The 72089-nt window shown below is 33.9% G+C and overlaps 3 protein-coding genes and 2 pseudogenes across 5 annotated transcripts; 3 read left to right on the top strand and 2 right to left on the bottom strand.

Annotated features, from left to right (window-relative positions):
• Window positions 1–14887: 14887 nt before the first annotated feature.
• On the top strand, window positions 14888–15618 carry LOC109019555 (annotated as a pseudogene).
• On the top strand, window positions 15391–19472 carry LOC109019556 (annotated as a pseudogene).
• Window positions 19473–26094: 6622 nt separating this feature from the next.
• On the top strand, window positions 26095–28180 carry LOC109019049 (protein SODIUM POTASSIUM ROOT DEFECTIVE 1-like). The gene is made up of 3 exons (XM_019001275.2): window positions 26095–26881; window positions 27337–27412; window positions 27796–28180. The coding sequence occupies exons 1-3, from the start codon at window positions 26264–26266 to the stop codon at window positions 27975–27977; spliced, it is 876 nt and encodes a 291-aa protein (XP_018856820.1). The 5' UTR covers window positions 26095–26263; the 3' UTR covers window positions 27978–28180.
• Window positions 28181–42105: 13925 nt separating this feature from the next.
• LOC109019051 lies at window positions 42106–50193 on the bottom strand. 3 transcript variants are annotated; one of them, XM_019001276.2, is made up of 6 exons: window positions 50000–50177; window positions 49839–49911; window positions 48596–48758; window positions 46348–48318; window positions 44602–44788; window positions 42106–43336 (listed from the first exon to the last, which is right to left on the bottom strand). In XM_019001276.2, exons 4-6 carry the CDS (start codon window positions 48265–48267, stop codon window positions 42729–42731), a joined length of 2715 nt encoding a protein of 904 aa, XP_018856821.1. In that variant the 5' UTR covers window positions 48268–48318; window positions 48596–48758; window positions 49839–49911; window positions 50000–50177; the 3' UTR covers window positions 42106–42728. The 3 variants fall into 3 exon arrangements, with proteins under 3 accessions (XP_018856821.1, XP_035545263.1, XP_035545264.1); XM_035689370.1 differs by having other exon boundaries at window positions 49839–50193; XM_035689371.1 differs by lacking the exons at window positions 49839–49911; window positions 50000–50177 and adding an exon at window positions 48897–48914.
• An 18831-nt stretch (window positions 50194–69024) lies between these two features.
• Window positions 69025–69963, bottom strand: LOC109019048 (uncharacterized mitochondrial protein AtMg00810-like). The gene has a single exon (XM_019001274.1). The coding sequence runs from the start codon at window positions 69961–69963 to the stop codon at window positions 69025–69027; it is 939 nt and encodes a 312-aa protein (XP_018856819.1).
• Window positions 69964–72089: the final 2126 nt, after the last annotated feature.

Below are 72089 nucleotides of genomic sequence, written 5' to 3'. Positions count from 1 at the left end.
AGGATTATTCTCAAAGATGATTGACGGGCAGTGATCATGGCAACAAGCTAGAAGGAGCATAAGGTTAATGATCCAATCGAAATTGAACTACTGCTAATACTCATAGGCCTATAGCTAAGTGTTCATTCAAGAATAAAGGATATCATATTAGAGAGTGATGCTTTGATATTGGTGCAAGAGCTTCAACGCCCAGCAGATTCAATGTCCCGCTTGGTAACATCATGAAAGATGCTTGAGAGTTGATGAAGAGATTTAGAAGTTGTAAAATTTAGCATGTTGGAAGAATGGGAAATGAAGTTTCTCATAAGCTTGCAAAATTTGCTTGGAATGTAACTGTCACTAGTATTTAGTGGGGATCTTTCCTTGATGTCATTGCTTAGTTCCTTTGGACTGATAATCATTTGTAAGGTTGTTTTTCAATAAAACTTAAGTTTGCTATAACAAAAAATAAATAAAGAACAATAGTATGGATAAGGGTGATAACTATCTATAACACCTCACTCCCCAGGTTTAATAATAAAACCACTTTTAGAAATTCTCGGGGACGCCACCTCCTATGGATTTTCTTAAGCTAAAAACTAATGGGGCTATGTTTGCTGATCTAAAGAGAGCAAGTGTTGGGTTTCTTCTTAGAGATGATAAAGGAGAGTTGACCATGACAGCTAGTAAGGTAGAGTATGATGTTGAAAATCCTGAAGCTATTGAGTTATTAGTTGTGTTCTACGGCATTCAATTCTGTGCTAGTAGGGGTATCTCCAACTTGATAGTTGAATCTGATTGTCTATTAGTTGTTAAGTCTTCACAGAAAGATAATATGTTTGATTCATCTCTAGGGGTGTTATTTGCAGAAGTTAAAAAACTTGAGTTGTTTTAATTTTTTCTCTTTTATTCATGTATATAGGGAGGGTAATATGGCAGCTCACAAACTTGCTAGGAATGCATGGAATGTTGAGAATTGTGAGATTTGGGAGGATTGTATTCCAGACTTTCTTTCTCAACTATATAGTTTGATAAATTGTAATCTTTATTATCAATCAAGTTTGATCTATTATAAAAAAAAAAAATCTCGGGAAAGCCAGAGTGCTACTACTAAACTTGACCTTAAAATATTTTCTTATAATTGCAACAAATACAAAGATTCTATAAAATCGTTCTTTATAAATAAAATACTGAGATCATAAAAGGGAGTGCGCGAAAGGATTTATTAAAAATTCTCAAAATCTGTACCATAAAAATCATAATTTAAAATCTTTGTAGATGATCTAGGCCACTGTCACACCTCCCTAGAGTAAGTCCCGTCTTCCAGCTCTACCTTCATAAATATTTTGACCTGGGGTGGTTTAAAAACATAAAAATAAATTAAAATGAGTTAATGAATTAGTAAAAAATCCATCATAACGTAAACATATTTAACATAAGATTTTCATAAAATATTTCATGCTGAGCTTAAAATCATGACCGATCATACTGATACTTATGCTATGCATGACTGGTTTATCTGAATTGACTAACTTGTCTGGATAATTTGAATTATCTGATTGTTCTGACTGGCCAACACACTTAACCCTGTGTGAGAAGTTGTGCATCGACTCCATTACCCACGACCGCACGAGGAGCTACTGATGGTATTCTAGCATACTATTGTGGACTATGCTTGAGTCCGTGGCTTGCACATCCACCCTAATGGTCCATGTCACACTACGTACGATTTTTCTATCAAGTCTCTCATTAGAGAAGAAAATCTTAGTAAAGGTCAAACAGTATCATAGTTGGAAGTTTTGACGAATGGTAAAGTTTCTAGTTCTAAAAAATGAGGAAAATATGATCTTAAAAAATTTAATACATCGATTGCCAAGTACTTGATATTGAGTGAATTTCAATATAGGCAAGTGGAGCATGAGGCATTTTTTAAATTACACCCTAATTTAGATCTTAGGTACACCTTGTCATTAAAAAAGAACTATAAAAAGGTTGTATAAGTTTGTATAATGATAGAAACAAAGTTTGAAAACTTTGTTAAGCAGTCAAAGAGTTTATTTTACCATCAATATATGAATATCAGTGCCTAATATGACCTATGTGTATTACTTGCCATTGATAGAATGTTAGAGAGTTTGGCATCATTGAGTAGGAGATTGATTACTTTTTTTCTATTATTGTTCATAATGCCCCTTTAATGATGTGGTTGTCGATCAGGTGAGAAGGAGGATAAAAGATAAAGAGCATACAATTTTGGGAGGTGAGTTTTAGCGTATGCAATGTGATGCAGAAGTTTTAAATTTCATTATATATGATTGCTTGAAAGATTTACCTGATGCGGTAACGAATATTAAAAAAATGATATAAGATTTGTGATGAGGTTTTCTATGCTTAAAGATTATGCAAAGAGAGAATATTGAGAGTAGAACAATGGTGTGTCTAGATGCTCCTATTAGATAGAACTCATTACACTTATGCCGAGTGTTGCTGAAAATACTAAAGAGCTCTTTACTTGATAGGAAAGGAAGAAATTTTGGCATCTACATATCATGATTTAGAAAGTATTTGAACATTTATAAAGTTTCTGAAAATATTTATGATGTAACATTGAAAGTTCTTGGTTCATTGTATGTGGCTGCAAATATATTGTTTCATCAACTTTTGGATATAATTGAGCACACTTCGAATAAAATGTGTAAAAGAGATGATGCTAACATCATGGTTATTACATGTAGCATAAATGTTAAGTTTGAAAAAAAATACTAGAAGAGCACTTAAAGGATTAGCATGCTAATTTGTGTGAATTTTGATATTGATCTATGGTACACGATGAAGGCCATGATGTTTTGGTCAAGTCTCGCTTGATCGAGCAATATCACAAGTCTCATTGAAAAAGTAGTGGAAAATCAAATGTGGTCTAAGAAAGTTTCAATTCTACTTCCTCAAATATTATTTGTAACTAATTGACTTAAAATTTGAAGGAATTTGATTCAATTCTAGATATGTATCTTGAGGAGGAAAATAATATCTTGTTTAGTTCAGAGGTGAATAGTTATTTGTCGAATATATATATGAAAAAAAAATTCATAAGTTTGAGCATATGCATTTGTGAAAGAAGAATTTGGCTATATATCTTATTCTTGCGGAGATTGCGCATGATGCATCAGTTATATATTTTTTCCACTATTGTCTTTGAGTTTGCATTTATCATCACTAGATGTGTATTGGATCTATTTAGAAGCTTATAGGCTCTAGAGATTCTAGAAGCCTTAATCTGCACACAAAATTGGATAGGAAATAAACCAATTGACACTCAGGAGTTTGAGCAGTATACAAAGGCATTAACATTGAAGATAAATTCGTTAATAAATTAACTTTGTTTTTTATTACCAATTTATCAATTTAACTTAGAGCATGCTTGGACAATGAGATGAGATTATAATTCTGTAAATAGCAGTGAAATGATTTGTAAATAATAGTGAAATTTTTTTATTAAAATTGTATGAATAAAAATTTTAATATTTTTTTTGAAATATGAAATCTTGTATTATTTTTTATATTTTGTTTAAAATTTAGAAAACTTATAATGATTAGATGAATATGTTGAAAAAATTAAATTAAAAAGTATTTTATGCTTGAGTAATATTTGGGAAGGAAATTATGAGAAATTATGAGATGAGTTGAAGTGTTCTCAACTCATGTCACTTCCCAAATATGACCTTAGTCTATTTATTTTTTTTCATTTTTTCGAGAATCCTATTCCTGCAACTTCAATAACTTAAGCATTTATTTTTTTGTGATTAGGAATAGGCCATTATTTTCTTCAATGTAACCTCGTTTAGTGTCTAGCACACCTCTATTTGTAATCACACTAACTTTACCATTTGACCTTTTAGGTAAAGGTGATGGCTCCTCAAGTCTTGTTAGGCCACAATCCCCGTTGGGCCTCTCCCTCACTTATTCTAGCAAAATAGTGGCATGTGATTTGATGTAGATTGAAGCGTCGAGACATTGAACACAATATTACATACTCATGTTCATGATAGATAAAATGCAATGCACCTAGCATGCTTTTAACATTATACAATAATCGCAACGAATATTCTTCTCCTTTCTTGAAATATGTATCAGAATAACTAAATCCAACTTTCATAACATTAATACTTAAACCAATTTATCACCCATCAAAACATGTCTTTACACAAAAGAGACATTGTATTAGAGTAAGAACTCTTTAATACATATTGGTCCAATAGGCATAGAAGACATCAGATTAACTCATTGATCCTTTCTATGGTTGTCAGGACCATTTCCAAAAACATCACAATCAACTCCATCTTCCAGTCTAGGTTAGGCACGTTTTCAATCAATCTCATCCAAGGGGTTGAGTTCATCACCATCTTGCCTGACTAAGGCCTCGTTTGGAACTTGGACTTGAGATCAACTCAGTTCAATCTAATTTTAAACTGAGTCTAACATCAAAACACCCCAACTCTCAAATCACTAAACTCATCTCATTACAACCTTTTTCAACTTAACACCTATCTCCATGCGGGACCCACAACCATTCTCAATTTCTCATAAATACATCTAAACTCATCTTAATATCCAAACACATCTAAACTCATCTTAGGTGGACTCCACAAAACTCACTCTACCATCTCAACTCACTACTATTCATAAAAAACTCAATTCATCTCAACTCAGCTCAACATCCAAACGTGGCCTAAATTCGATCTTGTTAAAACTTTTACTATTCTAGAGGGAATGGTAGTTGGGACTACTATAATAAGATTTTTCTATCTTAGCAAGTTATACGTCTAAGCTACCATCAGTTTATAAAGCATGTGTGATAATAAACATAGCATGCATGCATGACTTGTTTTTACAAAAACATAACTTTATGGACATCAGAGTTTTCATATTTCTTAACATGCTTGCTTTTATAAACAAATTTCATTCATTCTTATTCATATCTTACAGAGTTACTCATACTTCATGACATGGTTGCTTTCATGAAACATTATTATTCATTCTTTTTCTTATTCATACAGAGGTTGGACGCCTCACAGTTCCTCATAAATCGTGTGCTCTTGCTAGTTACAGCATCACATCACAGGTCTTTAGACTAGCAGTAAATACATCATCATATGAGGAATACTCAGGTAGATCGTAGTGCCTTCACCATGAGTATCCTTTAGTTTTTGGCAGATCAAATCGCCTTCACCAAAAACCCTTAACTATTTTGGTAGTCATAGTACCTAACGCATCTACCAGTGTTAGGTACTATGACTTCACTCTGGAAACCTTTTCGTCACAATAGAAGCCTGTTGAGGCTTCTTTGTCAACCAAGAGGATTTCATTCTAGAGTGGACAGATGTGATGCCACGTCCCTCATTAAAGACCAGATGAGGTTCTATGGTGTCAAAGATGTTGGTCGGTCGATCAACACCCAGAGAAATTGTTAGGCGTGTACTAATCCCGAGGGAAGTACACGTGTATGAAATCTTGTTTGTAACAACATAGTGGAAATATAAACGGAACACATAGTTACAATGTAAAATTGTATGTATTAGAAGCTAACTTCACAAAAAGGGGGGCTTCTCGCCATTCATAACCTCAAAGCATTACATCATCCAGGACATAGAGTTTGTTGTCATAGATGACTAGCTAAATTACAAATGAGTACTCCGCTAAGTAATGTACATCCTACAAAAGGCACAGGGTAGCTATAGCTAGTACTAGTGCTATGACGGATCTCCTTAGTTAGAACTTGGGCGGGATTGACTCCTCTTCCTCAGGTATCATGCTAGGATTTGAATTTGCATCAAAGTCTATGGTCTCGAGAAGGAAACCATAGGTAGGTTAAGTAGTTATGACAAGAGTGTTAATGAAAGATAATGCTATCGAAAATGCTACAAAAACATTTAATGTAAATATTAGAAGAACACGTATACGAGTGAGGAGGTTCCACCCTCACTCTTACAGTTATGTGCATCCTTAAGACCTGGCGAGAAATCACCCTCTCGGGACGTAGCCCTCTATTTATGCAAAGTAAATAAAAACTCAATAGTACTATTATGGCAAAGAGTTGCCAATCTCCATATCATAGAAAACATGTAAAAACCAATATTCTGTCAAGTATCATTCTTTTTCTTTGCTTATAAGCATACATTAGCCACATAAGCCCTCAATTGCTCATAGGCACACACACATGCTTGCTTATAGGCACACACCGAAACTTGTTGCCACAGGGATGCTACTCTGGCCGAGACCCATAAATTCACATTTTCACTTGATGTGATTTTTGGTCCTCCTTGCCTACCATCTATACTATAATCTGAATTTAACACATAACTAACTCTTAATTTCTCGCTTAGTATCATTTTAAGACTCCAAATACACAATCATCATGGTCATATACTTGTCATATGGAGCAAACAACACAAAACATCAACAACCATGCAATCCAAAACCTTAATATGGCATTTCTAGCATTTCTCTTGTAAATGACTTCAAGAACCTTAATAAATCACCAACCCTAGCTTTTATTATGCTAAGTACTCAATCTTAGTTGATGAAACATATCACTAAGCAAATAAATTCAAGATGTCAAAGAGATAGAACCCGATTAGGTCATAAGCCCTAAACCAAAATATGCATGCTTTTGTTCTAAAATAATATGACTAAATCTTCATGAAATGTAAGCTTTTCTTGAAAGAATTCATCCATACACATCATAGTTATGCCCTAACTAGGTTTTAGCATCATTTCAAAGGATATCATAAGCAACTTCAAGATTAAAGCAAGTAGCATGTCAAGAACATCACAACTTGCATAAAAATCATGTGTTCATGCATATTCATCAAGGATTCAACTTAAACCCTAGTTTCAAGGCTCAAAATAGAAATCAGTACATAAATCTAACACCTATTGGCAAGGGTTTCCAAAATCCATTCATCCAATTCAAGACACTAGAGCTCAAAGAATAAACTTTATCAAAGAACTTTATGCTTAAAGTTTTGGTTTTCCTTAACCCCAATGGACCATGCAATTTCTCTAATAAATCTCTTATGCTATGAACCCAAACCAAAGATTAGCATACCATACATGATACTATCATCATTAGAACCGAAAATACCTAAGATTATACAACATTACAACACAAAATCTCAAGGCAACCAATACATCCTAGCTAAAACCTTCAACTTCAATATCCTTAATATTCAATCATTAAATCTTAAGGAAAAGTTAATCCCACACTCAACCAACAAGATCTTAACTTAGAGTAACATAAAATAGAAGAAGAGAGGTTGAGGCAAAACGTACAAAACTTGATCACCAAGAGAAAAGTGCCTAGCCTCCTTTGTTTTTCTAACCCTCTTGGTTTTGGCTCTCAAAAGCTAAGTGAGAAGAGTGAAATTTGTGTGCAAGTGAGGAGGAAATGGTGAGGGCGTGAGGGACTAAAAGAGGTTAAGGAGGGACTATTTGTGGGTGGTTGGGGCCAGTCATGGGTGATGGGAAACTTTCTTGATGACTTGGACAAAGGTCTTTGTTGATTAGACTAGGTGTGAATCGATTGAGTGAGGATGGGAGTGGGGTCACCATTTGGGATGACATGGGAGTACATGGTAGGTCATGGAGGTGGTCAATAAAGGGTGACATTGCTTGTGGAAGAAGCCAAGGGGTTGGGGCCATTCGATTGGTGCATTTCTTCTAACACCTGATTTCACTAATTTGGAGTTTGGGTGGGGTTTCGAGCTTCAAACCAATAGGATTTGGTCATGAATGGTACTATGGTTTAAGAGAGGGCATGTGTGTGTATGAGAAGTACATAGGGGTGTGATGATTGCTTGTCAAATTTGCTCAAGTCAAGAGGGAAAAATAAAAACAAAACCAAGTGGGGATTAGGAGCCATTCGGGGTTACCTTTTGAGGGCTGGTCAAGAAGGTACATGTGTTGTTGGAATAGTATGGTTGGTGGAAGAGATGCATGAGCATGTAAGAGACTATGGGGTTTGCTTAATTCTCACTCAACCTCCTTACACGTATACTAAATTTGAAATGTATAAAGTGAGGTCCAAATGGAGGGTGGTGATTGTGTACTGTGTCCAAGAGGTTCCCTAGTATTCTTAGGTTGATTTGGACATCCTACATGGCGATGTGATGGATGGTGACGTGGCACGTTAGATGCCACGTGGCGCTCTCTGATTGGTCATTTGGCTTCCAAAAAGTACGATATTTTTTATTGCACCATAAAATCCTAAACATTCATATGAGCAATTCGTTTCGTCTAATTATGATCTTAAGTGCCTAAAAACCCAAAATTTATTCCGTTCCTTTAGCATATCATAATTCTATTATGCCGATGAATCGAAACCTAACTAGGATTTTATCCATGAAATTTCTCCTACATTTTCATAGCATATTAAATATCTAACTAAAATAAATTATTTCCATCGAATTTCTTTCTAGGCGTTACATGGCCTCTCAATAGATATTAGATTTAAACAAGTCTTCTTTGTTTCGTTGTTCTATATGAAAATAGAGATGTATGAAAATAAGGCTAACATTGTTAGTAAGATAACTCGATATGAACAAAATAATAAGATTACAATCAATCATCCATATTATTTTAGAACGAAGGCAAGTTGACTTGATTTATAATAGTGTTAATTTGGGGTCAACTATTTGACTTGAAGATTGACCTAAATTTCTTGTTAATTTGGTTAATTATTACTATTAAATAAAGTTAATTCAGATTACCTCAAGCAAAGCGGGATTCTCACAAGCCCAAATCTTTACTCGTCTTACAGCCCACATCAATTTTTTGTGATTGCACATCTACATCGCTTAGGACACTACTAGAGTAACTTAAAATAATTCTACACTTCAAGATCTAGAGCTCAAGATGGTTGCTCTAGGAAATTGTAGAGAGAGGAGAGCCTTTGTTTTGTACATTCACTTTTTTCATACTCTTATAATTAATGTACGTTAAATTCTTATTTAATGAGTTTGTTAATGTGGTGGTTAATTAAGTTCTCTGAAGTTAAGTACTAGTGGTGGGAAGTTAATTAACAATTTTTAACTTCTCCACTCATGTGGACACTACATGGGTCATAGGTTGCCCATTACTAACATCTCTCACTTGTCCACAATGGGTGCCATGCCTATTAATAGTCTCATCTTGATCACTCAATCAATTATCTCTCATACAAAAAATGAAGCCTGTGACCTGACGAGAAAGCAAAAGGTAGGAGCACTATATCAAGTCACCATCTTACTAACATAGTACATTACTCAGAACATCTCGTCTATGCCTCAAACTATTTGATCTCACTAGGTGAAGGGTCCTTAATCCTTCACGGGTCTATAACTCAAAGCTATTATTGAACTCCCATTATATAAAATGTTCATGATTATATAAAGTTAAAACGACATAATCACTTGGGTTATGAGTCATAAAATAAAAAGTAAAGAATCTAAATAATATTCTCTTGACACTCACATCAATTCAATTAGACCTGACCACTTTCTTAGACATGCTCCGCGAGATCGTATCATTCATGGCCCTAAGATAATATGCTAAAGTACAGACATCAAGTTTTCATCTCATGACATAGTTTCAAGTTCAAGGCCATATAAATAAATCATTTATTGATCCATTAGGGCTCATATAGTGATGGACCTTGGACCCATCTAATTACTCCCTCATATGATTGTCTATAGCACATATAATATGAATGTATGTTATGGCGGAACTCCCACTCACTTGGACTTGTCACATTTAAACACAGCAGAAATCTTAGTCTAGTCGCCACAAAGGCAACCTAACTTGAATTTCTTAGCACAATCACTCATCTAGTGTCTGTCTAAGATCTCACATTCCACTTCAATCAAGCTTCATAAAGTTGTGCAAATACTTCATATACGACACTTTTAAGTCTCATTTTACCCATGTTAAGACGACATTCTTTAAATTTATCTTGAATGTTGTCAAAGTATCAAGATGTTTCCTTGTTCCTTTCCAAACACCAAAGTAATCAATTCGTCTAATTTTACTCGCTATTCAAGTTTCAAGGTGATCACCCATGTGAGTGAACGAATCTTTGTTTGGTGACATATTTATAATGTGTGCTTTGTTAGTATCACTTAGCTCATAATATGAGATAAAAAGAAATAATAATCTCATTGATATAATAGATACTAACAATGTCAAATATACAATAAAGTCTAAGGTATCATTAATACAACACATATCAAATCCAATGAAATCCCAAACTCCTAACATGAGTTTGGGAAACATTTCTATTAGTAACCTTAATAAGAAAATCAACTACTACCTTACTAGTAGAGATATGCTGTTGAATCACCTCACTTCGCACAACATCTCGAATATAGTGAAATCGAATGTCTATTTGGTTGGTTCTGCTATGGTATTTGGGATCCTTGGCATATGCTAAAGCCACCATACTATCATTGTATATCTTAACGGCTTCATCTGTAAAAGTCGTAACCTTTAAATACTAAAAAAATATCATCAACCAAACAGCCTCTTGTATAGCTGCTGAACAAGCAACATGCTATGACTCCATCGTGGACAAAGCAATGCATGATTGATTCTTGCTACACCAAGTAATAGCTCTTCATTAAGCATAAATGTGTAACCCATCATGGATTTGCGTTCATATTTATCATTAGCTCAATCAATATCGCTATAATCCTCTAGTCTCATATCACCATCCTGATAGCAAAGAACAAGGTTTGGTGTCCCATGAAAATATTGGAAAATCTCTTAATTGCTTGCCAATGAACAGGTCTTGGATCCTAATAACAACTAACCAATCCAACTACAAAGCAAATGTCAGGTTGTGTACACAACATAGCGTATATTAGACTTCCAATTGCACTTGCATAAGGAATTATGGTCATCTCTTTATTTGTCTCATCATTTTTAGGGTAATATTCTAGGCTAATTATTTTCAATTGGAGTGTCTACAGGTTTGAAATTGTGCATACGGAATCATTCTAAAATCTTCTTAATGTAAGTCTCTCGAGATAAACTAAGAAATTTCCTTGACTGATCCCTTAAGATTTTAACTCCAAGCACATAGTTTTCTTCGATCATGTCTTTCATCTCAAAAGTAGAGGACAACCACTCTTTTGTGGCAACAATTATCTCCTTATCATTTTCAGCTAATAAGATATCATCCACGTACAGAGAAAAAAGCAGAAACCTTTTCCCTATACGTTTGACATATACACAATGGTCTTCTTCTAGCATCTCAAAGCTAATTGAAGTTTTGGGCTAATGAAATCTGAAGTACCATTTTCTAAACAATTGTTTAAAGCCATAAATGGAATGTTTCAGCTAGCATACTTTGCACTCTTGTCCCTCAACCTCAAAACCAATAGGTTGGTTCATATAGCTCTCATCATCTAGTTCTCTATTGAGAAATGTAATTTTCACATCCATTTGGAAGAATTCCAAATTTAGATGTGCAACTATAACCAAAATAAAGTGAATGGAATTAAATCTCATCACAAGGGAGAATGTTTGTTCATAATATGTACCCTCTCTTTGGGTATAGCCCTTCACCATGAGCCAAGCTTTATACTTGTCGATTGATCCATCTAGCTGGTGCTTATTTTTTAAAACTCATTTATTTCCAATAGATTTGTGCACAGGTGGAAGATAAACTAACTCCCAAACTTGGTTCTTTGTCTTAGAACTCATCTCATGTCTTATAGCAACCAACCATTTATCTGAAGTAGCTGAACTTAGTGCTAAATAAGAAGCAAGCTCATCAAGAACACACAAAGCACACGTGAATGTTTCTCCATCAATCTCAAAATGACGACGAGGAATGGTTCCACATTCCCTTCTACATAATTGAGACTTTTGTTAGTCACTTTCTAGTAGTATACTCCCAATAGAAGGCAAGTCACTCTCACTATCGTTTGCAATTTTAGGATGTGATCATTCACACTAATGCACAGGATGTGATAATTCTCCACATTCACTAAAAGATGGGTAACTCCCTCAACTTCTTGGAACTCAAAAAGTTCAAAATCATTCTTTAGTTCACAAATATGGAAATATCATTCTCAATATATATGACATCACGCGAGTCTATTTTCGTCATTTCTTTATTAGGATGATCACCATACATTACATAATCTTTTGAGCTCTCTGAATATCTTATGAAGATATGCTTATTTGCTCTAGGGCCAAGTTTTTCATATTTATGGGAAGTGTTGTGAACATGACCCACAGAACCCTAAGGCCGCAAATGTTCCAAATTTGGTTTTGCGCCATTACATAATTCATATGGGTTGAAGGAACAGACTTTTAAGGCACACAGTTTAAAATGGCAACAACTAACCTTTGCAACACTTTGCTACCTTTATGTCCCTAGGTCCAAGATTATTGCCGCTCTGGCAAATCAACCATGTTGCTTGCGCTTCCCAGTTTGGGCAATAAGAAGAGTGCTATACGCTCCGCCTTTAGCTCCAAATAGAAAGATATTTCAATAAAAGTCTTAATATTCTCACTGTGTATCAAAACAAGTTTCATTTGCCCCCATATTGACTCAGGCAAACATCATATCACAACGGTAACTTGTTGTTCATCAATGAAATTATTGTCAGTAGCCTTTAGATCACAAGTCTACGCAAACATCGACCTGAAATAATCAGTCATTATATGTTAAAGGTCCATAACATACTGCTCAAGTCTCAAAGTGAGAGCACGGGGCCTAGTAGTAGATGTCCCCCATAGGCAATTTTCAGCTGATTTCACATATCTTAGGCAGTTCTCAAACTCACCAATAAGATCATTGTGTATGCCGCTAAGCATGGTAAAATGCATGCACCGATATTTGTTTGTCCAAGCCTGATAGTCGTCCATATTAGGACGATGTTGGGAACTATTCCCTTCCTTAGGTTATATCATAAGGTGAGACAAATTTTTTAGATCCTCTTATTTATTAAGCATATATTGAATTTTCCTATGACAAATGCTATAATTGGTCTCATCCAGCTTCTCTCATTTAGTAAGGTCATCAACTATGTTCTTAGTGTCCATTATCATTACATTAATTGGGCGAGATTGACATTAGCACATATTTAATTTTATTCCAAAATCTAACTAGACTATGGAATTCTTTCCTACACAGTGAGATAAAAGTTTTTGCTAAAAGATAGTAATCATCTCTCACTATATAAGTCAAATACCACATCTGATTAATTTTGAATAAACTTACAGACGAGTCTTAAAAAAACTCATAACTCATGCTCATATAATTCATTAATCAAATATGTAAAGCTCCTGATCCATAATTATTCTGCTAAACACATTGCTCATAGGTTACCCGAAGCCTTATTGGTAAATTGGTACATCATTTTAAGGTGACTTTAAAATATATCAATAGACGTGAAACACATCCCTTTGCATGGCATCAATAATAAAATTATATTTCCAAACTATTAAACTCATTCCAAAACATTAAACAAGATGTAATCATGATCATATGGGCAAAAACAAGAAGCATGTGCTTTGATACCAAGCGAAGCAGAATTCCCACAAGCCCGGATATTTGCTCATCTTACAACCCATGTCAAATTGTTATGACTGCACATCTACATCGCTGAGGAGTCTATTAGAATCTTCTAAACTAATTTCACACATTAAGATAAGGAGATCAAGATGGTTGCTCTAATAAATCGTTAAGAGAGATGAGAGTCTTTGTTTTGTACGCCCACTTTTTCACACTCATAAAATTAACGTATGTAAAAGTCTCATTTAAGATTTCTAAAGGGGTGATTAATCAACTTCCATAAAATTAAATGTTAGTGGTGGGGAGTTAATTAACTGCTTCTAACTTTCCACCCATGTGAAAACTATATTGGTCATGGGGTGCCCATTACTAAGTATTACCATAACATATCATTCAATTTGGTCCATTCTCACCATATTTATGGTACAAACCTTCTAAAATGTCTATAACCTATAAATAAAGTTTAAGTAATGCTATATACAGTCGTTGAGTGCACAAGTACCGTACAGTTGTTTTGAAAAAAAGTGGAGTTCACTATTAAAAAATTTATTTATTTTTCATGTGGGTCCTGTATTTATTCTTTTTTTTTTTAAATGATTGTGTGACGATTGTATATTCATGACTGCAACTATCATTTCTCATAAAGTTGTAAATGACTATTTTATCGCAGAGTTTTAATGAAGTAACAAAATATTATTACATCTATTTTAATAATTGAGTTAGTTCCAAAATATTTAAGTTTTGAGAAATTAAGCCCTTAATTGTGAAGATCGCTTTGTGGTTAGTAAAGCAAGAGTCCTGATCGCTAAGATGTTAGGTCGAATTGGAAACACAATTGTTCTCAAGTATTATTAGATATTTTCTTTCCAAACATTACTTAAATATGTTTTCTTTTTAATTTCAAATTTTTAGATTTTAAAATTTTCATCTAATCAATTTTTTCTAAACTCACAAATAAAATCCAAACTTTCAAACACAACTTTCTCAAGATGTGTATACTCCGAATATCATTTCTGAATCTTAAAAAAGTCCACACAAGAGCACTGACCTGGCAACACCAAATACTAGCTCCTCGGTAGGTAAAACGTTCGAACACTCTCCCCATTCGCTTTCCAATTACTCTATTCCGTGGATCTAACTCCTACGCTATCTCCCTCCATGGTTCCTTTGCTTTCACTCTCTCAGACGTAGAAGGCAACCATAGATTGATGCACACAGCTTGCTTCAGCTACTACCTCAGTGGCTGAAACCCTTCTAATCCAATCCACCAACACCAAATCAAAGCTTTGTTTCTACAAAAGGCTTGAGGGGTGTTGGGAAGCTCCACAGGTCTTCATTGTCAGAACCAGGCAAAGCTCAGTGTCAACTTTTGAAGCATGAAACAGTTGCACAAGCAATCCATCGGGAACCACAGACGAGACGAAGAGATCCCCATGGGCCCAACCTCACAATACTTTCCCAAAACCATAAAACACCCCAGATCCATCAACTACCTCCTCGGAGAATAGAGCCTTATGTTCATCCTTGTTGAGATTTTTATTGGTTCCATGTTTTTCATTCTCCAGCCAACGATGTCCAGCTTCGGCCCCTCCGAGCCCAACTCCTCATCCTCCTCCATTTCGCGCCACTTTTCTGACGAACTTGCCCATCGCGAGCAGGTCTCTTACTCCGTTCCATATCCCACGCATCACGGCAAGGTCGGGCGAGTCCCAGCCGGGCTCCCACAGAAGAGATCTAGGATTGTGGTCACTGGTGGTGTCGGATTCGTCAGTAACCACCTTGTCGAAAAGCTTCTAGACAGAGGTGACGATGTGATTGTAATCGATAATTTCTTCACCGGGAGGAAGGAGAATTTAGTTCACCGGTTTGGGAACCCGAGGTTCGAGCTAATCCGCCACGACTTCATGGAGTCGATACTCCTTGAGGTGGATCAGATCTACCACTTGGCTTGCCCGGCCTCCCCCGTTCATTATAAGTACAATCCCGTCAAGACCATCATATCCTTCTCAAGTTTCTTCACTTTTTGCTTTGATTTTTCGATAGATTCAGTTGGGAATTTGATAGAACAATGAAAAAATGCAATTGGGATTGTTTATTTATTGAATTTCAAGTGTTTTGAGGCCCTTGACTGTTATTACAAGACTAATGTGATGGGTACCCTGAATATGTTGGGTCTAGCAAAGAGAATTGGAGCAAGGTGTTTGCTTACGAGCACGAGTGAGGTTTATGGCGACCCACTTGAGCATCCCCAGAAAGAAACGTATTGGGGAAACGTGAATCCGATAGGTGAGATGGTAGTTAAATAATTTTGTGAAGTCTTTATGATAGATCATTGTTGTTGATGTTTAGTTCATGACGCATTGGTGTTGTTTGCGTGTCTAATGTACATTGACAATAATTAGGTCAGAGGAGCTGCTATGATGAAGGAAAGCGGACAGCGAAAACCTTAGCAATGGATTATCATTGAGGTGCAGATGTTGAGGTAACTAATTCTGAGATTTACGAATACACTAGCTACACAACTAGGTATTAAGTAAGAAGACGCTACTATTTTATGATTTTAATTGTATTACTCAGTATACCAACCTAGATCTTTTCCGTTATCTTTTATATGAAGTTAAAAGAATACATGCACTTGTAATCATATGCAACACGGCCCAATTGGAATAATAAGAAACTCTCCAGGGCTCAAGAGATCAAACTTTGAATGACCGTGCCCATACTTATAAGTGAATGTATTAATATCAACTTAAATATCCTTTTGTTTGCCTTTAGCTGATTCTCCATAGACATTTGTTTATGCAATATAGTTTTGAAGCTTACCATCCTTGGTCTGTATCATTATCAAAAAAGTTTCCTTGAAACTCTTATTTTGGAAGATTTATCAGGAATTTTAGGAACCAATTGGCCAGTGCCTGGTTTTAATTTTTAGGACTTTTTTCTAGATGCATGTGTTTCTAAAGTTTTGGTGTCAGTTACAAAATCGAAAACAAAAAGCACACTCACACGATGCATGCACACACACTCTGGGGCAAATATGTTTTTCCCCTGCTATTTGTCCCACAAGAAGAGGTATCTTGACATATCTATTTTGCAGCATATTGTTATCCTATTCTAGTGTTTGTATCAACATCTATGATTTATAAGCTTTGCAATGACTCAAAGAATAGCACAAACCACCTCTGATCTTGTACTCCAAAAGGACAAGTCGATGTTGCAAATGGAGCTCATGAAATAGTAATAAAGCCCAGTTCCACCTTGTAAAGAACCATTGTTGCTTCATATGCAGTACACCTTTATCATATTCATTGACGTCTATCATAGATCTCCCACCCTATGTGGGAATTTGTGAGGAATTACAATCTCTCCCACTCAAATTTTTGATGTCATCTTCAAGAGTCCACATGGAACTGAGTGACCAATACCACATGGTGTTACTAGATTGGTTGTGATACCATTTGTAATGATCCAAGGAAAAGCCCAAGTCATATATAGATTTATACTCCAAAAGAACTAGTCAATATTGAATCCAAACTCTTTTATAATAATTATATAGCACAGTTGAACCAAGAAGGAACCAATGTGAGACTTGATATGCAATGCACCTTTATCATATGAGAAAACCTTAGCACCGGTCCATCCAATATTACTCAATTAACAGCCCACCAATAATTAAGTGACACATAGGCATCCCACCACAATTATCATGGAGATGTTGTGCATCTCAGCCCCCACTAGTTTCTCCCTTTGCACTCTCTCTCCCTTTACAAAAAAGCTCATCTCCCACCACTCCGGCAGTGACTCCTCCAGTTTCTGCTCCTTCTCCTCAAGCAGCTGCTCCATCTCCGACTGTAGTTAAATCTCCTACGTCGTTGTATCCAAGGTGCTCGATGATGCGCATGTGGCCCACCAATTCCAGTCCGGCATCGGGAACATGAATAGGAGGCCAATCTAGCGTCAAGAACCCTAGGATTGAAGGGTGCATTGGAGGAGGTGAAATCTCAAAATGAAGGAGTCAGATACAAGAATATGGAGAACAGAGTGTGTTTTTCCCAAACGGTTCGAGGCTTCTTCATGTTCACATACAAATAAAACAAATACAATATCAAGGGTTTTTGCTGCTTGGAATTGCACGAGAGCAAAATCTAGAAAATTCGCGCTAGAAAATGGGAGACCCGGAAAATTTCTCTGTTCTCTATTTTGATGGATTGAAGTATTAGGGTTTATGTTGGAGGTATGAAGGTTGGTTGTTTGTATCAAGGAAAATGATGATGGAAACGCAGAAGAGCTGCGCGATGGAGAACATGGTGTGCATACAAGGTGTTTGCTAAAATGTAGAAGAGAAAATCACAAGTGTATTGTGTAAATATCAAGATTTTCATATGCTATTTATGGTTATGGAGTCAAAGCCTTGGTTCCTATATATGGAAAGATATTTAGTTTCCAAACCCTAGAGGTTTCCCATTGCTGACCTTCGTAACAATTGGGGTGTTTTCATCTTGAACAAACTCAAGAAGCAAATAGCATTCTTGTTCCTCTTGGTTTTTTGGTCTCACATTTTAGGAGTATGGGGATGGTAATACCTCGTGTGGTCGATTTTTTTTTTCTTTCCTTTTAGTTGATCTTCGTAATAATTTGGGTTGTTTTCATGTTGAACAAATTCAAGAAGCAAATAGCATTATTCTTCCTCTTTTTTTTCTTGGTCTCGAATTTTAGGCGTATGGGGACGGGTAATACCTCTCGTGGTAGATATTTTTTTTTCTTTCCTTCATCAATTTTTTTGTAATGCATACCCGTAAGCGAATATGTATGGCTTTGAAAATGATACAAGCTTTGCCAACGAAGAGATCTGTGCTGAGAGGGGGAGATCTGTTACTTTTTGGTCGAAGAAGAGATTTGAGATGAGGAGAAAGGAGTGTGAGAGTTGAAGGTAGGCAACGGACGGTCGGTCGGCATCAGACGGACATGGTGGCGGTGGAACTGACTTCGCTCTTAGGCGGCGGCGTGGTGGCGGTGGAGCAAATGAATTTCTGACAGAAGAGATGAAAGGGAGGGGCTCGTGGGTGAAACGTCTCTCTTCTATTGTGTGTGGTTGAGACTATTGATGCTTTTATGTGATTTCTGAAGTGGCAGCAGTGCAAAGGAAGGCTGCTATACTTCAAAAAACAGCCCGACCACTTAGAAGCAGGACTGTGGGACATCAGAGATTGACCTCAACTACTGTGGGTTGAGATGAAAAGGAATTTGGATTGGCCTCTCTAAGCCTTGTGAAGTTCACTGTTTTTCTGATTTTGGCTGCATCATATATTTTATGGTTGAGTTGCAACTATGTGTCAAGACACGAACTTAGATCTGCTCTAGTATCTGCACGCTTTGCAGGTCCTTCATACTGACCCAAGTTATAAAATAATGCAATTAAAAGTGAGATATGATTTCCTTCTAATATTCTATTTCACTTATAAAAAAAATAAAAAATTCTAGTTCAGCTCTAAATATGTTGTCATTCCTGCCATTTCACTACACTTGTAAATAGATGATTGACCTGCTGGTACTGATGGTAGGCTTAACCTTTACAGGTTCGTATTGCTCGCATTTTTAACACATACGGCCCTCGTATGTGTTTAGATGATGGACGTATTGTTAGCAACTTCGTTGCTCAGGTTGTAAACTCAACTCATATCTTTTGGTTTTCTTACATGTTCATTAAAAAAATACTAGAAATGGAAAAGTCCCGAAGAAGATTATTGTTGAATAGTTTTCTAACTATAAGGGTTATCTTCAGTAGGCAATACGCAAACAGCCATTAACAGTATATGGGGACGGAAAGCAAACCCGAAGCTTCCAATATGTCTCTGATCTGGTAGGGAGCTTTATGTCTCGTGTTATTTTAAAAATGGTTTCAAAGTTTTCTTGAGAAATAATTTTAATCTTCATATTTGCACCTAATTGAAGTCTCAGAAAGAGTTCAAGCTACGCTGCCCTGTGAAAAGCTTCTCTTTAATGCCAATTTCTAGAATCTTTCAAGTCTAGAGCAGAACTCTAGTCACTATTCATGGATCTTATCAGTTTGGCATCCTAACTAAGCTATATACGGTGTGTGGAAAGTGGTTAAGAAAAAAGCTTGGTCAGAAAAAAGCTGACAAGACCCATACTATTCAAGTCGGGTTGGGTTGGGTTCGAAATTTTTTGTTTTTCAGTTTTTAAAGATCAGCTGGTTTATCATTTCCTTGAATTATGACACAGCATTCATCACCATTTAGGGTAGGTTTGGATAGTGAGAATTGTTGAAAAGTGTTGAGAATATTTATGAATAGTTATGAGTAGAAATTAAAGTGAGTTTGTGGGTCCCATTGAGAGTATTTAAAGTTGTTTGGACGTGTGAAGTATGTTGAGTTGTTGACTTTTGAATAGGTAGTTGAAAAATATATGGGTCCCATAAATATTATAGTGATTTTATTTTTAGTAATAAATATTATAATGATTTTATTATAGTGATTTTTTAATATTATTAAATATTGTAGTGATTTTATTTTACTTTTATATATAATAATGATAAATATTATAATGATTTTATTTTTAATTTATATATAATAGTGATAAATATTATAATGATTTTATTTATATATATATAATAGTGATAAATATTATAGTAATGTTATTTTTTATTTATATATTATAGTGATTTTATTTTTAATTTATATATAATAGTGATAAATATTATAGTATTTTATTTTTTATTTATATATAATAGTGATTTTATTTTTAATTTATATATTTTAGTGATTTTATTTTTTATTTATATATTATAATAATTTTATTTTTTAATTATAGATTATTTATATATTATAATGATTTTATTTTTTATTTATAGATTATAGCGATTTTATTTTTTATTTATATATTATAATGATTTTATTTTTTATTTATATTTAATAGTGATAAATATTATAGTGATTTTATTTTTAAATTATATATTATAAGAATTTTATTTTTTATTTATATATTATAGTGATTTTATTTTTTATTTATATATTATATCGATTTTATTTTTTATTTATATATTATAGCGACTTTATTTTTTATTTATATATTATAGCGACTTTATTTTTTATTTATATTTAATAGTGATAAATATTATAGTGATTTTATTTTTTATTTATATATTATAGTAATAAGTATTATAGAATATTTGTGAATAATTATGAGTAGAGATTGAAGTGGATTTGTGGGTCGTATTAAGAATATTTTAAATTGTTTGAGATGTGAAGTATTTTCAAAATTACGAAAATATTTAAAAAGTATCGAGAGTAATTTGGCTACCAAACATACCCTTAGACTTTTGGGTTGACGATTTTAGAGAAACTGTATGGTAGGACAGAATTGGACAGCTGAGGTACAGTTTCCAAGCTCTGTTCATGCCTTCCTGAGCTTCCCTTTGATCCTCAGACAAACTGAACCAAAGAAAAACATAATATTTCAGCTTCAACTTCAAGAGCATTTCTAGGTTTCAGATCTTGCTTTAAAAAATACTAGAGATAACTCCATCCAAATTAACATTGCAAATAAAGCATATACCGAGAGGTCATCCTCTCATTTCTTCTTCTTCCTGTCTTTATTTTATTTTTATTTCCTCGCATGACTAAGAGGAAATTTCATCAATCCAAGAATTCAAAAATACGTAAGGAAGAAAACAGATGAACAAAGGACTACTCACCCAGACTTTAAAGGCAAAGAAGTGATGGGTAAGGGATGCAAATCCCAATCTTTCTCTATGCTCGGAAACCGACCCCATCTTGTCCTCGCTCACACCTCCATTGAAGAAGCTAGAAATCTCCTTCTCTGCTCTGATTACACACAACCCAGCTAGTTCAGATGGCAAAGCACTCCCTTTACCGTTGTTTATACACTCGGTGAAGCTCCGAAGCACGTCGATAGCGCAAAATCCGACAAGCACGTGTTTTTCCCACTCTTTTTGAGTAATACCTGGCCGATCCTTTTGGAATTCTCGTCCCCAAAAACCTCCAAGCTGAAACTACGCCTCCTCGGGTCCGAATCCGTCAAAAGTAACGCTGTTTGCTACTGACCATGAACGATTTGGTGATGCAAGTGAAATTTATCGGGGTGGCGGAGAACGCCACTGGCTAGGGTTTCTGCAGGCAGTGGGTGAGAAGAGAATCGGTTTCGTCGGTTTCGACTAAACACAACCCGCCTATTATATGTTGACCCGATGAACCCGTTTTTGTTCGGGTTGGGCGGATTGGTTAGTCGAACGGATCGGACCCAAAGCCATTTATGCACAGCCTTACCTTTGAGTAGTGAATAAAATAGCGGAGAGAGAGAGAGAGAGAGAGGTTTATGGCTATGCCATACAAAATGGCAGTCACTAACAGAATTACAGTGGTACCCAGCTGAGCATAACCTTTTTGCTGGGATGCTCTTGGGTTTAGACATTAAAGAATAATGCTTTTTCTCATCCGAACTCTTTTTATCTCTTTTTTTTATATCAAATTAAATGATTGAGCGTTGCTATTCATAAGCTCATACACCACACATCAAAATTTTTTTATATTTTTAAAATTTTTTTAAAGTTTTTTTTGGTTTTATTATTCTTAAAATAATTGAATTATTCTACTCATAATCCATATACCACACATTTGGTAAGAGAATAAAATTAAAAAAATCATAAAAAGGATGGTGTGTGGTGTATGAGGCTTAGAAATAGAATTTTTCTAAATGATTAGATGATGAAAAGATAATAGTTAAAATAATGAGGAATATCATTTTTCTTTTGTAGAAATGATGGAAAAGCTATAGAGAGAAAAAGAAAGGTAAAGAAAGAATGTCGATTGTTAGGAGCAAGGATTATTTTAGAGTAATGATATACACATAACACATTGAATAATCTATTTAATAATAATATTATAAAATGAAAATATTTTTATAAAATTATGTTATTTTTATAAGATGTTTTATAAAAATATTTCTAATTTAAAATATAATTATATAAAATATTATGTATAAATCATTTTCTTTCCTTTTATGCCGAAGTGAAAGGTGGTAGATGGGCTTTAGATGGAGCCCTCATCCCTTTCGGTCTTGCTACCAACTTTCAAACAAACAATGGTAGGGTAGTTTTTCTCTGCACTCGTTTCCTCTCCTACCTTCCATTCATCCACTCGTCTACCATCCAGAGTGATAATGTAAAGTCTGCATTCCAAGATACGTAAGCACTAAGACAATACAAAAGTATTATCTTTAGGAGTGGTTTGTATTCAGAAATGAGTTGAGATGGTTTGTAAATAGTAGAATAAAAATTGAATTATTTATTATATTTTGTGTAAAAATCTAAAAAAATTATAATGATAAGATGAGATGAATTGAGGTAGATTTTGAATACAACCGAATTAACCTTAGGGTTGCTATATCATCACTCTGATCAGCTTGCACCTTGCTTGGAATACGGAACCTTGATATTTCTCCAAAGCTTTTCCTTACCCAAATCAAAGAAATATTATTGTTTGTTTCTTTATTTGCTTTTCAGCTTTTTTTTATTAGTGCACATGGAGCAAGATACTTTCTCTTGGGAGACCTTCCTCTTACATTATTATAATCTCCTAATATTTTTATCCGGATTATAAGGCCGACAGAGAGATATATAGGACGTCACATCTCTACAAATTGTATTGACTATTTAATGTTGTTCGAAAGTCTTATATACACACAATAATAAATATCAAAAATCAAATCTTGGGACACTTAATTATTTGAAAGAGTAAAAATCTAGCTAGGTCCATCTATCTTGGCAATTTTTTTTCTATAACTCATATATCTAAGATTTCCACTCGCTGAAGGTCACGTGTTCATCTGTAGCAATTGATCTATAAGAGCTAAGAGTAATGTTACATGCAAGTAGTCTGCACAAGCATTGTACAATTACTTTAAAAAAAGTGAAGTCTACTATTAAAAATTTATTATTTTTTCATGTGAGTCTCATATTTATTTATTTATTTTAAAATAATTGTATGGCGCTTGCACACTCACGACTGCAACTATCATTTCTCAAGAGGTAAATGCATTGAACCCTAAAATGACAAGCTGCATGCTTACCAAATTAAAGATCAATTAAAGAGATATTTTGGGAGATTGATTAGAAACCAATAAACACAGTTGGGACAATGACAAACAAAAGAAGCAAAGATCCTATCAGTAGAAGAAGAATATGAAAATGGGAAAAGGAAGCAAATTTGTGGACGAACATGTACACCTCAGGGACCCCAATATTCTTCCACTATCAAAAGCTCCACTCTTTTCAATCTATATATTGACAAGTAAGATGGGTTGTGAGAGTGATTGTGATAAATGAATGAATAGGGAAAAATATGGAATCGTTCGAGGTTGGCATTCTTTAATTTGTGGGAGAGGGGGCTAGCTATGTGATAAATGCAAAGGAAGAAAGTGAAAAGAAGAGCAGCAAGAAAGCAATAGAAGCATCTGATTCTATAAAGTTGAATGGATGGGTAGAGAAAGAAAGTGGCTTTGCGTCTCATCTATCATCATCATGAAGATATATTCCAGTTGATTTATCAATTGGCGGTGGCAGCATTTGTTCCATTAGAATCTAAATTATGCTGCAGCATGATTGCTCTTAAAAGAGCGGATGATATCGTTAGTGCTCACTTATGATGAACGAATACCGTGATAAGAATTTCAAGCATTTCGAGAGTTACAATTTTTCTTACAAAATCCCAAACCAAATTGCAAACATCCTTGATCTAGTATTGTAGAACCTAACTTATAAGAGCACTAATATTAGTTTCTCTATATGCATATGCAAAATCACATCTTTTAGAGATTACTTTTGAAAAAAAAAAATCTCACATTGGAATATTCATTTTTGAGCCAAATTATTTTATTATTATTTATTTTTTTCTTTTAGATTTCTTTCTGCTAGTGTCGAGAGAGAGAGAGAGAGAGAGCAAGGAGAAATAAATGTTTCAAGAGAGGGTTTGTTTTTATTGGTGACGAGATAGAGAGTGGGAGTAGGAGAGAGAAAAAAATAGTAAATTAAGATTTTGTGAGTGAACAGTATATTTTCAAATTTGTATAAACATTATTCATAGTTATGCAAATTTTTGAATATTCATAATTCAATGCAGTCTAATTTAAGATACTATTATACAAATATATAGATGCATATGAAAATGCATAATCCAATAAGGTCATAAGCCGATCCAAAATGCAAATAACTTCAAAAGAAAAACTCGAAATCACTTAACTACCTTTGATAAGCCATATTAATGATCGCATGTGTAGGAAAAATAAAAGGAAGGAAAGTTTACATACATACATACATACATACATATATATATATGTATATGCTTTTTGGTCTCTCATGATTTTGATTTATTCTGTCATCCAATAAAAGGTAGAACTTAAGTTGTTTATGCAAAAAAACACAACATTATTGCTCAAGCATGCCCCAGTAACAAAAGAAGAAGGCGTTTGCTGGTTGAATAGCCGTTGCTGTGTCTCATCTGACTCTCCTGTCTTTGTTCAAACATTAAATATTTTTGTACAGTTTCTAATGAGTTTTTAAGAATTAAATATTAATTTATAGGGAATGCCCAACTGGTCAACAGAGCATACGTACGGAAACTGACAGTATTCAGTTGTATATAAATATTTTTCATGTTTTAAAACCAGAAAACTTCAACTAGAAAGTCTTCCTGGGGAAGGATGATTGTTATTTATATCTAGTTTGAATCCGATTGTCGAGGGAGATCGTGTGGTATGAGGTCATGCTTGGGTCAAACCTACTACCACCCTCCTACCGTGACAGTGTGTCAGGTCGCAGCTCAAACTGTCAAGGGAGATCGTGGTGTGTCAAGTCGTGCTCGAATAAGACCTGCTGCCACCCTCTTACCGTGGCAAAGTGTTAGGTCATGGCTTAGCCGTCCTACGGTACCTCTAGCAGCATGTAATTGCATGTTGAGTTCCATGACACGCATTGAATGCAACGTGTCTCGAGCCTGGCGTGCCCATGATCAGACACACCCAACCGCCTATGTCCAGCAGTGATAGTCTACAATGTATCTTATGGCAGGGCTTGGCAGTTCACCGAGTCCCCAGGCAATCACTACCTTATGGTGGGCTTCTTGGCGTGGCCGAGCTCAGTGCCAAAGCCTTTCCAGATGGAACTGTGGTCGTGGGCTCAATATGTGATTTCTCGATCTGGGCTTCTAGCCTGCTTTAGGTTTTCGTCTGAGGGGTCTGGAGTCTCTGTGGCTTGATCTCTTTAGGTCTGGATCCTCTCTCAAAAGGTCCCCCCCTCACAAGAACCCGCCTCACAAGAACATTCAATTAAAGTGTTGGATTTATAAAGTGAATTACAAAGAGAAAGCTAGAAACCAATATAATTTGACATGGTATGTCAAATTTAAAAAGTAATCATTTACTTAAATCTTATCATGTCAACTATATGAACTTACTAATATAAAAATTTTCGGAAATTATAAAATGTTCATATATATTGTAAACTTTTTTAGAGCTGTCTGTCTGTCCCTCTCCCCTCTCTAGAGTTCAAGCTTAAAAGCAGAACCAACTTGTGTTTGGATGAATAGAGCCATCTACTTTGGATAGAGTTTCTCTTTCTCAAATCATATATGCAGATTCCGTAAACCACTAGTTCTGCTACCTCTACACGATTATCGTTATCCAAAGATAAAGATGAAAGGCATAGATATCTTCTGCGCATCCCAAGCCTCAACAGACATATGTCTGAGCATGGAACAAGCCTCCTGCAGCTCCTCTTCCTCCACCATTCAACTCGGCGGCCGAGCCATCGACCGCCACAACCCCATCATTAGAGATTCAAGAAGATCAAGCCCCAAACCTCTCTCCACTGCTCCTTGCTCTTCTCACCCTCCCATCAATCCCAAACATTACCGGAAGTCCAAGAAAAGCTCTTCTTCTTCTTCAAAGCCTAACAGCCACCACAAGAAAAGCTCTACCACTAAGACAATTTGTACTGATCAAAAGAAGAAGAGTGTGGCTACGCCAGCTGAGGATCAAATCATCAACAAGAATTCTTCTCAGGCAACTGAAATTATAAGGAAGATTTGGGCTAAACAGGATGACTTAATCACTACTCCTGCTTCGTCTAGATATTTATTGAGCGACACTGCTTACTTCGATGGGTTGTCGGATTACGACCCGGTTTTGGCTTTGGCTCCGGTTGATGATGAAAAAAACAAGAAGAAGATCACTCAATCTACAAAAGAAGATGAATCTGCTGCTTCAAAACCTTCTTCGTCGTCCTCCCCAAAATCTCCTTCCTCTGACCAGGTTCGTTTGCAGTCTCTCTTTCATTTGGAAAGGCTAGCCTTTTAGCATGATCAGCAATATTCTTGAAACTTTTTTTTTTTTTCCTTAGATGTATTTCACAAGAAACCAGATTAATAAGGAAGAAAGATAAAGAGAAAAGAAGAAAAACTATAAACTTTTGCTTGTGGGGTTGTTTCTTTAATGCATTCCAAGTTAAACCAGAATCAACACAACCAACGATGTAGGTTTTTATTTTATACATGTTTTTAGTTCTTAAAGTACTTCAGATGATGAAAATGCTTAAGTACTGGACTATTTGTCAAATTCTTGAAACCAAGTTGACATGGTACTGGAAAATACAAGCCAGTTTTATGTGGAACCTGTTATGTTTTATGTATAGGTGGTGATGATTATCATGATTAGGATGATAATATAGCTTGTAGTGTTGTTGGTGACATTAATGAAATTGCTCGCAGGTTGTGGTCCTGAGGGTGTCACTGCACTGCAAAGGCTGTGAAGGAAAATTGAAGAAACATCTATCTAGAATGGAAGGTATGCTGCCTATAATTTTGTGCCGGTTACTTTTATTTAAAAGTGAAAATTTCTTAAAAAAAATTATATAAATTTTTTTTATAAATTAATGTAATTTTATGTGATCTATTATATTTATTTTTATTTTATATTAAAAATAATTTTATAATATGATATATTATATTAAATTATGTTAATTTATAAATTTATTTTTATTTAATTTTTATTTTAAGAAAATAAAGATATTAATTTGACAATTATTACTATACTGTTGTCCTTTCTCTGTCACATCTCCAGCTCTCGAGTGGTGGAGAATTCGCTGCAATTTACTATAATTTAGAGCAGGATAAATACAATATAGGAACTTTACAGAACTCTTTTAACATTTTTATATATGTGAGCAGGAGTGACGTCCTTCAACATAGACTTCAAAGCAAAAAAGGTGACAATCATGGGAGATGTGACCCCGTCGGCCGTCCTGGCAAGCGTCTCAAAGGTGAAACATGCACAGTTTTGGCCAGCTACAGTTTCATCACCTTCATCAGCTCCTGCAAATGGATCTAGTCATGTAGAAATCGAAAAGTAAATTTATAGAAATCGTACGTTAAAAATGATAAGATTCGGAAATTATGGCAAGGGTTGTGGGAGCATCAAATGTTTGATGTTAGTGTAAATGACAGGATTAGCATGGGTAGCAGAAATAGAATTGTGCCACTTGGTGGAAAGTAAAAGAAATTAAAGCAAATTAAGAAGTGGCTTCTGAGTCCTCATCTTTTCCAGTTATGCTCAGTGCCCGTAAGATTTTTAACTTTCTGTTTGTATAAAAAGAGGAGGATCTTTTGAGAATGATAACTGTTATAGATATAAAAAGATTACATAAAAATAAATTTATAAATTGATGTGGATTTACGTGATCTATAAAAATTACTTTATATTAAAAATAAGTTTATAATCTGATATACTGCATCAAATCATGTCAATTTATAGATTTACTTTTATGTAATCTCTTTATAGTTAAAATATTTTTCTTTAAGAATTGACATTAGTCTAGCTAAAGCCATATCCAAAATTTAGCTAAAAGAGCATGTTTTGCATAAAACTAAAATTATTCAAGATGTAACGCTCCATATTAGTCAAAATAATAATATAATATTATTTTTTTAATAATAATATTTTTAACTTTTTTTTATGTTTTACAACTACACTTACCATATGTTAATTAATAATCTAATTTTTAATTATTATTTCTCATCTATTATTTTTCATCTTCAAAAAACATAGAATTTGCAATGTACAATATAGAAGCAAAGGAACCTGAAAAATAAGGACAGAAATGTAGAGTTAAAAAAAAACAAACCCAAGGTTGTCATGGCAGACCAGATATGGAAAACTCTTTGTCACCACCACTTCAGCCCATTAATCCTAAGTTACCCATGCTTAGAACCTGCCCAAAGCAACCACACGTTAATGAAAGGGAGAAAACAAGGATCCAAACATGTGCAAGATCCTTAAATGACACAAACTAACTAACATTGAGTTGATGAGAATAGGAGCAATGCACAAAAACACTGGGCATTCGACATCCAGCAAAACAAAACCAGGAGCCATGCACAAAAACATAACTTATTATAGCCAACTACACAAATTAGAACTTAATATAGCCATGACGAAAAATCAGACACAAGTATAGTCATGCACAAAACCAGTACAAAATCATAACTTAATCTGGAAAAATCTAAACTTAGTATTTCCTGGTACATGCAAGTTGACCATACACAAAATCAAACGCAAGTTCTAGTTTGGAAAATAAATCCAAACCATACACCGACAACCCCACAATCCAAATACAAAACATCTTGGAAATTAAATCCAACCTACCAGTCCACAAAAGAATTTCCAAACTTAACAAACAGCTTGCAATGATTCTACTAGCAATGTTACCCACAATTCCAATAGTTTACAACCAGCCCACAAAAAAATATCTATCCATTTCTAGCATGCTATTGTTGAAATCAGATCACAATTTCAAAAGAATATCAGCCATTTCAAAAATAAAAAAAGATAAGATCTACTAGTAACTTCAAATCTGCCCAACAATTACACACCTCCATGAGATGTGGTTGGAGATTTCTCAAATGTACCTTCGAAACTATTCGTAGATGCCTCAAAAATTTCTCTCTGAATATTAAGGAAGTAGTCTTGAATCTTGAGATGCATGGCATTCATGCCAGCAAGATCCAATCTCATAATCTCCGCCTCGTAGCTTTTCTTCTCAAGTTCTAGTTATGCACATCTATCGCAATATGCCTTCATCACCGCTACTCTCCTCTCTACCATGCACAACCATCTATCCTCCCTCATTTGAACTAACGCCTTGTTGAACTCAGCATCATTAGATTCCCCGGACTTCCACTTCCTCAAGTTCTCTTTCTCAATTTTTTTGCCTAGAGGCCTCTCTCCAAGAACCTCCACGTTCTCCTCCGCAGCGTCATTGGCAGCTTGACTTGAATGCCCATTGGCTGGATGTTTATCGTGTGGCCTTTTCCTCGTATTCAGTGTCATCATGTGTTGCTGTCATTTGGATTGGTGTCTCAAAAGACACCAACAGTGCTCCATTGTGAAGTCTGCGTTCTCCATCTCTTAGTAAATAAGTTTTGTCTTTTCAATCTGAAAAGGTAAAAGAATATTGTTAGTTCATAAATCTAAGCTACATAATTGAATAATTAAAGGAAAACGTACATACATTGTCTTGCTCCATCGCACCACTCAGGTGCAATGATTCTACCTGTGCTACAAATACACAAAACTTATTTGTGTATTTCTAAATCATGGACTAACAATTGATCAATGACCCTACAAAATGGTTCACATGGTTTGGTTTTTAATACTGGTGAGAAAAATCTGAAATTTTGTTCCACATTTAAGTTTTTATCAGTACCCTGTATGACATCAATTCTAATGTTGAGCCAAGCAGAGACTACAAGAAGGTTATCCTCCTCTACAGTGAAAGATACACGTCTTTGAACTTTTTTTCACTGTGACCTATTTTCACCTTTAAGGGGGTTGCTTAGACCACAACATGAAAATGTTCCGTGTGCGTTGGGGTGTTATTACAACCTTCTCCTCCACTTTGTAAGAAAGTGGTGAAGAATGGGTCATCATCGAATGATGTGTCCATCCTTTAAGAAATTGTTACTTTTAAGGAGTCAAACAACTTGAATATCAGCTGGACAGTTATTTATAAAATTGTCCAACCTCCAGTCATGAGCATGTAGTAATCATAATAAAATTGTCCAGCTAGAGAGTGAGCAATGATGAGTAGATTATACAAACACACAGATTATAGCAATTGGAGCAGCTATTTCCTATATAAGCACTATTATATAATATGTAAATAGGTACAGGAATGAGGAAAGAGGACAATTTTCAATATAAGCACTAATGTATAAGCACTAACATAAAGTCATTCAAGGCAATACTAACACTTCTTACTAACACGCAATGCTGTTGGAGAGTGTTGCATGATCACATAAATTTAATGACGATGAATGAAAGTTTATGAGAGAGCTATAAAGTATCCATGCTTTGTTATATCAAAAGTTTGGGGACTAAGAAATGATATGGCCATTATGTGGATAATTATGGGATTATATTTAATGAATATTGACCTATAAAGAAGTAAATAACAGCATGAGTTGAGGTAAAGACAGGAGAAACAATTTAGGAGCTACAGGTACAATGTGAAGGCTAATGAAGCTAAATGAGTTTATCCCAAAAGATGTTTGATTTATGAGTAAAATGTAAATTTGGCTCATGTAGTTGTCTTATAAAAATCTTCTTCTTTGTCTCTCTCTCTCTGAGTTATTGATAAGTAAGGATAAATTGCAAGATGTAGCTGAATTCATGGGGCCTTGCTTTGCTCAATTTTGCCTAATAAGTGCCTTTAATGTTGTATACACGAGAATATGCTTTATAAATACATTGGCAACTTGCATATGCTTCTAGGGTCTTTACTTGTTTCCTTAATATATGATTAGGATTGTAAATGCTCCCTTTATTTGTTTTCTGCTATGCATCTCCATAGTACTACCTATAGCAGACCACAGAGCATACAAATAACATAAATATTATGCCTCTTTTTTCACATGCATCATTGGTTTTTCATTCAAAATAAATCAGAGTTTGTCTCAATATCACTTAACACAGAACTAGAGCATACAGACCAAAATCAACCAATCATTAGAAATAGAAATCAACCAAAAATCAACCACCACAGATCATACCAATTCCAAAAATCAACCAAACATCAGAAATAGAAATCAAAAAAAAAAAACTCGTGGTCATTAATTTTACCCTTGTGAAGCACAATAGGTTTCAAATAGAGAGATGTAGTCTAGGGCTTTTCTTCTCAAGCCAAAACCACAATTTTCCTAGTGGTATCACGCCACGAATTTCTCTTGTAAACCTTTTGTTTTTGCTGCCAAGTGTTCCCCCGACTCCAACTGGAGCTGGAGTTCGACTCTAATCGGAGTTTGGAGCGTGGAGTCGGAGCTTAGAGCTTCAATCGGAGTTGGAGTAGGCTTTGCCCAACTTAGATTGGGCTTGGGCCCATAGCCCAATATTGAAGACCCAATCTAAAATTAATCCTTGTTTAAAAATCTTAAAAAAAAAGACAAAATAATGTAAAAAATAATTAAAAATTCTAAAATACTATGTGCAATGACTAAATCACGTACAATACAAAAATAGGTGATTTAATGTATGCAAAGTGCAAATGATAAATTTAAATTTTCAACTACAAATTTGCAATAAAGTTAAATTTACAGCACCAAAATATAAATAATAATCTAGATTTGATTTAAATAGCCCAGTTTCACATCAATCCTAACAATCCATACATTTGAGTTGATGACTCGATAGAAATCGTTGATTTCTTGCATTAAGTTTTACTGATCAAATGCACTATCGTCTCTTTAGTCATTTAACTATAGACTTCTAACCCATCAGCCAAATGATACTTGACATAAATAGAACACATTTACATTATGAGCTCACCTCCACCTCTAACTCTAACAAGTTTTGCATGATGGTATTAAATTTCTCACCAATAAAGGGGTTTGGGGTTCTCCATTCAACGGTGCTTCTGTCTCAGTCATCCACAATTAGTCTGGGATACACAGTTAGGTCTACAAAATCATATAAATTATAAATTAAATAATCATTTAAAATCATAAAATTACCTGATTCAACTTTATAGCTTCCGACATCAACGGTATCTACTCTAATGGGCATTAAACTTAACCAGTTCTGTGTGCAAATGAGAGCCTCGACAATGGTCAGAGACAATAAACTCCGATAAGCATTCAAGACACGACCTATGGTGTTAAACGCCAACTTAGATGCAACCTTAATGTTAGAAATGGCTAGTACATCCCTGACTATTCGGGAAATAACTGGAAAATTATCAGAATTCACCTTCCACCAAGTTAATATCTGAAATGTTTCACTATGTAAGGCCCAAGCGTTGTGAGGCCTGGACCAGTGCGTGAAGTGGCCCAGCCATTCTATTGTCTTGATGGCCTTCCGAACAACACCATTTAGGGAGGTTAGTGCCTTCTTCCTCAGCTCCCGTTTCTTTCTCCCTCTCTTTTCGCATTTCAGTTCCATTTTTTGTTTCTCCCGCAACTCTCTCTCTCCCACGTCTCTCATTTTCTTTCCGGTTTCATTTTATTTCTTGTTGTTGGCTTTACTTTGTGATTTCCGAATCTCATGCCCAAATCTCCTCATTTTCGGTTTTTCCCTTAAAATCAATTTTCACTTTGCCGCACCCCTCTAATACAACAGATCACTGGGTTCTCTCTCTCGCATCCCTCTAGTTTTATGGTTGGTGCTCTCTCTCTTCAAGCTCGACTCTTCTCTCCCTCTTGCACAGTGTTTCGTCTTCAGGTAAATCTCTCTCTTTGCTCTCTAGTCGACGCCTTCCCCTTAGTTTATTTCTCTGGTTTCATGCATTTCCGACTTCGAATTGTTCCAGGCAGTGCCGTTGTGTTCTTCCCCACTCTAAAATCCCTCATTGACGCTCATTTTCTTACAGTTCACTTTGTTTCACTTCCGTCCACATAGTGTTTAATCTCTTTACTGTGGTTTGACGTTGAACTCTGTTGAACGGGTAAGGAAAACCGTGAACCATTCTCTTTCATGGTGTAAATTGTGACTTTTAATTGTTTGAGCGTGGGAAGGATTGCTTTTGTTTATAGTCAGAGTTGATGGCTTTGTAATATGATGGTTGTGCTGTTGAAGAAGGATTTATAAATTTTGGGTTTTTGACGAGGTGGTGCGGTAAAGCAAATGGATACTCGGGTTGAGTAGGTACTGTTTTTGTGTTGTTGGGTTGGTATTTCGACCATTGAAGTAAGATTGATATTTTATTTTTATGTTTGACGTTGACCTTGGAGAGTGTTTTAGGATAACATCAAAGACCAGTACATGATTCCTGAGTTGGAATGCGGGCTGTCCAATGTTATTAAGTGGTTGACTTAGTGTGTTAATTGTGGGTTTTTCTTTAATTATTAGATGAGGTCATGCCAATTGTCATTTAATACTCGGTGTATATTTCTTTTATTTTATGAATAGGTGACGAAACTAATAGAGGTCATTTTCAAGGCTTAGATAATACGCTGCAAGAGTCAGGTAAGCGGGATTCCTATGCTAGGCTTTATACAAGTTAATAAGACTGAGGTTGATTTTATGAAAACTTACATATTTTGTGATGTGATGGGAACTTGTGAAAACAAATATCAACATCGGTCGCTTATCTGCATTATTCATGAAATCTGTGTGTGAAAGGAAAAATATATTCTGACATGCATGGTGTAGACATGAGCTAAATTCTATCATGTGGTTTTTGAAATCTGAAAAAGTGAGTGATATTGAGAATATGAAAAATTGTGCATTTATTTAGAAAGATGTTCTGGCTTATGTTGTCAGTGTGTGTAAACTGTCTGATTCTATTTTAGTACTCTGTATTATTTTGATATAACATCTGAAAACCTTTGGCATGGTGTACTGGTATTTGTATCTGACTCTATCTCTACTTTGCTCTGCTATGCTCTGTTATGCTCTGCTCTGTTTGGGTTGGTACCAACTTCTCTGTCTCTGAGTGCACCCACTTTGGAAACAAAGTGGTTTTATTGTGGTCTTTCCTGTGTGCACACTTGGGGCTCCGAGAAGAATAAAGGAAAAATTTCACCTATGTCTCTGTCTAGTTTGGCCACCGGGGTTAGCACAACCCTACCACGGGGGTGAAACATGGTCTCTGCTATGTGTGATGCTCTGTTTTGATCTGATGATGATACTCAATTTTTGTTATGCCAAAGTATTACGGGTTTTACTTGTCTTAAAACCATCGCTCTGTTACTTTTGAAAATATATTTTCATTTTGCATGACAACTCTGTAAAATATTTTGTTCTGCATTTTGCACTTTGCCAATGCTCATGTTTGCACGCTAGCATAAGTCTTCTGCTTACTGAGTTGTTGATAACTCACCTCCTATCATTATAATATTTTTCAAACGATGTGGAGAGTCCAACTGAGGACCTGGATTAGATTGGTGAACGGGTTTAAGCTGAGGAGATGATGTTAGAAGAAGGAATTTTGATGTTCTTTAGTTTTAACGTCTTTGAGATTTAATTATATCTTAGGTTTAGTAAGATTTATGAAGTTATTAGTTTGGTTTGTTATGACTACCGGGAGATTGTGGACTTCTTAGTTTATTTTGCTGCATTAATGACTTTGTGGAGTTTTCATTGTGGTTATATAAGATACATGAGATTGAGTTTTGCTAATAAAGTTTTGGAGTTTTATTTTAGTTGTGTTGGGAAACATGTTCTTAAGAAACAGGTAGTGAATCTCTAGACCAACCGGGTTTGGGGCGTTACACACTAGGTACCTCAACATATTTCATTAAATAACGCTCATGCTCAGACTTATACTGCATAATATTCCTCGATGCACAGTTTTGATGATACCGTCATAGCCGCAATAAATTTAAACTTTGTGCATGTGTTTCATCCTAGGAAAATGTCGAGCCGGTCGGGCATGAGGAGCTATCACCTTCGGTTGAAGACTTATCAATGTTGTTGTAATGGCTATATAAATAATCAATATCACATTTAAGCGATCTAATAAAGTAATCAGCGTCCTCATCATCTAGGATGTCCTTAATCCAATCTTCTACAATCGCCAACTTATATCGGGGGTCAAAAATTGCAGTCATAAATAACAATCTATTTATGTTCTTCACATTTCCCCAATGTTTATTATATTTGTATTTCATCCTCATAGCCATTGCAGTCAACGAACTCACACTACCAGTACAACTCTATTGCAAGTGGTCATAAAGCCCCCAGAACTCCTCGAAATACATGTTCGTAATAGGATATTTTATCCAAGATATCCGCAAAGTTATATCATAAAATAACTTCAAAAATTGAATAAAATACATGACATTGGCCCAATCAACTGTGTCTGGCGCACCAAGCCCCCTTCTCCCCCCCAACTGACTCAAGCAAATCATACCTCATGCCCTCATCCTAGACCTCCATCCACTCAAACGCTGTTGGTACTTCTGCGCTACATCTAACATCATGTTTGTAGAGTTTCATTGAGTTGGAACGTCCAGTTGCAACAAAGTACAAGATGAGATCTCAAGTTATTCGATTATTGCCTTAAACTGGTAGAGCTATTGGGGGGAAGCCCTCACATATCTCACAAGATTTTAGACTTTAATAATTGAATCATCAACATCCTTGAACCTCTCAAAAACTATGAGATTGATGATATGATGATATGGGCACAACACTGAACATAGATAAACTGGTTCTCACAAATGATATTCTCATTTACCGTTATATTCTGCCTGTACCAATCAATAGCAACATCATTCGCATTGGCATTGTCAACCTACAAACTTTTCAAGTCAAGATTCATTTTGTCATGCACTAGTACTGTAAGTCTTTTTTAAGCAGCTATTTGTGACGTTTAAGTATCCAAGTGATATTCCATGGCCAGTGGTACTTGTCATCATATTCAAATTATCTTTGGATTTTGCATAAATTACGGTTTAATTGCCAAATTTACATTCTTTTGGGATCCCATAGTTTTCTTTTGCTCATTGTAGTTTTTCTTTTAGCCTGATGACATCACTGTCTACGTCAAGTATGGGATGGTGGGGGACATCTCTAGTTTAAGAGTCATGCAACTATGCTGCATAAGTGACCGCTGGACCATACCGCTAGTTCATGAGTAGTGCAACATCTAACTATGAAGTGCAAGTATTGTGGAGTTACTTTATAAAAGAGTTGGATCTATTTTTAAAAATTTTTTTTTTTTTCATTTTGGTCACATATTTATTCATTTTTTTTTAAATAATTGTACGGCACTTGCACACTCACAACTGCAACTACCATTTCTTTAAAAGAAAATCGAAAATATCATTTGATAATAAATGAGAGCATTAAGGAAATTTTTTTGGGAATTAGGCTAAATTTGGTGATTGAGGATCTCCTATTTATTCCTTGGTAATAATTTTTCTTAATGGAGGGATTGCCGATTGTTATAATATATATATATATTTATATACACACTAGGTGAAAGCAACGTGCAATGCACGTTTGCTTAGTTTATATTTATGTATTTTTTTGTTAAGAACTAATTTTTTATTAATAAGGAATTAATATTTTTGGTTTAATTAAATAATGATGTAATATTTTTGTAATTTATAAATATTTATACGCTGTAATATATTATAAAAAAAAAGTATTAATAGAAGCTATAACATGGTCTTATAAATAAACATCGCCCATAATTTTATGAAAGTTGTTTGAGATAATTTTAATTATAGGATGACACAGCATTTTTCTTATCTTCCATTGTCTCAATAGAGAGGACATTAAAAGACTTATATTTTTTCTCCTTCAGTTTCTCTAGATCTACATAAATTTGAATCTTTTAAATTTTTTTATAATTTCTTCACAACGCTTTTAATATATGGTCGATGTTCCTACAAAATAAATTTTGAATAGCTTTACATAATTAATAAAAATCTAAATTATTTTTTAATTAACTCATTATAACCAAACTCAATTTTTGAATTATAAAAATTTTAAAAGATACCTCTCCAGCATGTTCCATCAACTCAACTATTGAACAATCAAATACATCTTCTGCTACTTCACTAAACATAGTAGTAGCTATCTTTTTAGTATTATCATCCAGTTCAACATATGTCACAGCACTTTTAGTGCATTGAATATATTATTTTCAATTTGAACGTTGTTAAATTCTAAATTAAATTAGATATCAATTATAAATTAAAATCGTAAGATACTTATTGTTGTTTGCAAACCCCTTGGCTTTTGCAATATATACAAATGAAGCTTTTATTGTATTTATATCCAGTCCCTTATTACAACCAACACATGACATGTAATAAAATACTTGGGCCAAGTCAATTACATTTATCTTTACCTCTATCTAGAATTGTACTTTTTACGTCAAATTATAATCAATTTTTAAAAGAAATGTTAGTGTAAATATTTTAATTTATTATTAATAAAATAATATCGCCATTTATTACAAATCGTTCATCAATTCATATCTGGTTAAAAGTAATTGTTTATAAAATGAATATCGAAGGGAAAGATTTCCAACAATGGGTGCTGGGTCACTAAATAAAGTAGATTTTTTAACCCTTTTAAATATTTTTAAAAAATAAAATAAATTTAACACATCATTAAAAAATATTTTCTTAATCATAAAGAGATTCTCAAATATCTAAAAATTTTAAGCAGAAAAATGATGCTTAAATTTAAAATTAGTGAAAGCTTAAATTAATAATGCAAATTTCAATACTAAAATTCCATAACAAAGTAAAAAAGGGTGAAAGTTTTTTAAAATAGAATTTTAACATGCTATATCCACTTAGAAAAAAGAATTATAAGAAGAGGAAAGAGACAACTGCATCAGAGCCTCATAGACGGAGAGAGCTAGCGACATTGAGATTTGTGCAAAAGAAAAAAGAAAAGGAAAGATCTTGAGTGGATCACTGTGATTTAAAATAAAGGCGGAGAATTTATGAACTCTATAGATCATTAATACAGATCTCAAACGGCGTTATCTTTAACGGAAAAAAAAACCATTAAAACAAGATTTTTTGTTAGATAGCCTCTTTATATATATATATATATATATATATATATATATATATATATATAAGACAAGGCAAATAGAATTAAGGCAGACAAAGAAGATTGAACAATCAAGAAGATGGTTGTAGGAGGACAACAGTTGCTCTGGATGGCCTTTGTGCTTGTACTAGCACTTCCTTCCGAGGCGAGAAAGCTAGCAATATTTGAAGAAAAAAGTTCCTTCAACTTGGAGGATGATTCAAATGTAAAACGGGTTGTGTCCGGAAAGCTGCTGAATTTTGGTATGCTGCCCAAGTATTATAAGCCAATTCCCCCATCTTGGCCTAGTAGAAGGACCTCCGACTCTACTCCACCTCCTACAGACAGGCTGTATTTTGGGATGCTACCCAAATATACACCCCTTCCTCCATCTGGGCCTAGCACAAGGACCTCTGACTCTACTCCACCTCCTCCTCCTGTCATAAGAGACTGAGAAATCCAAAAATGGAGTAAGTTCTAAGATGCCTCCAGCCCACTTCATCCACCTAAGTAGTGCCATTCCAAGCACTAATCATGCATGCACTTTGAAGCAAATCTTTCTGTTGTTTTATTGCAAGATCAATAAACGTAAGAAATGTTCAAGAATGTATTAACAATCTCTCTGTTGTTAAGAAATGTTAATAATAATATTGTTCGATGTCTTTGCAACAATGATTGCTCTTCTGATAATGCCTTATTATTGTGCTTTCAGCCTGGTTGTATGCATGGGGCAAGATTATGTAATGTGATTTTTTTTGGACCAAGCAAATAAAATTTCAAACTATATCGACAGATAAGTTTTAAGATTAAAAAGGCTTTTAATCCCCTGAAGTTTTTATAATTCTATGACTTAGAGCTTGAAAGACACGTATAAAGTGAGTTTCGAGAATATCTTTTGGAGTAATGTTAAATACAGTCTTAGGGTGTAGAAGTGTTCGGGGCTTGCATATCCAAGATTGTAAATATCATTTCTTTATTTTTTGTAATTTATATAATCTCTTTATTAGTATTTATCATAAAATTAAATCGTTTCCTAATGAAAAAACAATGTAAAATCAGGCTGGAATGCTCGTTTCTTCCGATAGAGTTTTCAGATCAACTAATCGGTTAATCGGCCAAACAAAATTTCACTCACTCGGGTCAGTTCATAAGAGTGACTTTCGGGTCGGATCGGGTCGGGTTGGATGAACAATCTTATATATAATGATGTCAATTTGCTTGCCAATATTCTTTCATACCATCAATCGATTCAAGAAAGGAACAAAGTTGAAGGAAAAAAAAAATGAAAATTAAACTCTCAAGTATCAATGCTTTAGAGACGCTTGAGTCAAAATTAAACTAACGCTAATTGAGAAGGATTGCAATTACAAAATTATTTCAGAAAAATAAATTTATAAATTAAGATGATTTTATCTAATACATTATATCTATTTTACAATAAAAATAATATTAGAATATGACATTACTATATCAAATCATGTTTATATATAAATTCACTTTCACTTACTAAAACATTTTTCAAACCAAAATATTTCCATCATTATCATGTGCTTTAGAGACAGATTGAAAAGCCTATATGTTGCCGGCTGGCTTTCATTATTCATAGTCCCCCATATTTACATTGCACTCATGTTGAAGGTTTGTCTAAACTTCTAAAGCCGCATGGACAATATTCCAACATAAAAAATTATAAGTAACACTATTCCCACCGAGAAAGTGTCCGGAAAGTGCGTCCTGAAAGTACATTTTATTTTTTTCTTTTTTTCATGTTTTTTTTTTAAAAAAAAAATTCACAATATCATTAAAAAATACTTCCTTAATTACTAAGTAAAAAAAAAAATTTCGCAACACTTTTCCAGTGGATTTAGCATTTCTGAAAAAATATACATCAAAATTATAGGTCTAGAAAGGGCAATATGGAATATTGAAAACGCTTTTTGTAATCCATATATGAAAGCATGGGAATCATTTATTCGCATTTCTGGTTAACTTTGGCGATTGTGCATCTGATCTCTCTCTCTCTCTCTCTCTCTCTCTCTCAATAAGGGTCTATTTATTTATTTGGAATTTGAATGTTGTGGCATTTTTTTAAGTACTTCTAAAATCCAGATATTACGTACTAACAAAGAAACTTTATTTGTCAGAAAATCAAATCATTTCCTTAAAAAGAATTAAGTCTAATGTAAATTAAATGGGTGATTTTCTTATAAAATGGTAAATAATGAAGTGTGAAGATCTAATTCATCTAATTTACAAATTAATAATTGCATTGATTTCAAGATAATTAGAATATGATGAAAAATCTATAGGAATATAACTTGGATACCCAAAATATTCAAGGCAATTAATACCAAATGAGAAAATGAACCACCTCACCTCCTCCAAATTACGTACATTTTATGATGATTAATGTGAATGCCACGTGAAATATGTATATACTAATACAATGCATATCAAAATGAATCTAGACATAAATTTATAAAAATATCCCTAATACAATACAATATATATATATAAGAATGCTATGCATCAGTTACTATTCATTTTCACACCCTACCTATATTTTTTTTTTTATATGGTATGGGAGTGTTTTTCATAAGATTAGTAGATATTTTTCATAGAATGTGAAGTGTGAGATTGTAAATAGTGACTGATGTATATAATGTCAATTTGCTTGGCCTTCCTTGATACCATCGATCGATACAAAAATAATAAGAACAAGTTTAAAACTATTTTTTTATAAGAAATTTACAATCCAACAAATATCTTCTCTAAACACACCAATAACAAAAATACCAATCTATTCTTTTTCTTCCAACCAGTATTGAAATCTTGAATGCCCACCAACTCCAAGCCGCAGAGCTCAAACATGAAACATAAATCCTTGCCTCAGAAGAAAGACAGAATTAAACTAAGGCCAAAATCTATTTTACCTTTCTTTTCTGTTTATTTCTATTTTTTCATATTTATGCTAAAGTCAAAAGTGTCATAATAACAATATATTTTTTAAATATTACTTGTGTGTACATATGACGTGTCCTCTTATGGTTGGTTATGATGTGCCAGTTATTTGTTAAAAAGTCAACTTTTTTTCTCGACAACTTTTAGACTCAACTTAAAATCAATTTAGTCTAATTTTAAGTTGGAAATTCAGTCTAATTTTAAGTTAAATCTGACATTCAAACATCTTACTCTCAAATCACTAAACTCATATCAACTAAAAATCTCTTTATACGTGGGACTCACAACCTTTTTCAACTCAACACCTCTTTACACGCAAAACTTACAACATTTTTTCAACTTCTCATAAATACATTTAAAATCATCTTTATATCTAAACACATATAAACTCATTTTAGGTGGATTCCATAAAACTCACTCCACCATCTCAACTCTCTATCATTTATAAAGAACTCAATTGATATCAACTCAATTCAACGTCCAATCAAGGCGTAAACTAACTTGAGATTTTTTAAACTGCATCTACAAGTATGTAAAAAGTTCAAATCCCAAAGCTGTAAACAAGTATTTCCCCTAAAATGTATATAAATAGTGCAACAGAACCAAAATCTACTCAACAATATGAAATTTAAACCTCCCTAGGACCATGGAATTCTAATTTAATTAAGTCATAGTCCAACACAAACAACCCAGTCCATTGACATCAACCCAAAATATAAAATTAAGAATAGTGCAAGAAAACCATAACCCTCTCAAAGTGTAATTTAACACCATTCCCCTACATAATAACAAGACAATTTATCCCAATTATATATCACCTCCTTCATTACTTGAACTTTTTTATATGATATCAGCTCAGATACATTACAAACCTATACATAAATCCAATGGCCCTACAACTATTGAGCACTAATTTTGATTAAACCCTCAACCCTTATAATCGTAAGGGTGCCACCTTAGATAATGATGTCTTTATACCTTCTCATTTTGGTATGCCACTTTCATGCCTACAGCCTGATTCTTCTTTTTGGTGAAAGGATTTTGATTTTGATCCTCTTATTCATTCTCTCGAGAAATGAGCATTTTATAGCTTCATTTACACACGCTTAATGCCCTGAACAAAATAGAGCCGTGGTTCCAAATCACTACACTACAGAGCCAAGAACTCTGCTACTAGCTCATCTGTCAACAATCTTTCGATTTCTCTACCTACTACATCAATGCCGTCACCCAAACCCAACCACCATGACTCCCTTGTCAGGACATTCCCCAGAATGTCTTCATTCGATTTCTTCTCTTGCTCTGCTAGCAACACAGAGAAACGATCTTGGAACCCATCTTTAATCCACTTACAGCCAGCCATCGTTGCAGGCTTCACCCATGGATGTGAACCCATGAATTGCTGGTGAATCTCCAGGAGTGCTGAATTTATACGGTCAAAGAGTAACCTCCTTTCCGACCTTGCACAAGAAGTCCGGCCATTGTACTTCTTCTCAAGTTCTTCGAATACAATGGGATCCACGGGGCATTCTGAAGAGTGCCAGATAGCCGTGAACATATGAGGATCACAATCGTTAAAACCGGAGTCATTTAAGACATCAATTATGTAGGTAGGCTGCCAACTCTCTTCAGTTCCACAAACTCCCTTCTCATTCAAAACGGATCCTTCACCAACATCTTCATCACAAGATATGAGCAAGGGCCCCTCTGCAAATGCTTCTGACTCCAATTTGAGTAGCTGAAGTTGCATCCGAAGACCTAGAATCAGAAAAGGCAACAAATATGAGTGGCTGAAAATCTAGGGGGAAAAAAAGGATTCAAACAATAGGAGGATTCAAACAATATTGATTTCTGAATTTTTTAACTATAAAGCAATCGAACCAAATAGGTAAAGCGGCCTAAATTTTAGACAAAATGATGAAGGGGTAAGATAAGGATATAATGATTGGAACTTGGATGCAAGAGGTGGAAAAAATGTTTAAGTTGCATCCAAATCCCACCAGAGACTTGCAATTGTGGTAAAAGCATGTTCTATTCAGATTCTTAGGATTATTAGAAACTGAGTTTGACTCCAGACATTCTAATAATATTGTCTCTGCGACAGCATCACATGAAATTTAGAAAAAAATTGGTTGAGGTGATCTGCTTGTAAATCGAGTGCTGAAGTTTGTAATGAGTGAGAAAATTTTATTTGAAGGTGCCACATGAATCAGTTTAATGTCAAAATATTCAGTATAAAGTCACAAAAGGAAGTATATTGGATGATGATTTAAAGGGAAATAGGGCCATAAAGCAAAATGCTGAAAAAGGACTGGCATATCTGGTCTGTATCAGATGAGGTACAGCAATTCAGTTAAGATCTAACAGCATTTACACTAAAACTTGAGTAACTTTGAGTTTAACAAAGGCCCACAATTTAGATCGGACGGTTATTACTTACACAACGGGTAATTGACTTCAACCGTTATACTACCACTGTAATTCTAAATTACAATATTTTCCTAATCTATCCATCTACATACTATAGAATCTTCAATGAATAGAGCGTTAATATTATGAAGCCACGTAATAAACTATTCCATTATATTACTATTAAATGAAAATGTTACAATATTATAAAAAAAAGTATATTATTTTAAATGAAAATCAATACTATAAAGCCACGCCATCATTTTTGTTATTACTAAACTAACCAAGGTCACTTCAACACACTATATAAGGATCAAGTTAACTTAAAATCTTGGAGATCAAACTGCTAATATTGACACTTTTAAAGGTTGCATTTATTTCATTATGCCTCAAGGTAGGCTACCCTAGTAACATAAAATATTTTTCATTTAATAAATCTAGCTATTCTTGCACAGCACACAGGTCTATGAATAGTTTATATGTTTAAAAATTGCTTTCAAGACATTTTGACTGGAAAACAAGCATCTAGATATTCTATGGAACACGAAATGCACTTTAATTCCTAGAGGGACCCGCACACTTGAGAATTCAGAAGCAAATAACTTCAAATTTACCATGGAGGTCAGCACTGAGACTCTCAAAGCATTCGGAACATGATGACAGATCATCCGTAAACGGAGCTTCCATAACTGAAACTGGACTGGGTTGATCAGCCTCCTTGGAGCTAATTGGCGATTCTAGTCCAGGCAGAGGATGAAGCAAGGAAACCGAACCTTCCTCAAATGACCCCATCAATGGTTCCTGGAATATCACGAAATGGTGAGAACCCAAACTATCCTGATGCAAAATTGAAGATGCCATACCTTCAACTGAGCTGAAAATATAAGGAGTTGTATATTGAGAAGAAAAAACGCAAAGATTTTTCTTAATATCTAAGCTGCAGATGGACCGAACCCTGCATGTCTTGAACTCACTCTCATCCACCCCACGCCCTTCTCCCAATTATTATGAAAAGAGGGCATACCATTTGAGCTAATAATACTCACTGGCAGAAATAATTCATGGATAGAGTGGGTTATAAATATCTAACAAACATCTAAATAATTGCATGCAGATTGTAATTCTAAGGAAAATTAGGCATTCCAAGCAAGTTGTAAATCATGCACTGACTAATTATAACTAATTATAACAGAAACAACATCCCTGCAGATATGTTCAGCATCTGTGCACAATGGCCCACATCTAAGCAATATGATTCTAATATCGGTTAGATAGAAAGTACTAGATCTGCAGTCAGTTTGAACATATCGTTAACACAAAAACTAAATTCAGGTTACAAGCCTTGATTTGTTGTAGCACGACTAGTGGTGTTCCTTGAATACGTCCTCAACTAGGAAACCAGATGTCATAGAATAAGAATTAAATCAAAAGCCATTTGAAGTAGTTCAAGAGTTGCAACTTTCTCAAGAAAAAAAATTGAGTCATTTTCTCTCATAACTGACCAATGCATGTAGCCTGCACAGGTAGACACAGTAATTAGAAAAGAGAAATACTTTAGCCACAAAGGAATTACACAAAAGTAAACTCACAAACTGAGGTGGCTTGATATGGTACGTCAGTTTGTAAGTTTACTTTTGTGTAATCTTTTTGTAGCTGTAGCACTTATCTTTAGAAAATCCTTTCATGTAGGTCAAAAGCCTACTGCAATGCCCAAAAGAGCATCCCCGACCTTAAAAATAAGGCATGGATTCTTTCCCTCTCTATTCTTTGTTTTCTTTTCTATGCAAAAGAAATGATAAAGTATTGATGTAGGAGTAGGGGTAATAAGTGTTTTGGAATTCTTCAATAATAAATCAATCTAACTTGAAAACAAGATTTGTCTAAAGTGGCAGCTATTTGAAAAACTGGAGTTCCTAGTAGAACAAACGGTGCATAACAGCTCCTCAAAAAAAAAGGCAAAGAGAGAGAAAATCCATCATTCAAGATTGCAAAAGAACTTTAAAGCAAAAGTACAATGGCCAGGTTTTCCGTAAGATACAATTCGACATTTATGAAAATGATATTAATGTTCAATCGAATAAAAAGGAACAAAATGCAAATAAAGGCCTCTCACATGTTTGTAAAGACCCGTATGTAACTGACTAATTTCTGAACAGCAAGATCCAATTACAAAGGGAAAAAAGGAAAAGAGATTTAGTGGGTCGATTCACATATCAGGAGTTAATGTAATATTGGAAGTAATAGATTTCCACAGTTTCTCTATCATGAATGCATCAGAAATATGCTAAGAAGATTTAAACACCACCCAAAAAAAAACATATATATATATATATATATATATAAAAGGTTAAAGACTATACCTGTGTAATTAAGATATCTTGTCCACCAGCAGAGATATCGTCCTTGCCACCTGATACTTCTGGTAGCAACTCATCAGGAGTTTCAGAAGGCATGGCCATAGTCTCTTCTCTCACTTCCCCCACATTTTTGGGAACTGGACTAGCATGATTGTCAATGCTAACTAATGACTCAAAGATCATAACATCTTTTTCAGATGGATCAATCCTTTCAAACCTAGCCTCCACTTGATTCTGGCTTGTATGAACCTCTACCAAACAATCTTTACTTTCCCCGACTGTGCAGCTAGAAGAATGAGAATTCTTACTACTAGATCTTGATTTTCTAGGGACTAGCCCATGCCTCCCATCAGAATTACCCTTTATTCTCTTGCTTTTTTCCTTCCTCAAGGCATCTTTTGGCATGAGATACGTTTTACCATAAAACATTTCGCTGTGTATGCTTGTCTTGGGACTTCCAAAAGCACTAGAAGAAGCAGGAAGAGATCTAGATCTTGATAAGTTTCTGACAGATCCATCCATCCAGCCATCCCTACTGCTAATTCCCAGAGGTTCAACCCACCCATTTGGTCTATCATTACTTGAAAATTTGTCACTAATTTTGTCCCCAACAATCATTCCGTTTAAATCTGCTGGCATTAAGTACTTATCAGGGATAGCAAGCATTTCAGCCAGTGTGCTGCCCTTACTAACAACTCCCTGCTCTTGAGACTTTTTGGTCATTTTCCACCTCTCTGACAGTCTCTTCTTGGCCTCCTTGCTCACAGAGGATTCAGCCAAAAGGTATGATGAAAGCTTGTACTGGTTACTCAAGTCAAATGAATTTCTTGATTCCACTGTAATCGCCTCTGATTCATTCCCAGACATGTCACATGAACTCTCATCCCCAGCATATCCTGTAAATACAGCAGATGAAATTTTCATAGAACCACTACGGAAACTATTTCTCATTTTTTTAGTTATTTCCCTCGCAAGTTCTCTAGATTCTCTGGACTTATGACTTGAAAGCCCCACACCATCAGGAAAATTTTTTGCCCCCCTTAGGTTTCCCTTCCTATTTTTGCTAATCGGAAATTCTGTGTGCACCCTACAATCTGACAGGCTAGCATGCGAAGAACAAGGTGATGAATCACAGCTGGTACCATTCTTGGCCTTCCGTATGTTCGGTTTTAACACAACTATACTTGTAGGTATAGGAGCCAACTCATCCTTCCGTTCAAATGGAGTCTTTGTCGAATTGAGAGCATTAGCATATCTGCAGTCAGGGTAGGCAAAAAGACCATCGCAATGGTTCTGGGGAGATCTAAGAGTTCGTCTCACTGACTTCCCAAGTTCACCACTTTCATACTTATGAGCACCTGACAACTCCTTAGCTTCCATGCAACCCTGATGACTTTGGGGAGGAGCAACTCTCAGATCATGCATATGCTTTGTGAACAATGAATCTGGTTGTTGTAGAAATTTGAGCAGACGATCTTTATTGGAGTCTGGTACCTCGAGTGCATCATGGTACTCCTTCATATACTGTAACTTTTGATCACTTGAAAGATGTTTAGCCTCCATGAACTTCTGCTGAATAAATGCCATCTCAGCATCGGAAAGCTTTGAGTTTGTAAGCCCCAGTGATGAACAGCTGCTACTCTCTATCTTTGATGTTTCCAAAACCTCATGTACATCCTTAAACTCTTCCTGCTCCTTTGAGTTCCTTCTAGATGATCGATGGTCATAAAATGATCCACTCTTTGGAGCTTTCTCTACTGATGTTGTCCTCTTAATATAGTTCTCCGAGGACTTCTTTTGTTGTTTGTGAGCAGGCTGCTGATGTGGCAGCCCATCAAGACCCATCAATCTGGCAATAATACTTGGAGACCTTCTTTTGTATTCAGTTTCTCTCAACATCTCCTCAGCTACTAACTTCTTCATTGGAGTCCCAATGGCTTGGTTTAAATATCTCCACCCCGGTTCAAACGTGAACTGCAAAGGCCAAATGCATTTCACATAACACTTAGTTCAGATTCTTTTTATGCACAAGTAAATTCAGAACAGAAAAGATAGGCCAAAAAACAGAGAGAGAGAGAGAGAGAGAGAGATTGAAATTAATAGAACTTGGAAAAGTTGCTGCTCTGACAGAATTTACGAAGAAGAAAAAAGAGAAACAATTTAGTTATAAAATTTCAGTAAAAATTATAACAAGAAAACAAATCAATCAGTAAATTCCAGTGCAAACAAAATAAAAAGAAAACAAGCGCACCGAGTTTTCCCGTGGTACCACTACTGCACGAAGTAGAATCAGAGGCCAATTTCAGAAAGTTCCTCTGCTTCTGAACCTTCTTGTTTCCTGGAAATGGATCCCCATAATGCCATTAGCATGACCATCCATGACTAGTGAAAGTGGGGAAAGAGCTTCTCGAGACCTTTTGAAGAAAGCAAAGTTTAAATAATTAGAGAAGAATCCAAAGCCAAGAAATATTCAGTGAACAGTGTACGCCTATTCGGACATACATTGCGACCGAAACCCCTAAATGAAAAGAAATTAGCAACAGCTTGGAAACCTTATTATTTTGGTAAGCAATTTAAAAGCACCTTCCCTGCTATTTGACGGAAACCCGAGGCAAGAATCATTATTTTTAAGAGAATCAAACGAACGAAGGAAACACAAAAGCAAATCAATCGATAAAAAGGCAAAATCCGAGGAAATAGCAAGCAGAGACCATAGGAAAAATTTTCATCTTTGAGAAAAAGCGATGAAAAAAATAAAAGACAACTTGGAGAGAGAGGAAATAAATTAAAAAGAACGCTTTTAATAGTAATCAGTAGTCAAGCTGGAAATGCAATGATTTTCCATCATATCCCTAGAACTCATTAAATCATGGAAAATCATATCCCTATAACTCATTAAATCATGGCCGATGCCACCACAGAAAAGTCACCCTTGCAAATTCCAAAATTGACTTTAACGAAAAGCACAAGAAAATACAAAAGTTAAACCTAGTTGATGATCTCTACATTGCACAAACAGAACAATCAAAGAAGAAGAAAATGAGCTAGGAACTTCATCTTTAGAGGAAATAACTAGAAGAAATGAAAACTTGAATTCCACGATCTTTATCATTATTCTACTGTTTTATTAAAATTATTTCATTTTCGGAAAACTAAAGAACGGACAAAAACAAAGAGTTTCAATCATTTTCTTCTTTAGTTTTCTCGATTTTCTCGGTCACCAAACGGCCTTCATATGTTAGATAAGAAAATGCAAGAAAGAAAAGAAGGGTACTAAAAAAATTATAACTCTTTTCTATCGCCTGAGCCCAATTGAAATCTCTGGCTCAGCAGTCAGTTCCTCATTTTATTTCCAAACCAGAAACCAAAAAGAAAAATGCCCAGAGAAAAGAAAATTTAAAATTTGAAAACTCTTTCTTTTCCTCACGTTTTTCAGCAACCAACCAGAGCGAAGACTACATAACAATTGTTCGAAAAACGAAAAAAGAGCTGACCTCGGGGAGTTCGTCCCGTCGAGAAAAACCTTCCGCCGGAGCTCCGATCAGCAATGCCTGCAATTTTGGACCCCTTTTCCAGGAAATTGTCCATCCTCACTCATCAGAAGTAGTTTCTTTCAAAACAAAAGAAACCGAAAACGAAATGCATTAGAAGAAACCTGAATTGGAAACTTCGGAAACACGCTCGCGAGAAAAGAAAGGTCGATAGAGAAAGGAAAAAAGGAACTGAGTAGGTTGCAGAAAGGGTGACGAAATCTAAAGGCCGGATCTTAGAAAGGGAGAAGGACGAGCATTAAAGATGGGTCAGTTATTAGTGAGACGCGTCGACGACTACGAGAGAGAGAGAGAGATCGAGAGAGGGATTCCGTGAATGTGAGAGAGACTCAGCGACAGAGTGTGGGGTTTTTGAACATTCAAAAATAGGCAAGTACTACTGACAGCCATGTCTACCCCTCTTGGCGGGCAAATCTTCTGTTGTCTCCTTCCACTCTGCGTCACTGCCATTTGCCCCACGTCTCCCCGCTAATCACTTTGCCACGTTCGCATGCTTTCCTTTCTTTTCGTTTCTTTTTGGTGCTGTGTCGTGGCTGCTTTTAAGTTTTAATTAATGAAAATGAGTCAATTTTATAAAAAAATTATAAAATAGATAAGATATTTTATATCAAATTATATTAATTTATATAAAAATGCTGAATACAGTGGCCCAACATAATTGTTGGGGAGTCGGCTGCCAACGTGAAAAAATAAAAACGGTGCGTTTCATAACGTATGAAGCTTTCCACAACGACCACCTTCCTCCCTTCGTCTTCCCATAGACGAACACAGAGTCCCTCGAAGCCTCTCTCCCACAAACAATCTCTCGACCTTGAAAGCAAAGCAAATGGATTTTTTATTTCTTTTCAAAATGAAATCGTTTGTGCAGAAGTTTTGTTTTTGGCATTGCCTCTGCTGCTTTCCAGGTTGGTCTTGTCCACATTAATTATCATCTAAGATTTTTTCTATTTCAAAGGATATTTTGTTTGTAATACCCATTTAGTTTTTACCTTACCTTTTCTTCCCCTCTAATATAACCATGTCCTACACAAGAAAAGTAGAAGAAGATTCATTCACCTTGATTTTCTCTGCAATGAATTGGATTCAAGGAATTGGATTCCTCATGAGTATATTACTCTGTTTTACATCAGTGGACACTACTTCGGTGTTTTTCTTCATATTTTGCGGGCTCATATATGGCAAATACTGCATACTATAGGCACTCTGTGCAGAAATGCCAACTTTAGCATCCAACTTCTTGGGCAAGATCCCTCAATTCAAATTCAACACCAATATTATGGGATATCCATTAAAATAAATAAACAAAAAATCCTCCACCATAGTCAATGAACCCACGATCCAAATTTTATAACCAAAAGACTGGATTTTTATTAGGGAAAGATTTCATAGACTTCCAAAACACATTTCCATCAAATTCTTTGGATAGAATTCAGAAAAACAAAATGGAAATAAGAAATTCTAAGACCCTGGAACACCGAGTCTTGAGCCCAAAGACAGAAAAACAAATCAACAAAGAATACACCTCTGGAGTTCTATACAAATCCACAAATTGAGCTAGAGAAGAGCCATAGAGTAGTAAAAATAAAACCATACTGAGTCGGAGAAGAACTACAGAACAGTAAAAATAAACCACAGAGAAGACCAGAACCCATGAAGACGAAGACGAGACCCACACAAAGAAGAAGACCAAAACCCACGAAACCAGAACCCAAACACACGAGACCCATGAAGACCAAAATGCTCACTTGAAGAAGAAGACTCTAGCCCACAAAGATCACATCTTCGAAGAGTTCATGCACTATTTTGATCTCTGAACTTTTTTTCTTTCGCGTTTCTATTTTTAGAGCTGGATCTATTTTCATCTATTATTTGTTTTTTTTTTCCTTTATGTGGCAGGTTGACGTGGCAGGCGACTCCCTGCGATTGCATCTCCCGACTGTACGTAGAAGGATTGTAATTTATAACTTTATTTTGATAACATCTATAGACTATTATTTTTCTAAATAAAAAGTAAATAAAATCATGTTTAAAAAGTTAAAATATATCCCAAATTATTTTCCTTTAATCACTTTTTAATATAATATTGAATAATTAAAAAATAAATTTTATTTTTATTTATTAATTACTTAATAAGTTAATATCATATAAACTTATAATAAACGAAAAGATGATAAATAGTATTCCTTCGAAATTTTGTTCTTGATGCACAAAGAATCCAAGATACAATAGTAAATGGGTCTCAAAATAAACTCATAATAAGGAGTGATTTGGATTCAAATATGAATTGAGATGATTTATGAATAATAGAATAAAAATTGAATTGTTTATTATATTTTATGTAAAAATTAGAAAAATTTATTTTAGGATTAGAAAAAATTAAATGGTTTATTATATTTTATGTGAAAATTTAAAAAAATTATAATAATGAGATGGGATGAGTGAAAGTGGATTTTAAATTTAAATGAGGCCTAAATTTCAGGTCAGATATATATATTTTTTTTTCTCTAAACTTGGCTTGAACAAGTGGCCTACTTGGATTGAATCGTTGTGGAGAAATGCTTCTGTTTCCCACTGATTGTTAGGGTAGGTTTAAACAGTGAATTGAGATAAAATGAATTAAAACTTAAATAAAATATTATTATTTTATAAATTATAATAATAAAATAAGATAAAATCTCTCAATCCAAACCGAGCAAATCCTGGAGTCCATAATGACTCACACACCGATTATAATAATTAATGACCAGCTATATCAACCCGGTCTCATGAATGTAATCAAATCTGATAAAGTCATAAACCGTACCCTCAAATAAATATCCAAGAAAATTCAACATCAAGGCCTGCATGCATGTGTTATATGTCCCACAAGCATATGTGCATTATTTAATGATTAATACCATGTTTATCATTCACACATATAAAAATATCTACTAATATTTATTCATAACCCTCGAGCCGATTCTGTTTTCAAAATAAAAAATCAACATACGGGCCGGGTGCTATATAGACAATATATAATAATGAATAGTAATATATATGAAAATGAGATATAAGTACATTACTATATAATATAAATTATATATATTATGGGTTGTGAATATACATTATTATAAGGAGTACTAATGTCACACCTAAAATATATATTATGCATTGAGCCAATAATCTCTACTACAAAAATCATGATATATATGGGGAGGAGAGATTCGATTATTGGTGTTCTCTTAATAAAAAATCAAGACGTTGCTAATTGATCCAAATGATCTCGACACCATGCATGCACGCTTTTAATTATGCCTCACGGGTTAGCTAGCGTTAATTTATGCACAGCTAGCTAGCCCTATATATAATATAGATATATACCTATTTTAACGCCTAATTTACGTCTTAATTTCTCTTGGTTTATACATGTATCTATCCAAGTAGAGGATTAATTAATTAATTAATATTTCACAGTACTTGATCATGATGTGAATGTGGACGTTGTTATCAACATTATTATATACAATAATCATGCCCATTATTTCCAAAAAAAAAAAAGTTCAACATTACTTAATTAACTAAACAACATATATTGTATGGGTTTTGTTTAGACTTTTGAAGCAATGAAACCCCAAAATCAGCTACCATCGTGCGTGATCACCGATCAAGATAAGATAAGACAATGACGCATGAGACCAATCAAAGCAAGAATCTTCCTCGTTTGGTGTAGTAACACAATTTAAATGAAATGATTTGTTTAGTTGAAAGTTAAATAAAATATTATTAAAATATAATTTTTATTTAAAAATTAAAAAAAATTAAATTATTTATTATATTTTATATAAAAATTTGAAAAAATTATAATACTAACATAAAATGAAATGAGATAATTTTATGTATTTAAACTGGACTGGTACGTAATTATATTTAAAGCATTATTCATCTAAAAGTACTTTCATTGGATTAGTTAAAGTTAAATGACATTTTTTATGAATGTAAGATAAATTTAATTTTTAGTTATTCCATTTACATAAATCTCTACATTGGAATAGCTATTTTTTCATTATATAATGATAAAATAATATAAGATGAATTTGATTTTAATTATTCATATCAAATCTCCACATTAGATTATACATTTATTTATTATATAGTAATAAATAACTAATAATTTCAAAAATATTTAATTTTTTAATTATTAATTTATTTTATTTTATCATATTTTATCATATTTTACTATTCTACCTATTATATATTAATTAATAATCATATTCTTATTAAATTAATATATCACTAACTCAAATTAATATATCAATTTCAAAAATATTTTAATTTTTTTAATTATGAAATTATTTTATTTTATCATATTTTACTATTCATAATATTATATATTAATTAATAATCATATTCTAATTAAATTATGGATTAAAAATAGAAACTAGAAAGATATTGATAGAAACTTTAGGAGAGAGAAATAAATAATATAAAATAGATTTGATGAATAAATAGTATTTTTTAAATTTAAAAATAACTTTAAAAGTTACTGTAGATATTTAGAATATAATTATTTTAATATGATATATTTTATGATTTAATAATTAAATTTTTATTAAATTTAATTTTTAACTAATTTAATAAGAATACTCTTAGCTGGGACCTAGCTAGTCATAAGCTGGTAGGCCTGCATATATAGGCAAGTTAAGAGCATCCCCATTTCATTTCTTATACCACTATTATCCTTAAATTATAGAGAAAAATTTAGGAAAAAGCTCAAAAATCCCCTCCCATCCCATTCCCTATTTTAGGATTTTGATTTAGGAAATGAACAGTGATTCCCTAAATAGGGAATCACTGTTCATCCTGTAAATCATTTTTAACTACATTTTCTCTTATATTCATATTTATTATACTTTTAAATAATATTTTTAAAAATAATTTAAATAATTACTAAAATATAAAAATAATAATTTTAAGAATATTATTAAACCCTTAAAAAAATAATTTAAATTTTTGTTTAAAATATTCACTATAATAATAGTTCAAAACATAAGAAAAAATATTAAGTAATTAAGTTTGAAAATAGAAGTGAGAGAAAAAAGTAATAAATAAATAATAGAAGAATATTATTTTAATAGAATAGAGAAATGATAAGGAATGAGATGTAGAAGGTTTTTTAAAAATGAGTAAAATTTAGGATAAAATTATAGAGAGTATCTTTTTAAGTTCAAATTTAAGAAAAAATTTAGAAAATCAAATGTGAATGCTCTAATTTAAAAAATTTAAATTAGAAAAGAAAAATAGATTTACTGTAGCTTATAGTTTGGATGAAAACAATTTAGCTAATTCAATGTGGAGCAAATATATATGATGTTTACTAAATTTAAAAATAAAAAGATATTTGGCTAATCCAATGCCAATGCTCTAATAGTTCTTCTTGTTTGGTTTTGATGTTTTGTTTTGGGCAGTGAAGTTGACTTGACCTTTTTGTCTTTTGCTCAGGCCACTGGGGAGCGAGCTGCATGCATGCACATATATACAATTCATGCCTCGCGCGTCTGTGGATATGTGGCTCTAATTAACAGTACTACCATGGTCTAATTTGACAAATTTGACTGGGATTCTTTTAGACATGGATCCTTAATTCATGATTCGTATAGGAAAAAGACATATGATAACTGGGAACGAATGATACTTCGCGATCCACCATCGTTCATTTTATTCGTTTGTGTGTAACATTTATTGCTATGTTTTAGGTTAAGTCATGTTTTGGTTTTATAAATGACCTCAATTCATCTCATTCTATCTCATTTTATTTTAATATTTAAATATTATTTAAATATAAATATTTTTTAATTTTTAATTTTATATTGTTTAATTTTTTTATCTAATCATTACAGTTTTTCTAAACTTTTAAACAAAACATAAAAAATAATTTAACTATTTCAATTCTCAAAACAAAAATAATATTAAAAACTTATATTTTAACAATATTTTAACTTTATAATATTTTTTCTCAATTTTTTTTCTAAAACCTCATAAAATATCTTAACTCAAACTATTTCATTACTATTCACAAAAAATCTCACTATTATTTACAAATTTCTCATCTTATCTCATGCGATATGTGTAACCAAACCAGGTCTTAAAAGTTAGGCAACGTACGCGTGCGGCAGCTTACATAAGTTGATCCAAAGGGAGTTTTGGATACAAAAAATCATTCATCTCATTTCATATCATCTCATCTAATTATTATAAATTTTTCAAATCTCTATACAAAATATAATAAATAATTCAAAATTTTCAAATTCCAAAACAAAAATAATATTATAATAATATTTTATTCAACTTTCAAATTTTATCTTATCTTATTTAATCTCAACTCATAATATTTTATTCAACTTTTAAATTTTATCTTATCTTATTTTTACAATTCATTTCAATTCATCTCATCTCATATAATCTAATCATTACAATTTTTTTAAATTTTTACATAAAATAAAATAAACAATTCAACTTTTTTAAATCTTAAAATAAACATAATATTAAAAATATATTTTTTAATAATATTTTATTCAACTTTTTACTTTAATCTCAAATTTTTTTATAACATCTAAACGATACCTAATCTCCCCCAAGTCGAGAACAGATAGCTTTATGATCCGAGGGGCCATGCATGATTTCTGTTTCCACAAAAATCCATCTCACGATGGCAAAAAATGAAATTTGACTTTAAGCTAAATTATTAGCTAGGCTGAGGTTTGTACGTACGTAATAGAAGCTTTTGCATGCTCTGTATACATATCCATTATTGGGGAAATATTGATGTCAATAGACGCGCCATCTATATATAGCTACCTAGCATTTATATATAAAGAGTAAATTAGGCGCATGTTGTCGTACTGGCGACAGCTCCCCGGCTGGCCCAACATGTCGTTTGTTCTGGCTAGAGTCACTCCCTTTATGAATGCTCTATGATTACTTCAGCTTGGACGTTAATGCATGTACTGCTGGTAATGTCACAACCAAGAACCAAAGGTTTTTCAACCTTTCATTTTTTTAGGGCAGGTTTGGTATTCAAGATAAAACATAAAATTTTCATCTCATCATTACATCTTTTTTAAATCTCCATATAAAATATAATAAACAATTCAACTTTTTCAAATCTCAATACATATTTTTCAAATTTCAAAACAATAATAATATTAAAACATAATATTTTAAACTTCAAAACAAAACACAAAATTCTCATATCACCCCTCAAACTTGCCCTTAGACGTAGTACTAGTACTGTTAGTGCCAGCACATAGCTTTTGTATTTTCTTTAAATTATAATAATGTACTATTATATACTTTTATTTTAATGTTTTGATAATTAAGCCATTAACTATTTATTTATTTATTTAAAAACAAGGATATATAGATAATTGTTTATTTGTGATCAGTTATTTTTTATTAAAATAACTATTTTTTATTAAAATAAATATATTCTCGTCGCAAATTAATAATTCATCATAAATACTTAATATTTTTGTAGTAAATTAATTGACCCAATATTTACAAACAATAAAAAGATATATTATAGTCTGCATGCATGATATGATATTACTAGCTAGAAAATATTATGGTCTTGCGCAGGAGGCTGATCAGTACGTATAGAATATGATATGATCGATGATGCTCAGTACCCACGTTCGCATTCCCATGCATATTTTGGTGTTTAGGGGCTGGCTCATGAGCATGATGATCACCATAATTTGTGTACGTGAACATGGAAGAAAAAAGCAAAAGATCATTAAATATTACCTAACATGCATAAAGTTAAATTAATAAAAGCTAGCTACCTGTAGCTGGCTAGTAATTCAATACTCTTCCATTGCATAATTACAGTGATCATGATCATGATGGTGCGCCGGCCGGGCGCTCCTATGGTTTCTTTCTTTTCGATGATCGACACTTTAATTTTCATAATGAGATCATTGATCGTATATATATAAGGCTGTTCAAAAGAAGCATGCATGTGAAAGTACGTAAGAGCTAGGCCGTCTAGCAGTCCCACCATTTATATAATATCTGTGTGTCATATATATGATTTTTCTAGAGATCGACAGATCAGTATATAGTTTCCAAGAGACTTCGAGAAAGAGAACCAAAATAAAAGAAAAAGCTAATTAGAAAGCGATCAGTCTTAATTAATTAGGTCGAAACCAACAATCATGGCTTTTCATGAATGCCTGTAATTATCTTTATATATAACTTTTTGACAAAGTTTGGACTTAGTTCATGAACCGATGCATGTAATATTTAACATGCACAGAGATTTCAACCACATGAGTCTGACTCAAACACTAGTGGTCATGACATTTTGTGAAAAAGTTTAGCCCTAGCTAGCCTCTCAGATTCTTAATTAATACATGATGAACAGATTAAGATATATATATATATATATATATATATAAATATATGGATTTCCAAGTAGCTAGAATTTTCTGATCCATTTTTTTTGACCATATGTTTATATCAAGAGCTTGCTTATTTTTTATCAATTATTTTTATTAAAATAAGTTTATTTTTTTATAAATAATTATTTTTATCATAAATAACTCGTCACAAATATTAATTTTATAATATGACAATTAATATTTATCAGTTCATAATATAATTATAAATAAAAAAATATCATTTGTTAAGGTCCATGGTTTGGTGGCCTGGTATGTCTAGATGACTTTCATGGGCTGCCTTTTTCTGTTGAATTCGATCTGCTGGCATTACTTAAACCTCCAACTATGTACAGTACTGCTGTGGCCTGAATTAAACAATCATATGTATTGTTGGGGTGTTTGAATTTAATTGCAGAAAAGTAAGGTCTACTGGTCTAGTAAATTAGGCAGCCACTTTTATAATCCCAAGGGGCGGTGAAGTAGGGCGATTTATTATACTTGCGATAATGATCTACACCCATATATTATTTTTTTTTACTTATTTATCATTTATTTGTTTTCCTTTTACTCTTTAAATTTAAATTAAAAATCTGAAAAAGAATAATCATTTTGCATAATTTAAAATAAAATAAATTCAATCAATTACCAATGTAATTATGTAACAAAAAATCTACACAACCCCTTACTATATATTCACACAATCTCCACATATTACATTTTTTAAAATTTTTATTATTTTTTTCTTTTATCAAATATTTTATATATGAATAATGAATAGAAAAATTGAATTAGTTTAAAAAGAATAAACTCAAAAAAATAATTTAAAAACATATTAAAAAATTTTAAAATTTTAAAAAAATATAGTGTGTGGAGGATGTGAGGTTGTGTAACATTCCTCATCATGTAATTTAACTAAATATAAATTCAATTTTATAAAAATTGACATTATTTTACTTTTTGAGTTAATTTTTATAAAACTAAATTTACTTTTAATTAAATTATATGATTACGTTAGTTGATTGAATTTATTTTCTTCTAAATTATATGCAAGAAATTAATGTTTTAGAATTTTGAATCCCGAATCAAATACTACAAAGAAAAAAAAAATTACGTAGTAAAAAAATAATAAATGAAGTGTAAGGATATCATTACCGTCATACTTAATGCCTTATATATTTTGGTTCACAAATTTTTTTGATTCACCATTAAAAAATATTTTTTCATATGGATTAATTCATATTTATCTATTTTTTTTTAGAGAGAGTTTGCAAAATTTATACACCATAAAACTGTAAAAATTATTTCTCATATATAAATAAGACTTTCTGAATTTGAAGTTATGCATTTATATTTTTGGAGTTCTTGGATTATCATAATTTCTCTTTAAATTATATAAAGTAAATTTGTACAAAACTCATTTTTCAAAGAGAACTCGTGCACCCTCAAAATTAGTCAAGACTTATGTTGGTTTGGATGAAGAGTTCAAATGAGATGAAATGAGATGTTTTGTTGAAAGTTAAATAAAATATTATTAAATAGAATTTTTTAATATTATTTTTATTTTAGTATTTAAAAAAGTTGGATTGTTTATTATACGTTTTTGTATTAGAATTTAGAAAAATTATAATAATAAGATGAGATAAAATGTTTTGTGTATCCAAATCCACCTGAACACCCAGTACTAGTAAAAACAATTCTACACTACATCTCTTTACTTGGAAACATATATGTGTTAAATTAATTGTAGATTGTGAGATTAAATTATATATTCTTATGGCATTATCATCACTATATAGATGAGCTTAGTGACAGAGGTATGTTGATTTTGACGAAAGTCTACAATTGCGCATTGATTAAATTTTGTGAAACAAATATGGTTTGGGCTTGAGCTTTGAGGGTTGGACTTAATATTGCAAAATAATACATGGCTTTTAGCTAATTTGCCTCCTGGATCAAAACATGTGGGTTGTTAATGGTTATCCATAAGAAAGTACATTACTGATGAATCTCTTTAAACTTTTAAGACTAGATTAGTAACTAAAGAATTTAAACAAAAAGAGAGCACTGACTATTTTGATACGTATACACTAGTGGCTAGATTTACATCCATTAGAGCGCTTATGACACTGGCTTCAAATATAACATATTTGTACACAAAATGGATGTTAAAACCGTTTTCTTGAATGGTGATCCGGATGAAGAGGTTTACATAGAAGCAGAAGCCAAAATAATGTCCTGAAAAATTTAATTTGATAATTTTATCTCATAGATTTGGACATAATAATGTTGATAAATGTATTTATTTTGAATTCACTGGTGGTTATGGTATTATAATTTGTCTTTATATGTGGATAACCTGCTTATATTTAGAACAAATATGGAAGAGATATATGAAATTAAGAAGTATTGGACTTCAAAGTTCAAAATGAAGGATCTTAATAAAGTTGACACTATCTTAGATGTTAGAGTAAATAAATATAGTGGGGGTTATATTTTATGTCAACCTCATTACGTTAAATTGCTTCTTAAACTTCAATATTTAGGAAGTAAATAAGCAAACACTCCATATGATTCTTCATTTAAATTAACTAAGAGTGTTGGCAGAGCAATTGCTTAGTTAGAATATGATAGTGAAATTGGTAACTTAATGTATACAATGCAATATTGCACTAAGACAGATATTTCATTTGCAATATGCAAACTTTCTAGATATTTGGGTAATCCTAATATGACACATTGGAAAGCAATTAATAGTCATTGGGTACCTTAAAAGAACTAATTCGTTATGATTGTATTATACTAATTTTTCTGTTGTATTATACTAATTTATCACTAGTGCAAGTGATAACAAGAGTGTGACTAGGTTTTCTTCCTTGGTAGTGGAGTTGTTTTATGGGCTTCTAATTTACTCAATTGGAAGTCTCGTTTGAGAGACTCAGACCAATGACCTCCCTTGAGGAAGAGAGCCACCAATCCATGTACCCGGCATGCCTCTTGGTCTTTAAATGAACCATTATACCTTTCAAACACAAACTCCAATCTCTATAAATAGCCAATCTCTATAAATAGAGGATATAATCCATGAATTTAAACATTATATTCTGTCATTATTTTCAATCATATACAATTTTTAGAAAAAGCCGGAAAGAAAAATTTCAGAATTGTTGTCTATAATTAGTGACTTTTTTGTATCCTGAAAATAAATTACTTATAACTCATCAGCAAACTCTTTTGATTATGAGCAATTATTACATTAAAGATAGTATTTTAACGCATCAAAATCGGATTTATTTTTCAGATTACTGTAACCTCTCAATTTTCTTCAACAATATATTTACCTATGATATATAAATTACAAAACTATAGCAATGGGGAAACGTGAGTAAATTGAACAGAGGCATGCATAAATACTGCATCTAGAAACAAGAATATATGTGGATTCTATGTAATCAAAGGTCATAGACTACATTCCTTGGTAACACGGGTGCAATCTACAGGCAGGTTAAATCGAAGCTTTTACAGACTCATGTGAACTCCATCAGACCTACCATTGCTCATAATTATCTAAAATAATGGATATCAAGTTTCTTTTTACTCTCTTTACTGCTATAGGCTTTAGTGGATATCTTTCTTTCTTTTTTTTTTTCCTGTTGGAATATATATATATATATATATATATATATATATATACACATGTTCATAGGAGAACTGTTTTCTAGGATTAGGCTCGACTACGATGAAATCAAAATCCAACACTTGGTGATTTAGGGTTGACCCAAAAGGGGTTTGATGATGGGGCCCAAACATAAATGAAAGGTTCTACTTCTTCACCTTCATCTTCTCTTTTTAGTCTCTATTCTATCTCTTTTATATATATAATGAAAGAGCGAGTTTAGAGCCTACCCAATGAGAATCCATGTGATGATTTGGACTAAAGTGCCCCTCTACAGATCTTGTATTGGACTAAAATACCCCCTGCTACAGATATTGATATGGCCAGAGTGCCCCTGCTACAATTCCTAGGTTGGGCTAAAATGCCTCCGCTATATATTCAAATAGACTAATGTACCCCTACAACAAATCAAATTAAATAGAAACAACCCTAATCCAAATCAAACCTAAACAACTAGAACTATTGATAACTAGAAATATCCAAAGCAGGTGACCCACAGTAGCCTCGACCAAGTGACCAACAATAGAGTTAAGAGATCCAATGCAGTGTTGACCCAATGACCTATGGTAGAGTTAAGAGATTGCTCGGTAGAGTCAACCTCATGACCCACAACAAATTTTGAGAGTTCTCAGGACCACGACGCAACACCCACAACCATAACAAAGATGGACCACGACACCTGTGGCCAAGGAAGTAATGGATCATGGTGCGACCCACGATAGAGATGGATACTGGGATATTGACCCGCAATGACATGACCCACCGAGCATTTTGGCTGCCCATTGTGCTCGCGTAGGGGCCTAGGTGGCGAGCACTTTTTGGTTGACCCCTGGGGTCAAAGCACTTTTGCTCACACCAGGCGGAGCACTTTACCATCCTGTGCTCGCCCTAGGGCGAACCTTCATGCTCATTCATGGTGCATGTCCTTCATTGTTACTCTTCATGTTGCTCACCCGAGGTTCAAGCTATTGTTGCTCAATTCGGGGTGCAAGCTCTCTTTGCTCAACTTAGGGTGTGAGCAATTTTGGTTGTTGGCACTTTTGCTTGCCCATAGCCGAACTTTCATGCTTCTTTATAGTGCTCATCAAGGGGCTAAGTTTTGTTGCTCTTCAAGGGCGCAAGTTTTGTTGCTCCTCATGGTACTCACCCTAGGTAAGATCCTGTGGTTGAGCACTTTTGCTTGCCTTAAATGCACAAAATTATATTGACAAAGCCCCGTCACCTTAGAGTTGGCAAAGGAGGTGCTACAGTTTTGAGGGATTATTTTGTGAGAATGCAGTATAAGAATAATGTCTTTTACTCATTGATGGATTAGATGGCGACGGAAGATTAAAAAATATTTTTTGGGCTGATGCACGGAACAAAGCAGCATATGGGTATTTTGGGAACGTTGTGACATTTGATACAACGTACCTATCAAATCGATATGGTATGCCATTTGTCCCTTTTGTCAGTTTTAATCTTCATGGACAATCCATATTGTTGGGCACAGGTTTGATATCAAGTGAAAATACTGAAACGTTTGTTTAGTTATTTGAAACTTGGTTGAAATGCATGGATGGAAGAGCACCAAAAGCTCTAATTACTGATCAAGACAAGGCCACGAAAATTGCTGTTGAAATAGTTTTTCCAAACACCTGGCACAAATATTGTTTGTGACATATTATGCGAAAACTACCTGAGAAGTTGGGTTCACATTCTCAATACAACTGTGGTTTGAAGAGTGCCCTGCACAAATGTGTTTATAATTGTCAGACTCCCAACAAGTTTGAGGCTTCCTGGGAGTTGTTTCTTAATCCTTAAAACTTGCACAACCATGTATGGCTTCAAAGTTTGTATAGTAAGCGAATGTATTGGATTCATGTATATCTAAAAGATTTATTTTGGGTTGGGATAAACACAACTCAGAGGAGTGAAAGCATGAATGCATTCTATGATGAATTTGTGCATTCAGGGACAACGTTGAAAGATTTTGTTGATCAATTTGACATACACTGAGGAAGAAAGTAGAGAATGAGATGGCAACAAACTTTCATTCATGGAACTACACAATCCCGTGTATAACCCATTTACTTGTGGAGAATCAAATTCAAGAATTTTATACCAACTCTAACTTTAAGGAAGTATAGTCCCAAATCTTAGGGATTATCTATTCACATTATATTCTCATCAAAACATAAGGGGCAATCTCGACGTATCAAGTTAATGACCAGCTGCAAGTCGAGGACTTTATTAAGTGGGTTACATATCAGGTATGCTTCAAGGAGGATGAATGTGAGGCAAAGTGCATGTATGGCCTATTTTAGATGAGAGACATTTTATTTAGGCACATTCTTGCAATTTTTCCAGTGCATGATGTCTGAGTGTTGCCTTCAAAATACATTATGGACAGATGGAGGAACGACATTAAACGTAGGTATGCTCTCATTCAGAGTAGTTACGATGATTTGAGTGGTAAACTAGCTGCTATCAGGTACTTTATGTTGGTTAAGATATGCTACAAAGTAGCTACAAATGTACTAGAATGTGATGATAATGCGATGGAAATGGCACAAAAGTTACGAGCAATGAATTTGCAGCATACAAAAATGAAGACCCAACCCGCACTTGTGCAAGCTAGTACTGAGGGACATCATGTTGAGGTTGGAAGTTCAAGAAAGATTTTGAGTCCTCGAGTTGTTAGAGGCAAATGGAGACCCCCATCGAAGAGAAGAGCACATCCAATTGAGAAGATTATAGGAAAGCGACGTACTAAAAATAATCAATCCGAAGCCAGTGACAATAGCAAGAGAAGTAATGTACTCCATTCTTATCTCTTTTTTTTTTAATGGTATTTCTCATTTGTATTTAATATGTCAAGTTTTTAGAAACAAATGGAAAATGACAACATTACGAGTGGCCATACACTTTTTACAAAGGTTGTGTTAGTGTCTGGCTCACAATAAAGTGTCATTTCACAGGTATGCAGTTTTTAAGTAAGTACATATTTTTTTTAAAAGTACTTTGAGTTGATTTTTGTCATTGTTAATTTAGAGTTTGGTGATTTTTACAAATGGATGAGGTGTTACAGATGAATGCTCAACATCATGACCAGCTTGCTCGGTTGATACTGTATTTTGAGAGTTGCTACTATATGTTGGTTCAAGTTTTTGATGATATATTTTCAGAGATGCTACTCTATGAATGAAGTGCAGTTTTTACTATTGGCAATTTTTGAATTTATTGTGCGCAAAGAATTTGCTTATGAAGTATGGCTACTAGACAGTACACTGCTATCACTACAACAAAAAAGACTTTTTAGGACGATTTTCTTTTGGACCGAAATGAAAATCATCCCAAAAAGTGAGATTTAGGGACGAATTTCAAATTTCGTCCCAAAAACACGAGGGAAGAACAAACTCGTTCGAGCACATTTGAACGGGATAATTAGGGATGAAATATTTTGTCCCTAATAATGAAACCGTTTGAATGTAACGTTTAACATTCGAACGGTTAAATTTAACCATTCAAACGTACATTTTGGCGCTTTAAGTAATATTATTATAGCGGGAAATTGTTATACCGTTCTAACATATCATTTTCACCATTCGAATGATTAATCACTGTTTGAACGTACATTTTGGCGCGTTAAGTATAATTATTATAGCGGAAAACTGATTTACGTTCGAACTTACAATTTCACCGTTCGAATGATAAATCATTACTTTTAGAACATGCAATTTGGCGCGTTAAGTAACATTATCGTAACGGGAAATTGATCTACTGTTCGAACGTAAAATATTCACCGTTCGAATGATGAATCAATACTGTTCGAACATTATTTGCATGGTTCAAACGGTGATCATATATTTTTTTTTTAGAGAATTATATTTATATTACCTAGTAATTATAACAAATTTATCAATTAAATAATAGGAATAATATCAATTAATAATTAGTTTAGAAAATATAAACTAATACTAATTCATAATTAAATACTAAATTTACAAAACACTAAATATTGTCCATTCTAAAATCAAAATAAATAAATAAATAAAATATAGAAAGTACTAAGACCCCAACTCTTTGCACACTTCCTCAACTGCAGCTAAGCATTCCTCTATCTATGTCAGGTGTGTACTAATGGTGACCTGAGTTGCAGACATGGCATCAAGCTTCGTACGTAACTCAGAGATGGTACCAGTAATCTCTGTAAGAAACTCAGACCCAGCAGAACGAACCTCCATACGCACTGCATCGATCAACGCTGATGTCTGTTCGCTGATCGCTGCACCCACGATCTCGACCATGCCCTCACAAGTAGCAAGTAGCAATGTGTACTGATGCCTCGGTCTGTCTAGATGTCCCAGCGGCCGATACTCCATGAAAATTAATATATTAACATGATATTACTATGTTACTAAACTATAGTATCATCTAATATGTCTATATATATTAAAATTGTTCTTTTATTTGAAGGTATGGTGTAAAAAAAAATATTAGTAAACATTTACCAAATCGTTCGAACTGTTATCAATAAACATTCGAACGGTTAATGTTCTAGCGGGAATGCATCCATTACCGTTCGAACATACTATTTATATGTTCGAACGTGAAAATTTAGGAGGGAATTTTTCCCGCTACATATTTTCACGTTCGAATAGGAAATCTTCTGCAAATACATGATAGAACCTCACAATCTCACTCTCCTCCTGGCGTCACTCTCAGTCTTTCACGAAACAAAGACCCTTCGCGACACCAGGTATAATTATTCCTCAATCTAGCCCCCAAACTCAAAAGAGTTTTCATCTCACTCAATTATTCTCGGATTACTACTTGTTGGGGAATTTCTTCGCACGACATATAATCTAATCTCTTTGCCTTTTCATATCCAAAAATTTGGGTATGCTTTTTATATTCTCATTTTGGTTTGAATATAATATTTTGCAATGTTGGAAATTTGTATGCTCTGGATATTTGTTGTTTGTGCTGTTGTGAGTTCGTGATTAATGGGTTTTTCGTTGTTGAAGACGACTGAAATCTGGAATGAATCCGTTCGAACGAGTTAGTCTTACCGTTCAAACGTGTATGTTAGGTTCAAACATAGTTTATCCCCGTTCGAACGTAAACTATACGTCAATGTATTTACAATTAGAATACAAATACATAAGGATAGTTGTAAATTATATGTACTACTAAATCTTTAAATTAAAATACAAATTGTTAGGATTTAATAACACTTAAGTAGTTAATTCTAAATTAATAAGAGTTAAGTATTTAAATTAAAATACAAATAGTTAAGATTTAATAATACTTAAATACTTATATGCTGCATTGCACATTGATCGTAATGGAGCGTGGACTCATCCTGATACGCGTGAAAATTATGTAAGTATTATAACCTGTTTTAATTAAATATATTAGAATATTTATGATGATATTAATTCTTTATCTTATATATGTCTAGGATAAAATGAATCTGCGTTAAATCAAAATTCCTCAACAAGTGATATTGATATTTTTACACAAGTCTTAAGTCCACGTTCAGGATATTTGAGGGGTTTGGGTCATTGTGTAAAGCCTTCCCCCTCTTTCTCTTCTTCTCGGAATGCATCTATCACTTCTATAGCGCTAGAGAATGAGAATTCCAGAATCGAAAAATTGACTGTAAGGCAGCATGAGTTAGAAGCTTAATTGGCAAAACAAGTAGATATGGAGATGCACCTCAAACAACAAGAAGAGTTCAGACGACAGATGCAACTCCAAATGCAACAGTACAGGCCTCCAAGCAACTGATGGTTTTTTGCGTACAGATTTTGAGATTATCTATTTATGTACAAACAATGCCAGTCTCACGGTTATTTATTTAATTCGCACTTATTATAAAACTTTTGTGAGTGTTAAATAGTTTCTAATGTATTTTTTCAAATATTATGAATGTCTATTTGATTTTCTATTATTGACTTTAAATAAAAAAGTTATTGTTCGAATGACAAAATAACGTTCGGCGTTCAAACGTAATTTATTTTTGTAGAGTTTGCTGTAGTGTTCAAACATAACTTATACCGTTCGAACCCATATATCGTTCGATCTGACCCTTTAACGTTCAAACGCAAAACTAAATTCATACCGTTTGAACAAATTTATTTTTGTTCGAACGTATTTTACAATCGTCCAAAGACGTTACTACTGTTCGAACGTCAAATTGTTTCCGTTCGAATGATATTCTTGGACGACTTTCAACCGTGACAAAAGAAATTCCCGTTCGAACGTGTTCGAACGGTTTCCTTAAATTTCATCCCAAAAGATATTTTTTGGGACGAAATGGTGATTTTCGTCTCAATATACCTTTTGGCACAGTGTTGTTGGAATGAGCTCGGGACGATTTTTTTTCGTTCCAAAAAGTATTTTGGGACAAAATGGCTATCTTTTGGGACGAAAATTTTTGTCCCAAAAGAGCTTTTTTATTGTAGTGTATGTAAATAAAACTACAAAAGCAGAAAATTTATTGTAAGATCACAAGTTTGGTACAATGTAGTACATAAAGTTATATTAGACGCTTAGTACAACAACACTTACAAGTGATTAGTCTAACTACAACAGTTACAAACTTGGCAAAGGAGCTAAGTCCTGAACACAACATTAATAACATTTTAATTTTTTGACAAAGGAAACAAACATCTTAATTATAAGCTTGCAATTCAAGAATTCCATGATCATCCAGGTTTCTTTGTCAGCAATCTGGTCTTCATCGAGAGTAACAGAAGCTAAAGGGATGACACCATAGGGACTCTACACCAGATCCAAACTTGAAACTTTTGTGTTTTAAATCAGACCAGTAAACTGACAATGCAGCCACAACATCAACCCAACCCTTGATGTGCCCTAGCAGCATTACATGCTTGCTGAAAGGATTTTAGAGACAATAGTGAAACCACAACAATTGCTTATGGCATAGGATTCTTCATTATATAGGAAACTGTTACAAGTATTAAAAGCTAATAATAGCAGTACAAGTTGTAAAAGGAAAGATATCTAAACTTTATATATTTACAACTAATCAACTCCTATACATTTGTACAACGTCTATATTGCCATGTATTGCTCCTTGATGCTTGGATTGATTTTCTGTTTGATTGCTGCCTTGATTATCTCCAGAGGATAATGCTCTGTTATCGCCAACATCCCCCCTCAAGTCAAGCGTGGTTGGCAACACGCGAAGCTTAGATCGGAATAGCAGAAACAGAGGTTTTGATGGACTTTTGGTGAATATGTCTTCTATTTGTAAGGTGGATGGCACATGTTTAATCTTCAATATACCATTGCAGACTAATTCCCTAACAAAGTGAATATCAATATCAATATGCCTGGACCTTCGTTCAGCTACTGGGTTTCGAGTCATGAAAATGGCACTTGTGTTGTCACAAAGTAAAGTTGGATGTTCTGTTGGTTGAATTTGTAAATCATGAAGAATGTTTAACAACCATTTAACTTCAGCTGCAGTGAGTGCTAATGCTCTATATTCAGATTCCACCGAAGATCGAGATACTGTGGACTGCTTTTTGGAGGTCCATGAGATTAAATTGTTACCCAGAAAAATTGCATATCCTGATGTTGATCGACTAGTTTCTGGACAACCAGCCCAATCGGCATCTGAAAAAGCCGAGATGTTGAGATTGCTTGATGGACTGATGTTGAGTTCGAAATGAAGAGTGCCTTTAACATATCTGAGAATTCTTTTTACGGCTTGAAAATGTTGTTCTCTTGGTGAATGCATGAATTGACTTACTGAATTTACTGCATGTGTGATATCCGGCCGAGTAATGGTGAGATACTGCAGTGCACCAACAAGGGATCGATAAGTTGTTGGTGAATGAAAGAGAGGACCATCAGTAGTCAAATGATTGGAGACAATCATTGGTGTTGCAATTGGCTTTGAATCATGGAGATCAATTCGGATAAGAATATCTCTTGCACACTTCACTTGGCTGAGGAACATTCCCTTTTTAGAATGAGTTACCTCTAGGCCCAAAAAATAATTTAGATTGCCAAGATCCTTATAGAAAATTCTTGTCGTAGCTTGTTAATGAAAGTGTCAATGAGAGACACATTGCTGCCTGTGATGACAATATCATCCACGTATAAGAGTAAGTAAATGATGCCATTGTCTGATGAATGAACAAATAAACTAGAATCGGCTTTGCTGCCATTGAAACCAATTTTGATTAAAAAATGGCTAAAGTGATGGAACCATGCTCTCGGTGCTTGTTTCAAACCATAGATTGCCTTCTTGAGACGACAAACATGGTTTGGATGGGAAGCATCAATATATCCCGGTGGTTGTTCCATATAAACCTCTTCTTGTAGAAGACCATGCAAGAATGCATTTTTAACGTCAAGTTGACGTATGTTCCAGCCACGAGATATTGCAATAGAGAGTACAGTGCGAACTGTAGAAGCTCTAACAACTGGACTAAATGTGTCATTAAAATCAAGTCCATAGAGTTGAGTATAGCCTTTGGCAACAAGGCGTGCTTTGAACCTATCAATGGAGCCATCCGAATGATATTTGATCCGAAAAACCCATTTGGATCCAACCACATTAGTAGCAGGTGGTCTAGGAACTAGTTCCCATGTTTGGTTGTGAGTGAGAGCACGAAGTTCATCCTCCATTGCAGCTAGCCATTCGGGTGATTTGGCAGCACTTTTGAATCCTTTTGGTTCCTTCATTACTAATAGTGATGATAATAAAGGAGAAGAAGGAAGTTGACAAACATAATTTTAATGTTTAGACTTTGAGATACCAGCTTTTCCACGTGTTAACATGGAATGAGAATTCTGATTTGTTGAAGAATTTTGAGCTAGTGCAGTCGGCATATCTGAAGAAGGCTCGATTTATGAAGTAGGCACAAGCGGCAATTCTGGAACTTGCTCAGCTATAGGAGTAGGCACATGAGGCAGTGATATTGGTGAACTCCGAGATGTGTTCAACTCCAAGGCACATGATTTACATTGCTTGGACAGAGTGATTGATGGTAATGTCTGAGAACCTGCAGAAGAATTAATGCTGGACAAAGGATAATTTGATGGACTGGGATCATGAAAAGAAATATAATCTGAGAGTGCATGAGAAAGTTCCATATTGGATGAAGATGATAGAAAAACTGTCTCATCAAACCGAGCATGTCGAGTGACAAATACTCGATGTGATTTAGGATCTAGACATCGAAATCCTTTGTATGAGGAGTGGTAACCGAGAAAAATACATGGGAGACTTCTTGGTTCAAACTTGTGTTTAGTATAATCTCGCAAGTATGGGAAACATAAGCAGCCAAAAATTTGAAATATGGCATAGGTGGGAGACTTACCATGCAGAATTTCAAATGGAGAAGCTCCATTCAAAACAAGTGTGGGCAAGCGATTAATTGTAAAAACTGCTATACTGAAGGCTTCAACCCAAAAATGAAGAGGAACATTGGCATGAAAAAGCATTGTCAAGCCGGTCTCGATGATGTGTCTATGTTTTCTCTCGGCTCTACCATTTTGAGAGGGTGTATAAGGGCAGGAGAGCTGATGGTGAATACCACATTTGACTAAGTGAGATTGGAAAATGGTACTTGTGAATTCACCTCCCCCATCACTTTGAAATTTTTTTATCTTTGCCGAGAACTGATTTTCAACAAGTGTTTGAAATTTGATGAAGGTTTGATAAAAATCAGTTTTGTGTTTTAATGGATAGAACCAAGTGAAACGAGAGTTATCATTGATAAAAACAACATAATATCGATATCCAGAGATGGAATTTATTGGTGCTGGACCCCATAAGTCGCAATGTATGAGTCCTAAAATTGTTTTGGATCGACTATCAGTTGTTGGAGAAGGTAGTTTATGGCTTTTAGCCTTTTGACAACTAACACATAAAGATGGATTTGGCAATATAGAGGTGACAGATAAAAGACCTTTCTTATTAAGCATGGAAATTATTGGGGATGATACATGGCCTAAACGGGCATGCCAAGTGTCAAAGGAATTATATAAATTGTGCTTGCTAATGACAGTAGAAAAAACATGGTTTCCACGCTTTAGTACATAGAGTCCATCTACACGATTACCGCTTGCCACCAC

This window comes from Juglans regia, chromosome 4, assembly GCF_001411555.2.
Source record: "Juglans regia cultivar Chandler chromosome 4, Walnut 2.0, whole genome shotgun sequence".
NCBI lineage: Eukaryota > Viridiplantae > Streptophyta > Magnoliopsida > Fagales > Juglandaceae > Juglans > Juglans regia.
Note: the sequence above shows the minus strand (reverse complement) of the source record. Positions and strands in the feature narration are given on the sequence as shown.

What these genes read in the sequence shown, in the direction of transcription:
- LOC109019049 (XM_019001275.2), top strand. Translation starts at nt 26,264, where the DNA reads ATGAAAGGCATAGATATCTTCTGCGCATCCCAAGCCTCAACAGACATA. An exon ending in AATCTCCTTCCTCTGACCAG is followed by an intron (nt 26,882 to 27,336) that starts GTTCGTTTGCAG and finishes AATTGCTCGCAG; the next exon opens with GTTGTGGTCCTGAGGGTGTC. An exon ending in ACATCTATCTAGAATGGAAG is followed by an intron (nt 27,413 to 27,795) that starts GTATGCTGCCTA and finishes ATATGTGAGCAG; the next exon opens with GAGTGACGTCCTTCAACATA.
- LOC109019051 (XM_035689370.1), bottom strand. Translation starts at nt 48,267, where the DNA reads ATGAAGAAGTTAGTAGCTGAGGAGATGTTGAGAGAAACTGAATACAAA. An exon ending in AAGATATCTTAATTACACAG is followed by an intron (nt 44,789 to 46,347) that starts GTATAGTCTTTA and finishes GTGATATTCCAG; the next exon opens with GAACCATTGATGGGGTCATT. An exon ending in TCTCAGTGCTGACCTCCATG is followed by an intron (nt 43,337 to 44,601) that starts GTAAATTTGAAG and finishes TTCTGATTCTAG; the next exon opens with GTCTTCGGATGCAACTTCAG.
- LOC109019048 (XM_019001274.1), bottom strand. Translation starts at nt 69,963, where the DNA reads ATGTTCCTCAGCCAAGTGAAGTGTGCAAGAGATATTCTTATCCGAATT.